Source organism: Euprymna scolopes, chromosome 31 (assembly GCF_053919585.1).
Source record: "Euprymna scolopes isolate OS-2025 chromosome 31, ASM5391958v1, whole genome shotgun sequence".
Lineage (NCBI taxonomy): Eukaryota > Metazoa > Mollusca > Cephalopoda > Sepiida > Sepiolidae > Euprymna > Euprymna scolopes.
In genome coordinates, this window is record NC_136512.1 from 14,460,765 (window position 1) to 14,532,853 (window position 72,089).

Below are 72,089 nucleotides of genomic sequence, written 5' to 3' on the forward strand. Positions count from 1 at the left end.
TGTTTGTAAACTTTCAGAGTGAATAAAAAATATATAAATCAAAGGTGTAGTATCTGTTCTGATGCTACACTTTATTTTTTTGTCTCGGTTAATGGAGGAGAAATCCTTCATGACTGATACATTTTTGTTACTAACCAGAGTGCCCCTTTTTGGGGAACTGGTTCTCACCACACACATTAAAAACCGATCTCATGTCTAACTCTGCTCTCGTGAGGAGGCAAGTAAACAAACAACACTTCCACACCAGCTGTCTTCATCCATCTGCATATTAAAAAACAAAACTTAAAAAAAACAAAAAAAAACTGTATAATGTATGTACCTTTGACAGAAAGAAAATATTGCATTCCAAAAATCATGTATATTGGTCAAGTAGTTTTGTTTTTAAATAAGGAAATCTAATTTTGTGGCTTGACAAACAAATAAAATGTAGAAAACAAAGGAAATAACTGCAAATAATTAAAACTTGTGAGATTTTAGAAAGCCTTTCAGGTAATAACTCATCATTAGTGGAGAAACAAATCATTTCTCTAGGCTGTAAATTGTAAAGTGGCTGTTTTGTTTAGATTTTAAATACAAACGCTCAAAGATTAATTAAATCAATTCCGTTACATGTTCAGGGGAAATAATTCTTTTTTTTTTTTTTTTCCACTTGTCTATATATTTTCTGATCAAGGGGACGTAATTCAAAATTCTGTTTAATATGGTTATAACTGGCCGTTGTTGTTTAAATGTTTTTGTAAAATTATGTTTTTTTGTTAGTTTGGATTTTAAATCCAAACGCTCAAAGCTTAATTAATTCAGTTATGTTCAGGGGGAAGTAATTCTATTTTTTACTTGTCTACAGGTTTTCTGATCAAAGGGAAGTTATTCATATTAAATGCTTATAACTGGTCATTGTAGTTTAAATGTTTTTGTAAGAATATAAGAATATAGATGCTCTAGAGCTTCAATAATTATGTAAATGGTTAATGGAGGTGATTTTTTTTCACTTTATCTATAGATATATGATCAGGGGGAAAGCAATTCTAAATTCTGTTTAAATATGGTTAATCAAAGGGAAAACATTATACCTATTTATTCATTCGCTAATTTGTAGTTGTTAAGGTGAGTATTTCTTTTTTTTTTTTTTTTTTTTTTTTTTTGCAGTATGAATTATGACTGAGACCGTATATGGAAAATTTCTAATTAAGACACAAACAGACTAACTGTAGAAAAGTGAACAGTTGAGGGTGAAGGAATTAATGCTTTCAGTCAATTTTTCGATATTTGTCATCCGAAGGGTCACTCTTCAAAACAATACCAATCTCGTGAAAATCCGTCACCTCTGTCAAAAGTTTTAGGCAGACACACAAACATACACACATACATTTAAACAGACAAGTAAGATTTATATAATAGATAACAGTTGACTGGCTTACTGGATGGATAAACAGAAGCGCAATTTATCATTGAGAGTAAGATGGGTGAGTTAGGGTACACTCAGCTGATTGCTGGAACTGGTTATATCTGTTTGTTCCATCTCTTCGTCATTATTCGGTTAACAACTAATTGTTATGGCATCATTCGTCTAAGGAGTTCAATGGATCCATCGATCTTTTCATTGTAATCTATTTCCTAACATTTTCAGGCAGTTTCAGGTGTAGAGTTGAAGTTGGTTGGCACCTTCGCTGAGTATTTCTGGTTGGATCTTTTTTATGGAATTTACTTTGTTTACCGTATGTTGCTTGAACACAACGAGGGTAATTCAAATATGTCCAGTAAAACATTTAAGGGAATGATTGTCATTTGATTGTCTCTTTGAAAAGTATCAGTGACAAAGTTGATTTGCATGACTTACCTCAATAGATGATTGATTGTACATTGACATTATGGATTACGTTACCAGAATGGCATATTATGTGACCTTGTGTCCATTTTTCTTTACAATTGTGGTAGTCTTTTAAAAATACAGGTTGAACGACATACTATATGACTTTTCTTTACAATTGCAGTAATCTTTTACAAATACAGGTTGTCCAGATAGAAATAGATGTGACCTTACTCCACAGGGGCAATTGAAGTGGTTTCCGTCATTCTGTTTCAATTGTAAAAATTATTTGATTATAGACGAATAGCATCCATTGACAAACATTTTCTGTTCATCAGTGCTTCAAAAGCGGACATTCCATTCAAACAATTTGGTTTTGTAGAAATATCTCGATAATCTTTCATGTAGTTCCTTCCCATTTTAATTCCAAAAGTACTCGCTTAAAGTGTCGACAAACCGTTCAGCTTGTCCATTTGATTGTGGTTGGAAGAGTGGAGATCTGAGGTGCTGAATACTATTTTGTTTACAGAAGTAAAAAAAATTCTGCTGGAGTAAATGTGGTACCATTATCAGAATCTAAGATGGTGAAAATTTTTTTGTAATTTCTTTAGTTTCATTCGGGGTAATATGGTTCATCTGAAAGACTTTTGGCCACTTTAAGCATCAACCAATATCAGGTAATGTTCTCCATTACCTGATATTCATATGCAAAATCATGTAGTTGTGATCAAGGAATTTCTAGGGTAAATCATGAATGCAATATTGTTTTCCGAGGAGACTTTGCAACCAGATAACATTTGGCACAACTTTTTCTTGTCCATGTTTGGCTAAAACATATAGCCACATGCCAAGGTTTTCATCTGATTAATCTTCTGATGTCCATAATGTTCTAGAGTTTGAAGGGGCAATAATACATTCAGCAAAAAAGGAGAATTCCATTGATCTCCGATAAAGATCTTTACTAAAAAAAATGGTTGAAATTGCTAGTCAGTGCATGTTTTTGGCCTATGAAATGAAAATGTAGAACTTTCTGTAATAATGGATCATCTCTGAACTGACACTGTGGAAACAAGTTCAGAGACAACTTCAGGCTCCACAGATATAACAGCGGGGCGGTGTCTTCCCCTGCATTTTGATGAGAAGAGACGAGTCTGGATAATGCATATGCCTGGGCAATTTTGCTGCCTGGTCAATATTTTATGGAAAAGTCATAATCTAAAAGTATAGTTGTCCATCGTTGTAAGCGATTTATTATATAGCCTGAAAGATCTTTCTTGAAGCTAAAAATACTTGTTAGAGGCTTGTGGTCTGTGATCAGAGTCAAATGATAGCCCTATAACATTTTGTGAAATTTCTTCAGAGATAATTGCCAAAGCCTCTTTCTCGATTTGGCTTTATTTTTGTTCAGAGGATTTTGATGGTAAGGTCACCAGCTTTGAATGCTAGTTTTGCTTTCGATTCAACAGCCGGTTTCCTGTATTGCTATAGCCTTCTTACATTTCTCCATATTTATTTACCAGTAATGCTTCAAGCAAACAACTTTCACTTTTTATTAAAAAAAAATAAATAAATAAAAAAAGAAATCACGAAACTTTTGTTCAGTACTTTCCAGCATTTTACCCAAACTGATGGAAAATTCTGACGATAGCAGTCCTTACTCTGCATTATTACCATTTTTCTTTTATTTAACCCTTTATGGACTAGTTTAACTAATTCATTCAGTCGTAAATAAATGAATAAAACTATATTGAATTAAATATAGCCCACATTACCAATCTTTACACCTATGTCTCCAAATTCAGAATATTTGAATAATTTTCGTATTATTCGGATTTCTCAGAATATTCTTTACATCTTGAATGTTATTTTCACGTTTCGATTGATGTAACATCCGACCTTGTTCAGGTGTATCTTGCCAAACTTGGGAATGTGCACAATATTTTAAATGGAACCCTTTATTTGATCCAAAGGGGTAGCATGTTCTCGTTCCATCAGCTATGAATGAGTAAAAGTTCTAAGTAATTTGCAATTGTATTTTGGAGTGTTTCCTGCATTGAGTACCGAACCTTCAACCTTCAGGAGAGTGCTACTTTACAACTGAGTTTTACCAAATACATTTATCCACGACGCCACGGTATTTCTAGGATTTCAGTTAGAATTGGAAACTGTCAGAAGCATAACAGAAATTGGATTGAAAAGAAAATGAGGGGAGAAAAAATAAATAAAAACTAACAAATCATTGATAACAGTTCATTTATTTATTTCAGATAATGAATGATATTGTTTTTTAATGAGGAAAAAGAAAAAGAGTAAAATCTGTGTTTAAGGGAAGTGCACGTGAATTGTTGGAATATACAACTCATACAAGGGTCAGATATCCACTACCAAGGTCAAAAAAAAAAAAAAAAAAAAAAAAAAAAAAAAAGGCAATATCCCCGTCAATCTGCATTCTAAAAATCTACAAAGTTCTCTTCCAAATAAGCAAAGTTCCAGGAAAGATCTGTAAAAAATTTCCCAAAATAACATTTACAAAACTGCTTTTGTAAAAGTGTTAAAAAAAAAAATAAAAAATGGGTTATAACCTCAGAGTTTGATATTTGAATTTGAATTGAATTTGATAGTCAAAAAGCAAGTGTAAAAAAAAAAGTAAAAAAAAAAGTGAAATGTGATGAAAGATAAAAATTCAATAAGTGTAATGTCTTCCTTTTAAAATTCATCTCTTCTATCCCGTTCTTGCTACCCCTCACCCGCCACGGTCTTCCCCAATGCAGAGTTCTTTTTATAGTTTACAACGCTATAACAAAGTACATTAAAAGTTATTGCTTCTGAAACAATGCAGCTTTCAAAGGCTTGCTCTATCTACGTAGGGAGTAGCATTTTGTAATCAACATATACCACTCACTAAATATAATGCTGTAGTATTACTATTCTTCAGGAATGCTCATGACTTGACAATTTTACTGTTTAAAATTACTACATTACTACATTAAAAAACGGTTACAAACGCTGAATTCTGTTTCAGTTAATTCCCAAAGATTTTTTTTTTCTTTTTATTAAATTTTATTTGTTTATACTAGCTTTGTGTGTGGGTGTCTTATGTAGTTCTGTTTTTTTTTTTTTAGCTGGACATATAAACAATTTTCCTTTTTATAACAATTAAACACAGGAAGAAATAAAAAAAAAATGTGAGATTAACTTCGTTATTTTTCTGAATTTTTTAGATAAGGATTAGCTATTCGTATTATTTGGATTCATCGGACTACTGTTCTCATCTTCAGTGTCATTTTCACGTTTCAGTCGATGTAACTTCCAACCTTCTTCAGGTGCATCTTGTCGAACTCGAGAATTTAGACAGAATTTCAAATGGAACCCTTTATTTCCTTCACGGGGATAGCACGCTCTCATTTCATCAGCCATGACTGGATAAAGGTCTTAATTCGCAATTGTATTTTTCGGTCACCTACACTGAGAACTGAACCTTCAAAAGACTACCACTTTTACAATTGATTTTTCCAAGTACTCTAACCATTGCGCCACTGGTCCTTGCTGACTTCTTGTCAAGCTCAGGCAGGTTTCTGTTGAACTTGCAAGGACCTGTGGCTCAGTGGTTAGAGTACTTGGAAAAAATAAATTGTGAAAGTGATATTCTCCTGAAGGTTGAAGGTTCAATTCTCAGTGTGGGCGACCAGAAAAATACAATTGCAAATTACTTAGGACCTCTATCCAGTCATGGCTGATGGAACGAGAGCATTCTACCCTCGTGAAGTAAATAAAGGGTTCTGTTTAAAATTCCGTCCAATTTCCTGATAGACCTGAAGAAGGTTGGAGATTACATCGATCGAAACGTTGTGAAAATGACACTGAAGATGAGAACAGTAGTCCGATGAATACAAATAATACGAGATTAACCTTGATGACTGCATCCGATCATCCATGTATTCAGAAATAAAAATGCTTATACCAATCAAAATCCATCGTAGCGTCATTCTGAGAACCTAGTAATGCATTTTTATCTAGTAAGTAGATCCTTCTTTTGTCAGAATGAAGCATCTCATCCAACTCGGTCTTAAGAAGTGCACCTTCCTAGTGATTACCTCCATCTCCCAGAGAAGAGAGGGGTAAGTTTATTTGCAAATCGGCTGATGCATCCTCAAACAAATAATACTGAAGGGACTATTCTCGCTTATTTTTTGCACCCGACTAAAGTGATCGCCCAGGCAACACACACTTTGCCGCAGTCGGAAGCATAAAAAAATGATATTTCAAATCTGGGAGGTCATGGTCCGGTGAGTGTGAAGACCATTCAGGAACACACCTCTTACTGATGCGACGATCGCCAGAGTACTTTTCTTCATATCACTGAATGGCGATAAAATAAAGACTGTTGTGTATTCATTACTGAAACTTGGTGGCCAAGTCAGACATGAACTGAAGTTTGTATCAAATATAGTAGGATTGTAGAAAGGATTATGAATTGATTGGATGATTCAAATTATTTGGATTATTCGGACTAGTTCTCATCTTCAGTGTTTAATGAAAATAACGTTAAATAATACGGATTATCCTATCAAAGAGTATATTTTTAAAAAAGCAAAACTTAACACTATTAAGACGAGCAAGCCAATATATTAAATGAAGGATGAGGAATAAAAGTTATATATAACTATAATATATCAGAACAATAAGAAAAAATTTAAATAAAAAACTAAAAAAAAAAAAAAAACCCAAAAAACTCTTTAGACCATGGCATTTCGAAGCTAAATACTTCTCATCAGTAGAGGAGAAGGGCCAGTTTTTTTTTGTTTTTTTTATCCGGATTCTTTAAAGTTTTTGGATCCTATTTTCTTTACTTTCAAACTGCTTTATTGATATATGTATTTCCGTATCCATTATTTACTTTTTCTATCCGCTTTCCTTCTTTCTCATCGATCTTCCCTATTTTTTTCCTTTCTTTTATTATTTGCTCCGCTTTAAAAATCTACATTATTTCATATTGACCCATATTTTCTTTTTTTACTATTACATACATATATATATATACTACCTTTCCGACTCACTCATATATTGTGCCTACTTTTAATATTTTGTACCGTATTCTTTCATTCTCATTTCATATCTAAATGTTACAAAGACAGTTTTTGTAATAGTAAAATTTTGTTTTTTTTCTCCTCTTCTGATGAGAAGCATCTAGTTTCAAAATGTTATGGCCTAAGAAGGTTTCTGTTTTTTTTTTTCTTAATTTTCCCCCTTTTAATTTTCTTTGTTCTGATGATATAATAAAGTTATAAATAAAATATGCATCAAACAGACTTTTCTTTCTCCAACTTTAAAACATGGCAAGAAAGAAGAAAAAAAAAAAAGAAAGAAAACATACTGAGGATGGAGTTTAACTCTGAAATATATGTTAGAAATTTCAAGTAAAATATTTGTTTATTTTCCTAATATTACGTTGTGATTTGGCTTTCAAGCATACTTGATGCATATTTTATTTAAATTAAATCAATGTTTCTATATGGAACACACACCCTTGAAGTTATATCTAACTTTTATTTCTCATCTTTCATTTTATATATGAATTTTATTAATAATTCCATGGTTAGATTGGGACTTATGAGAGAATCCAAAAGATTAGATTAAAATCTAGCAAGGTAAAAATGAGGAGGAGAATGAATGGAAAATGTTTAAAAAAAAAAATGTTTTTCTTTTTTTATGAAATGAGTTCATTAATGAATTTAAAAAAAGTAAAACTTATAAGAAACATCTAAAAAGGAAGAAATTAAAAAAAAAAAAAAATCATGGAGAGGAAAAAAACTACAAATAGCGACTTTCTTTAAATTCTGTATAATATAAACCCATAAATTGCTGAAGAATAATTGTACAGCAGAGAAAGAGTTGTCTGCCCCTTGTAAATGTGTAAAGCGTTCCAAAAATCACACGTACACTTGCATGTATGCACACACACACACACACATTCATACGCACACATCTCCTTAACTCATACACCTTAACTCATCCCGAAGAACTTAACCGAACGATCCATGCTGGCTGAAGCAACAAACGTTGCATTATGGCCGAAACGTACTCCTGTAGCTGCGGCTGTGTGGTCATTAAACACTGCTAAATCTTGCCACTGTTTGCACAGGTAGATCCTGTTGGAAAGGAAAAAAAAAAAAGAAAAATACATTATAAAATTTTTTTTAAATAATGCTAGAGAGAAAGAGAGACAGTATTAAAAATTTCGAATTTTGCTATTATAGTTTAGTTGCACCAAGCTTTGTATTATTATTCACAAGCATGGTTATCTGGTATTGCCCGGATACATGAACAAAATAGAAACGTTTAAAAAGTGTATGATATATTTCAACACACCTTTCTATATATCTATATACCTATCTTTATTCCCGTATCCATCCATTTTACATCTCCCTTCTCTATATTTTCTTCTATTCTCTTTAGATTAGCATGGATAGCTGGAGTTTTCTCTGAGGAGAGGGGGGGGCAGCAAAATAAAAAAAAATTAAAAGTATTCAATTAAAAGATTTTGATCAAGTCAGTATTTAATTCGAAAATTTTAGGAAAAGCAAATAATGTTATAAAATATTTTATTGAACGATTAAAATCATTTTTTTTGCCTCAGCAAGAAGAGTTTGTTTTATTTTTGCTCTCTTTTCATTTTGGTATGAACACTGACGAATCAGCCCCTTGTGGAAAGAGAAAAGTATACATCTGAGATTATTGACTGTTGTTGTAAGTTTGAAACTGATGTGTTTGTGCGGTTGGCACAAATTTTAGTTTGTTTGTTTGTTTTGGCTTAACGGCATATCAACCCTTTTCAGGTTATTCAATGCCAAACTCAGGATTAAAAAAAAAAAAATTATGTATTCAAAGAACTTTATGACGTCGAGTATCAATCAATTCTGTATAGTTCAATAGTTTTGTTTGTTTTAATATCTAACGATCTTTTTTTTTTTTTTTTTTTTTTAAGTTTTATATATCCTCATATATTCATTCATAAGGTTTAGTTGGGTTGATTCAGAGAATGATTTATATTTTTGTAAAGATCCTTGTTACTCTTAAAAAGGATAATATTTCCTCTAGACAGTTGTTTTCGAAAAGTTTCTTCATGCTGTTGTGTTTGAGGTATTGTTTTCTATCTTTATCTAGAGCTCTACATTCCACAAAAAGATGTTTAATGGTGCAAGTTTTCTGGCAGAATGGACATTGTGGTTGTTGTTCTTGTTTTAGAATGAAGGAGTGTGTGAGTTTTGTATGGCCAATATGTATTCTAGTTATAACGACTTGTTCTTTTCTGGATTTGGGGGGAGTTTGTCTCCATTTTTCCAGTATGGGTTTGATTTAGTATAATTTGTTATTTGTGTTGTTATTCCATTGTCGTTGCCATTTTGCATGAATTAATTGATTAATTTTGGGTTTGAAGTCAGTATATGGTATGTTTATTGTATCTGGTTTTAAGTTTAGAGCTGATTTGGCCGCTGTCGGCTCTTTCATTTCCTCTTATCCCAATGTGACTTGGGATCCAACATACACATATTTCTTTGTGTTCGGATAGTGAATCAATTCTATTTGTTAGTTTGATGATTAGTGGGTTTTCAAGTTTTTTGTTATTCAGAGATGTCAAAACGGAAAGTGAATCTGAAAAAATTAGGAATTTCCTATGTTCATCTTTTTCTATAATGCTGAGTGCGAGGTCGATGGCACATATTTCGGCAGTAAAAATAGAGCTTTCTGTTGGAAGAGCTTTTTTAAGAGTTTTTTCATTCGACACTGCAGCACATGCCGCTCTATTATGGTCTTTAGAGCCATCGGTGAAAATAGGTAGATGGTCTGGATATTTTAGGAGAATATCATAGGCTTTTTCGTGGTAGATATTAGGGTGGGATTTCGCTTTTGGGAGTTCATTCAAGTTTAAGATTACTTTTGGTTTTTTAAGTATCCAAGGTGGGGTTTTAGGTAGTATATGTTCTTGGATATTTTCTACAGTCATTTCTGATTCCTGCAGTATTGCTTTCATTCTAAGACTAAAGGGCTTTATGGCCTTTCTTTTTGCTTCAAATGCCTCTTTATATCTCGGATTGAATGTAGCTTCATATGCTGGATTATTTCGTTGTGCTTTTAATTTAGTGTAATATTGTGCACCCAGTTTTTGACTTCTTATATTTATAGGGATTTCGTTGGCCTCTGCATGGAGGCTTTCAACTGGGGATGTTCTAAAAGCACCGAGAGCTAACCTCAGTCCTCCATGGCAGATTGGATCTAAAATCTTTAGGTAGGACTTTCAGGCTGATTGGTATATAAAACTACCATAGTCGAGTTTTGATCTTATCAAAGTCCTATATAATTTCATTAGTGTTTCTTGATCGGCTCCCCATTCTGTATGAGCTATTACCCGTAGTAGTTGCAGTCTTTTGTTGCAACTATTTCTTAGATTCTTCAGGTGGGGGATGAATGACAGTTTTTTGTCAAATATAAGGCCCAGGAATTTGTGTTCTTCTACGGTGGGGATTATTGTTCTTCCAAGCTTCAATGTAGGATCATTATGAAGTTTTCTCATGTGGCAGAAATGAACGCATTTGGTTTTTGATTGGGAAAATTTATATCCATTTTCCATTGCCCATTTGTCTAATTTATTTAAGCAGTGTTGGAGTTTGCGTTCGATGGTGCATATATACTTTGATCTGCAGAACACCAGTAGGTCATCTACATATAAAGATCCCTCAACACCAGGGTCCAAACATTTCACTATGCTGTTCATTTTAATATTGAACAGTGTCACAGATAAAATGCTACCTTGAGGTACTCCTTCCTCTTGATTTGTGGTGTCTGAGTAAGTAGTTCCAATGCGGACTCTAAACTTTCGGTCAGATAAAAATCCTTTTATAAATTGTGGGAGTCTGCCTTTTAGTTCAAATTCGTACAAGTCTCTCATAATTCCATATTTCCACGTAGTGTCGTAGGCCTTCTCCAGATCAAAAAATACTGCTGATAGGTGCTCATTTCTAATAAAGGCTTCCCTTATGGCTGTTTCCAATCTAACCAAGTGATCTGTTGTGCTTCTCTTATTACGGAATCCACATTGTAGGTTGGAGATAAGGTTGTTGGTTTCTAGGTACCAAACCAATCTATCATTTATCATTCTCTCCATTATTTTGCACAAGCAGCTAGTCAGTGAGATTGGTCTGTAGTTTTGTGGATTCGAATGGTCTTTTCCTGGTTTTGGTATTGCTATTAATGTGGTTTGCCTCCACGAGTCAGGAAATTCACCTTCTGTCCATAATTTGTTGTAAATTTTTAGTAGCAACTTCAATGATTCCAAAGGGAGTTCTCGCAGGAATTCGTAATGGATTTCATCAGGTCCTACGGCTGTGTTGTGGGATCTTTTAATAGAATCTTCTAATTCAGTTAATGTAAGTAGTTTATTATAATCTTCTAGGTTTTTTGAGTTTAAGTTTAGTTTGTATTGTTCGATATTTTGTTTAATTGTTATAAATTTAAAGTTATGGTTTTGGTTAGATGAGTTTTGAGAAAAAGTTTCGGCTAGTAGGTCTGCTATATTCTTTTCATCGGTTACTCTGTTGTTGTTTTTAAGCAGATGTTTAATTGGTGTTGATTGATGTTTACCTGAAATTTTTCTAATCATCTCCCATACTACTCTCGGTTCTGTAGAGGAATTTAGTTTATTGACATACTTTTCCCAACTCTCTTTTTTAGCTGCTTTTATTACCCTACGAGCTTTAGCTCTATTTAATTTGTATTCTATCAAATTTGAAGTTGTGGGTTGTTTCTGAAATTTCTTCAGTGCAATTTTTCGCAATTTGATGGATTCCCGACATTTATTGTCAAACCAGGGTCTGTTGTACCGATTAGATGCTGAAGTTTTAGGGATGCATTCATTTGCAATTTCCACTAGTGTTTCTGTAAAAAATTCTACAGTGTTGTTTGTCTCTGAATCATTCAACTTATGTCGACATTTTTCTTTGTATAATTGCCAGTTGGCCTTATTTAGCTTCCATCTGGGAAGTTTTTCGCTGTTGAATTCTGGAATTTCTATCACTAATGGAAAATGGTCACTGCAGCAAGTGTCATCATATACTTTCCAGGTTAAGTCCATATATAGTGATGGATCACACAAGCTAAGGTCAATGGCTGAATGGTTTCCACCAGTTGGGTTGATGTGTGTAGGTGTTCCATCGTTGAGGAAGCATATATCGTTTTCATTGATAAATTCTTCCAACGTTTTGCCCTTTTTATTGGTGTCTTTACATCCCCATAGTATGTTATGACTATTGAAATCTCCTAATAGGGCGAAAGGTTTGGGTAATTGATCAATCAATTCTTTAATCTGGTTTTTATCTATGTCATCGTTTGGAGGTATATATAGTGAACATACTGTCATTGGTTTATGTAGTGTGGCATTAATAGCAATTGCTTGGATATTGGTTGTTATGTTTATTTTGCTATGGGGTATATCGTTTCTGATTAGAATTGTTACTCCCCCGGAGGCCCTGCCCCCAAAGTTATGAGTGAAATTAAAAATTTCATATTGCTTAATATTAATTTTGTCTCCTGGTTTCAGAAAAGTTTCTTGAAGACACACCACTGCAGGGCGCTCCTGCGCTAGTAGCAGAAGCAGTTCATTCATGTTTGTTTTTAAACCACGACAGTTCCACTGGATTATTTTTTGTTTTTTGTTAGTCATTGGTATCAGATCTTCGGTCTTCTATGTCCATTTCTTCAAATCTGTTTTGTGTAGGGATTCTTGGTCTGGAACTTGAGCGTGATCTGTCTAGTTTTGTTTTAGTTTCTTTTTTGAGTGGAGGTTTATTTTTTTTCTCTTCATGGGCATATTTTGGTGTCTGTTTTTTCCCCTCTGTAAGTGGAGATGTTTCTATGGGTGTTGTATTTTGGGGCTTTATGGGTTTATTTGATTTAGTTTTAGCTTGAGAGGAACTTTTTTTTCATTGTTGAATTGTTTTATAATTTTTTTCATTGTTGAATTGTTTTATAATTTTTTTCATTGTTGAATTGTTTTATAATTTTTTTAAATTCTTCCATAAGTTCCTTCATTTCATTAAGTAGTTTAATAATGTCCTTGGATTTGATGTTGAGTGAATTTATTTTTGTTTGTTTATTTGGTTCGGTAGTTTGCTGTATGTTTTTTTTTGTTATTTCAGAATATTTTGCATTTTCTGATAGTTTGCGAGCTTCTTGGAAGGTAATATTTTTTGTATATTTTATTTTGTTGATTTCTTTTTCACTCTTCCATTTGTCGCATTCTTTTGAATTGGCGCTATGGCCTTTTTGACAATTGATGCATTTTGGCTCTTTTTTACAATCTGTATGAGGTTCATTATCTCCGCACCTTACACATATTGGAGGGCGGGTACACCGGTCTCGATGGTGTCCGTATCTCTGGCAATTGTAACACCTGAGTGGGTTTGGTATGTAGTGTTCAACGTTTACCATTTCATACCCTATTTTAATTTTGTTTGGGATTTGGTGAGTATTGAATGTTAAAATGTAAGTATTTGTTTTTATTATTTCGCCAAGTTTATTAATTTGGACTCTTTTAACGTCAGTGACGTTTTGTTTTTGTAGGTTAGTCTGAATTTCTTCCAAGGGGCACAGTGATAATTCAGTACTCCTGATTACGCCTTTGCTAATGTTCAGAGATTTGTGAGGGTAAATTTTAACATTTTGATTGTTAAAACGTTTCCATTTGGAAATTTCAATAGCATATTTTTGGTTTTCTACTTCGAGAAGTAATGTACCATTATTTTGTTTTTTAACCATTTTAGGTTTGATGCTAGATAGAATCTTTTCAATTTTGAATGGTGATATTTTGGTTATTGGTTCCCCTTCAGTTGCTTCTATAACTATGAAGCGGGGAACATTCTGGTTTTTTTGATGAAGCTCTGTTAGAGTGTCAGAACTACTGGCATCAGATACTTCGGTGTGGTTTCTTTTTTGTTTTGAGGCTTTCTGGATTCCATTAACATGTTTAGTTTGTTTCATTTTCCATGCTCCCCACCCACCTCGGAGTCCTATATGGGAAGTGTTGGGGGGATACCCATTCGCCCCAACCCAACAGGAATACAGGAAAAGTATACTCTTCTTGCTGGTGGATTCAAGCACCTGTGGTTCTTCAATTTCTTTCTGAAGGCCTCGTTTTCAGTAAGAATTTCAGTTTTTCAGTCGTGTTTAGTCCATTATTCAGCAAGTTGATTGGCCCTCCAGCCACCGCTTACTAAATCAGTTTATTGTATAGTGTGGGAAGTGCAAGCATATTTTCTTGTTATGTCTGTCTGATTTAGGGCTAGGCGTGACCAACCGATTGATTGGATCGGGCCTATCCAACCGCCCGTCTTAGCTTAAGTAAGGGCCAAAGAGGTGTGTTGCATCTCATGTCCTTAAAATATCCTGGACATGATCTACTCAACCACCAGGATTCCGTTCGTAAGCCTTACGGGATGCCACCCATAGTCAACAGGTGGCCCCATTGAGGGACTTATACCCTCTGCAGGGGGGCAGTCGGCATATTCTAATGCCCCACCGACAGAGTCAACCGGGAAGTAGGGAAGGAAAAAGAAAGGAGGGGAGGAGGGAAGGAGGGTTGTTGTTTTTGCTTTTGTTTTTCGTAGAACATAATAAGGTTTTACAAAAGAGAATAGAAAACAAAAACAAATCTATGTAGGTGCATTTCGTCTCAGGAAGCCATTAGACAGCCTGATCTGGTAGCACCAGGCACAAATTTTAAATAGAACGAACTTTGTCACATCTTTGAAAATATCATTTCATGGAGGTTAATATAAAAATTATAGAAAACAAAATAATGAAAGAAATGAATAAAATTCTTTTTTTTCTTTTTTTTTTTATTTTTGTGACAACACGTGGCCTTCCCTTCGACAAGCCGCCGACCCCATAGTTGTGTGCCGTGATTTACTACCTCCATCTCTTCATCATTCTCGTTGGCCATGTCACACTAGCGGCTGCCGACAGAACGCACGTGCTTCACAAGAATAAATATTAAAACAAACATGAAAAACACAAGTGCCAATGTTTCACATATTTTTGTCAGTTGGATGTTACGTTTGTCTGTCAGTCGCAATTCATCTATCTGTTTCGCAGTCAGCTCTAAAAACTGTCCATACGTGTCACTATCAGCTCCCATCCGTTGCAACCAGCAGCTCAATGTCAACTCTTCTTCTCTGTGTCGGTATCTGAAGTCGCCCCCACTCCTGGCCACCCGGAAGCTGCCCTTCTCTTGTAGTCTGTAGGCTTCTATTGTCATTGTCAAATCTGTAGGTTTCTATTGTCATTGTCAAATCTGTAGGCTTCTATTGTCATTGTCAAATCTGTAGGCTTCTATTGTCATTGTCAAATCTGTAGGCTTCTATTGTCATTGTCAAATCTGTAGGCTTCTATTGTCATTGTCAAATCTGTAGGCTTCTATTGTCATTGTCAAATCTGTAGGCTTCTATTATTGTCAAATCTGTAGGTTTCTATTGTCATTGTCAAATCTGTAGGTTTCTATTGTCATTGTCAAATCTAAAAATACCTACAGATTCATTGTTTGCTACTTCCTATTTCATTGTACACTTGTATAACACTTCTTATCTATTGTTCCCCCCTCAGAACTTAGTGACTCATATGTCACCTTCATAGTATCACACTTTGTTGATTTCAAATTAACTTTATGAAATAATTAAAGTTAAAATTTATGCCATTGTTTATTGCTCGCTAGGTAGGCTTGTCGTGATTACATCCTTAGCGAGTACACAATTCCAGGTTTGTATTACTATGCACATAGATTCGAAAAAGTTGTCAAAAAACAAATATATAACAAATAAATGTTATCAAAGGCAAGAGAAGTTACTTTTCTACCAAACTGGATAATTTTTATATATTATTATATATACCGATGATCACATCCCTTGTTTGAGATGAAGTAGGTTCATTCCACTGTCGGATGTCGCCATGGTTCGCTCAATTTGTTTTAGTTAATAGACTTTCTTGTGTGGTGTGTTTGCTCAATTGGCAGAGTATTCATCTCACATGCAAGAGGCTCGGGTTTCGAATCCCGAGTTCGGATATGTCTAACTGATGAGCCCAAATGAGGGTGAAACTCGAGTCTTGGACTTCCGGTTTGTTGGCTATCATGGTTGTGGATATATATATATATATATATATATATATACACACACACACACACACACACACACACACAAGCAAACAGTTAATAAAACATGTTAAAAAACACTTTGAAATGAGTTAAATGCGGGATCGAATTTGCTAATTCCTACCCTCTGATGAGAAGGAAAGTATTTCTTCGAAACTCCGTGGATTAAGGACTATCCACTTATCTAGTGTTTCCTTTTCAGATTAAATATGTTTTTAACTCATTTCAAAGTGTTTTTTAACATGTTTTATTAACCGTTTGCTCGTATTATAAGCTCTATCTCCTATTTGGTTTTATCGAGCTTTTACATCTGGCTGAGATAACTTTATAAATATTAATTCTGTAATATTTATAATATACTTTAATTTTACCATCTTGGATCATTTTGGTAAATTTAATTGTAATTTTTATTTTATATATATATATATATATATATATATATATATATATATATATACATATATATATATATATATATATATACACACACATACACACGCACATTCATTAGATATCATATTCCAAAAATCACATAAATTGATCAAGTAGTTTTATTTTTATTAAAAAAAAATAATTTTTAAGTAATTAATGGGAATTTGTAGGCATTGCAACATAAATCTTGCAAGTTTGAATTATTGAGTTATCTCCATTTGAATTTTAAAATTGTTTTCAAAATGGCAGACAAGACAGCCTCTCTCCTGATACTCATAAAATTTGATTTTCTTATTTAAAAATAAAACTACTTCATCAATTTACACGATTTTTGGAACATGATATTTTCATTTCGTCATGTACATACATCATACAGATTTGCCTTCATTTGTTTTTTTTTTAATATAGAGGGAATAGACAAGAGCCTTTTTCTTCTTGTTTCAGCTTTCAAATCATAAACTGCTTCGGCCATTTCTGGAACTAACACAGAGATTTGTTATCAAAGTACCAAAATCCGTTTGATAGCTATTCATCATTACAGGTACCAAAACCCCGAAAATGTCAAGGTAGCATATAGCGTGTCACCAAGGTCAATGTAATCCCGCGTTACTCACCTGACGTCTGTGCCAGCCACCGCGAGATAGGTACCGCTCTGATCGAAACAAAGGCTGCGTACTTCGTATTTGTCATCGAGTTGAATAGTCTTGAAATTTTTCAATTTACGCAAATCCCACAATTTCACAACGGCATCTTCGGCAGCAGTAGCTAAATAGTAACCTGAAGAAGAAAAAAAATATTATTATTATTGGTGAATTGTCATCGAAGTAGGAGAGATATAAGGTGCTTGTTATGACAAATCTTATATCAGTGCTTGTTAAGAGAGTCAACAGGTCGATTTTTTAAATATGTTGTTTCGAGCATTGTCATGTCGGAAATATTAATATATCCAAAAATTATGAAAATCCATAGATTAGAAAAACTGCTTATGTGTTTTTTAATTAAAAAAAAAAAAAAAAAGAAAAAAGTCTATTACTATAAGCTACAAACTGTTGAAAGCCATTAAAATGGTGAAAATGGGTGATAAGTATGTCTCCTGTATTCGCAATCTTCAAGGTGTTCACATATAGGGAAAATGCAATTTCCTTCAATTTTCTGTAAAAATTACTTTTAACTATAAATAATTTTCTACTTGATGAGTTTTCGTAATTTTTCACTATTTTCGACATAACAAGTAAGTACTGTTTTTGCTTAAAATAACATTAAAAAAATCAAAATAAAAATCGATTTGTTGACTTTATCTTAACAAGTACTGATATAAGATTTATTTTAATTTCATATAGTTAACCTTTTAAAATGAATTGCAAGAAATATGTGATAAAATTATGTGTGCTTTCCTGTTCAACAACAAACGCTGATTCCAGTGCGTTTTTTTCATGGCCGTCTTCTCTTCTGGCCATGCTGCCGTCTCTCACATTCGCGTTTTGTTGGGAGGGGTGCACACTGGTTCTCAAAGTATATAAAAAATATAAAACAAGCATAGTAAATAAATTTTAAATTCTGTCCAAATTCCCCGCGTTCAACAGAAACATTCCTGAATTCAACAAGGTACACCGAAGAAGGTCAGAGGTAACATCGACTGAAACGTTGTGAAAATGACACTCAAGTAGTCTGATTAATCCAAATATTATGAATAACCAATCCTCATCTAAAAAATTCAGAAATGTAGAGCACAAAAAACGCAAACTCCGACACAGTCTACAAATATCAGTTGCATTCTGCATGTGTGTGTGTGTGTGTGTGAGAGAGACACTATCACACACTAAGGTTTACATCTACGTTCAGTCGAGACTGTATTCGGCAGTTGATGTCAGTTCATCTCGATCTCCTAAAGCTCTCTCGATCTAGTTCAAACCACAACCTGCCTTCAACTGTGTTTAACTCAAAACAATCCTCAACTAAAATCTGTTGTTAACTGTTGCAAACCCAAGACTGCCATCAACTGCCACAATATTCACCGCTACATGCAAAATTGCCAGTAAACTAAATATATTGACCTCCATTGTTCACTCCTTTGTTCCTGTTTACTATCACACCTTGATTAACAATCCTATTTTAGCTCCATTTGTGTGCCTTGGTGAACAACCTCCTACATCTTTGTTCTGCCGATAAACTTTTTTTTTTTTTTTCTTAACATTTTTTTGGGGAGGGGGGATGTCAATAGTATCACAACAAAATACCTAGTCTTTCCTTTTGAAATGCTTCTTTTTCAGAATAATTTCAATTTTAATAAATCATGTTTAACCAAAATACTTTTTTAGTCTTTACTTTGAAATGTTTTTTTTTTTCAAAATGGTCTTATATAAATATATTTTAAAAGTTAAAACCAATTAAACTCGCATAAAAAAGAATTCTGAATCGTGATTTAAACTAATTCTAAAATATATTTAATCAATCCCTTGTTCCCATTACCGCCATGCCTTGATTAATAATCCTATTTTAGCTTTCTTTCATGCACCTTGGTGGACAACTTCTTATAACTTTGTTCTACTGATAAACCTAATTCTCTCTTGCAGCCATTACTCTCTACTGAATATTTGTAATATATAATATACATTGAAAATATTTCACATCTAAAATATTTTATTAGAGCAAAAAAAAAAAAAAATCCGAAGAAAATAATCAATTAACAGTAAATTTTCATTTTAAGGAAATCAGAAATCATTATGTAAACATTAATCGGAAGGTATTTTTTCTTCATATGCTTTCTGCTAAACAGAAAGTGGCAGTCAAAGTGACATACAAGTTTTTTTTTTTTTTTTTTTTAAATTTAAACTGATTGCATGTTTATTGGTGCACTTGCTGCAGATGAGAGACAGAAAAGAAATTGAAAATATCTCTGATTGTAAGTTTAACCACCCAGAACTGTTTTTTGTTTGAAGTAGAATAAGTGCATCTTTAAACAGATGTTCATGCTGAGAGCAATCTACTTGATGAAGTAATGTTCATACGAGATGCCTTCAGTAAGTTTCCAAATTTCCTTCATATCGGCACTTTTATTGATAGTACACACATAAAACTCTAGTCCTATTCGAAGTAATGTCCTTCATCTACAATACACTGGTTATACTACAATACACTAGTTATACTACAATACACTAGTTATACCGTTCCAATAATTTCTGGAGGGCCTCATGGAAGTCGTCTTATGCGAGCGTGTCAATGACCCTCGTCATAGCCTCGTTCATCTTCTCAATTGTCTCAAAGCAACACCCTCTAAGGTTTTCCTTGAGCTTAGAGAATAACCAAAAGTCACAGCGAGCAAGGTCTGGACTATAGAGAGGGTGAGGAACTGTCAATGTTCATCTGGGTCAAATACTCTGTGACAAGGATGGAGCATTCTTGGGACAAATTTTGTGCAAATCTTCCACATCTTCAGTTCCTTGTGAAAAATTGTGTGTACAGTTCCCACAAACTGTGCACTTATTTTCTTTATAGACACGACGGTTCTTATCCATGAAATTCTTTATTTGGCCAATCAACTCTGGTGTTGAGATTTCCTTACTCCTCCTACACCTCTCCTCATCCCTCACAGACTGGAGACATATAGCCTTTTACATTCCCTGACACACACCTATATTTGACCAACCAAGCGTTATTAAATATTGCTGTTTTCTCCATTGTGGATTGCTCTACAGCGTGTTTATTTTACTTTTGAACTTTGAAGTATACGGATAACATCAGCTAGTTTTGAGATAAAGGGGTATCAACACTAGAAATACTAATATTATGTGATTTCAGAAAGTATTTATCTTGATTTTTAATATTTAAAAATATTTTAAGAGTAATTTACTTAATATTAAAAAATAATATTTTAAAAGTATTTATTTCGATCTTAAATACAATCATATCCGGTACAAATAACCATACATGAATTGTCCACCAAGTTTCATTGATGAAGAACCAACAGTCTTTGTTTTATCATCGTTCAGTGATATGCGGGGGACACTTTGCTGATTGTTACATCAGTAGGTGTGATTTTGAATGGTCTTTATACTCCTCAGATTGTAACTTCATGGAATTTTATTATTCTGTCTACTGAAACAATCCTCAAACTATTCCGTAGGTGAAGAGGGCCATCACAATCCAAATGAAAGAAATACCAAGTGAGGATGCATCAGAGCGATCAATAATTATGCATGTCATATCATCGTATGCTCAAACAAAGACTGTTCGAGATTCATGACTGGAACATTGGTGGACAAGTCAGCCATAGACTGCCATAAAGACAGCAATGAATGCATGAATAAATAAAATGGGATTTCTGAAAAAAAAACCCAAAAAAATTCACAAAGATTACCATTTTCAGAGAAAGCGATGCTGGTTATTGGTCCCATATGTCCAGGAAAGTTGGCAACGTTTATTTGTTCTTTCAAATCCCAAATTTTGATCATGCAATCCTCAGTACCCGTGCCAAAGATGAGACCGTCAGGATGAAACTGAGCGCAAGTAAGGGCTGCAAGGACAAAAAAAAAAAAAAAAAAAAAAAAAAAATTATTTTTTGTTTTACATGCAATAAACAGATATAATTGTAAATATAAATATATATATATATAAATATATAAATAAATAGGATGTTCCAATAACTTGGACAGACGTTAGCAGTGAATAAAAATGGTGAGATTAGTGAAAATTTATTGGTTACTTTATTTCATAGTAGCATATGATTCATGACAATTGTTTTAAAAATAATATCGTCCAAATGTCCGCCAAGGGTTCGTTAGTACACCTCCCTTCAATTGTGCAAAATTTTAGATGACATCTCTACATAGTTGGTTACCGATCTCACCAATATTCCCGTTATTTCATCCTTCAGCTCTTGAATTGTTGTTGGTTTGTTGGCATAGACTTTACTCTTCAGATAACCTGAAAGAAAATAATCTAAAGGCATTAAGTCACACGATTGTGGTGGCCAATTGACTTTGCTGTTTGAAGAGATGATGCAACCTGAGAACTTTACATTCAGTAAAACCATTGTCATGTTGGCTGTGTAGCATGTGGCGGCGTCTTGTTGGAACCATAAATCTTCGACATCCATAGCATTCAGTTTAGCTGTAAAAAGTTGACTATCATGGCACAGTATCGCTCGCCTGTCACGGTAACAGGATTAACAGCATCATTTTTTAAGAAATACGGCCCAATGATTCTGTTAGCAAAAAAAAATGCACACCAAACGTGGATGCATTGGATTTTCAACAATTGCCCTTGAATTTTCAGCAGCCCAAATACGACATTTCTGCTTGTTAACAAATCCGCAATATAAAAATGGGCTTCGTCACTAAAGATGATTTTTTGCGAAAAATCATCATCGCCTTGTCTTTGCTCTTGCCACCAATTAACAAATGTACAGCATTATGCTTTAGCTCTTGTGTCACTCGAATTTTGTAACTGTGTACAGACAGATCTTTTGTTAAAATTCGATGTAACGTTATTATGGAGAGGTTCAATTCCTGCACACAATGATGGATGGAGGTGTCTGGATTCTTGACCACACTTTCGTGTACTGCAGAATTGTTTTTGTTTGAACGACCGATGCGAACATGCAGTGTTGTTCTCACATCTGCCACTGACCCAGTTTGTTGAAATTTACAAATAATTTTCGCAACTGAACTTTCGGTTGGTCGATTATGTTGACCAAAATAATCGTGTAGTGCACGAAATGCATCCTTGTTTAATTGCCCATTTTTGTAATAAGCGTCAACAACTTCAACATGCTTTATATTTAATATCTACGGTATTTCTGTTTATAATAAACTAGCAGTGGTATCCGGCGTTGCCCGGGTCTTTGTAGGTATAAAAGAAAAGAAAAAGTGTTAGTAGGGAGGGAGGCTCAAACCTGTAACGAACCTGAAGGCGGAAAAGAAAGTGAAAGAAACGTGAACTTTTACCGCTATGATACGAGACCATAGAAAGTGAAAAGCGTTCAAATTTAGCGATGTCAATCAAGAAGTTGACTTGCTAAGTGAATGCAGAAACGAATGTTGGCTGAAGGCCAGTTAAGTTTTCCGCTGTTTCATTTATTTGTTTCTCCAGGATGTTGGGGAAAACCAGCTCTCCACAAAAACGGAGTGTCCAAATGAATAGCAATTGTCTGATATGAGGGTTTTTCCCCACATTGATCAAAGCTAATTGCTTTCTGGCACAAAAGGCCGGGAAGCTGCCTTCGCTTTCGATTAGTTTTGCTTTTATACGAAAAACATGGACAAACATGCGAGAGGAAGGAATATAGTGTGAATTTTATAAAAGTTGATCAAAATAAATGTAGATACAACGTCCCTTCGCAAATCGTAGATATTATAATCCAGGGACTATATAAAAAGTTCTAAAACATAGTACCCCCCCCCCCGAGAACCCCGACCAAAAGAGCTTTTACTGGACATACAAAAACGCGCAGGGCCGTTTTGCAATTTATATATATAGAAAAGAATTCTGCATTAATTAAAACTTAATATTTATATTTATTTTAGTACAGGGCAAGACTGGGCAGCCTGCTAGTAAATAGAATAAAAAAAAAAAAAAAAAAAAAAAAAAAAGAATCATTTTTCTTTTTAATACAAAGTTTGAATGTTGATCTGTTGTTATTTAATGCCGAATCCATTATTTTGGAAATAATATTCATGTCCATCCAGTTATTTTGTAGAAGCTTTTTATTCTTCAAGCTCTTTGTATCTTCAATCGCTAGTTTGTAGTGTTTAGTTTGGTTGTTTTATAGTGGATTTTATTGTTTTTGTTCCCTTCCCTGCAGAACATGAATGAATTTTGCAATGGGAAAGGGAAAAGGATCACACTATTAATGTTGGGAACATTTTAAGTTAGGAAACTAGTTAGGAAGTGAGGGGGGTAGAAAGAAAAAGGGGGGGGGTTGTTTTTGTTTTTGTAGAACATAATTTTTTCAAAAAGAAGTAAAAAAACAAAAAGCATCAATGTTAGGTGCATTTTGTCTCAGCAAGCCAATATCTTCAGACAGCCTGATCTGGTAGCACCAGTTGAATTTTAGACGAGAACCAATTAATGTTAAGCGAAAAACATATACAAAGACACATTTTGTTTGATAGGTTTATTAATACAAGGGACGTTCCAAAAGCAATATATTTTATTTTTTTTTTATTCTGTCTAAAAGGACTGGAAGGGGGTTGCATAAGATGACTGAACTTATGCATTCATGACCTGAAAATTTAACCTCTTTGTTGCAAATATTGACGGTGTAAGACTTTTAAGAAAGCAACCTTGTGTTATGGACGTGCATCAGAAGCAGAGATGAGTCATTGAATTCCTGGCAAAAGTGCACTGAGAATGATAATAACTATGCAGAAAAAAGAAAAATTCTGGAGAACAAAAGATCAATCATTTAATTTTTACCATTCCAGTCTGCATAGCTCTTCAATTTAAGAAACTTTACTTTTGGAACGACTCCCGGACAAAGATTTAAATTTAGCAACAATTATCTCCAATTTATATACACAACATAACTAAGGAACAAAATGATATCAAATCTAATTGAAGTCATTTTTGCTGATCTATTAAATCTGGTTCCTACCAGATTACCCCAATATATCTGATTTGGAGTGAATAAAATAATTAAAAAATTGATTAAATAAATAAAATAAATACAAAAAGATATTTACCGTGAGGAGCAGAAGTATCTGTGACTTTAGTAAGGACTTTGCCAGAGCGAATATCAGAAAATGCCCAGTGCTACAAACAAGATAAAATATATGAAAGCAATAAAATTAAAATCCGAGATCACACACACACACAGACATGACAGAAAAGAATAGACACCCATAGAAACAGTTTATTTCAATATAAACAAAATCAAAAATAAAATGAGCACAAATTTAATACTTGATTGACGTTCTCTTTGCTGTTTTTAATGCTAGCACCCTTTTAGACATAGCATTGATCAGTTTACAAATATCATATTGAAGAATTTCTTGCCATTACTCCCAATTGTACCCCGTACCATAACTGAGAAATCCCTGTTGGCTGCAATCTTGTTAAGTCAAACTCTTGCTGAGAGAGTCTCCATATTCATACCTTTCCACTGTTGGGAAATCATGCAAATCGTGACTCAAAGAAAATGACATTAGTCCAAAATATCATAGGTTTCTCCATCTCACGAGCCCAATCTTTTTTGCGCTTGATATTGGCAGGATGAAGTATGTATGAAAACCAAAGAGGGGAGCTATAACATGAGATATTTTGCACATTAACGGGATCATCCATCATCCATAGCCTATTTTTGGTACTTTTTTTACAGCCAGAAAATGTTTTAATCATATTCATTTTTTTTCCCATATTTTGCACATGAATTACAAAATATCTGATATTCCCCCAAACCTCTGGCCTTGATGGAGGGGAGACTAAAACTTGCTGCTATGGTTTCAAATGATCTGAAATAACAGCAAACGGAGACTTGATTTCAAATATTTCTCATATGTTATATCTCCCTGCTTTGATTTTTATATATAAAGTAAATTTCACAGTGTATAAGGATTATTTAATGCTGGAGATATTCATAAATGTACATTATTTCCAAAAGAGAGAAGATATAACACACGAGAAATATTTGAAAATCAAGTCTCACCTTGATGTTATTTCAGATCATTTGAAAGCATAGTAACAAGTTTTAGTTTCTCTATCAAGGCCAGAGGTTTTGGGGATAAAAAGTCGGTCAATTTAGCTCTTATGCACAGATCATCATATAATGATTAGATCACTCTGACAGCCGTTAAAAAATATTTAAAGAATAAATGTTTAAATTTCAACAATATTTCTTGCAGTTAATGGTAGCCGAATGGATTAGGTCCTTACTAATGAAGCCAAAGATGGCTTCTGTTTCCGGGTTTGAGTCTATCGACTGGTGTTAATCGTGACACCCTGCACTGATGATTCTCGAAAGGATAAAACACTAGTGTCTGTAGGTATTAAATAATTATAGTATATATATATATATATATATATATATATATGTATGTGGGTGTGTGTATGTGGATATATTTATACTTGTAGACAAATTGAATATTGAAATGCACATATCTTTGGTTCTATGGGACAAAACTACATGAAAATTTGCAGGTTTTTTGAAGATTATAATACTATTCTATGGTTAAAATTTGCCAAGAGTCCCATCCGCAGAAGGAAAGTTTTTTTTCTATTTTTTTTTTTTTTTTTTTTTTAGAAGAAGAGGGTGTCATTTTCATTTATGGTGACCGCTACTACACCCCTCCCCCCAATTAAATTATAAATGAAAGCAAAAATAGACCTAGTATAGAATTTAGCATGTAATACATTAATTTTATTTCATGAAAATATTAGAAAAATATGCGAATGTGAGACTAAGGTCAGGAGAACATCAGAAAGTTGTAATAAGAAAGTGAAAAGTCAGAGATAGCCGACCACATATGGAGGGAAAAGGAAAAACCTTATGGGATGAAGTAAATATTACAAAGAGAAAAAAGTGGGGAGGAAGAGATTTCAGTAAACGTTGAATGACAATCGCTTCCTAATTAGTAGTAGTACAAAATTAAATAACGGAACCAATAATAACAAGCAGACATTACAATATTAGTAACAGTTATATATATATATAAGTAGAAAATGTCAAGATATTGTAGAATTGAATTTTCAAAACAAGAAATACAAAATAAAGATAAAAGGTTTCTTATTCCATGGAATTTCAAAGATACACTATTCTCAGAGGGGGAAAAAAATATTATCAATAGATAAGTATAGATAAATATCTATTTTTGCTGGCGAGCTCAATTTTTGAAAACAGTCGAGAGAAAAAAGTTTTTTGAAAGAAAATTTCAGTAAAATATCCTTTATGATCTTTTTAAAAAAATATCCGGGGTTGGAGAAGTGATGAACAGCTCATGTAGACAAATCTTGTATTGAAGAGCGGGAGTAAAATCCAATCTATGGAATTAAATGTTCTTGCGTAGAGAGGCATATGAGGTTTTATTTTTATAATGTAGAGTTCAAATGGAAAAGAGATAAAAAATAAATGACTAGATATGAAGTAGGACAATATTGGCATTATTATACATATATATATATATATATATATATAGAGAGAGAGAGAGAAAGAGAGAGAAACTCCTTGCAACATGCGTGTGGTCAGGCATTGTACACATTTTGAGGTTCATGTATTATATAAGTTTTAATATTGCTACATTAATAAACTGGACAAATTGGAAAGCGACATACCGTGTCTGTGGAACTGCTGAGGAGGTAATCACCCGTGGCGTGGAGACTGAGACCAGTGACTGGAGCCTCATGAGCACGGATCACTTGAGTACATTGAGCCGTCTGAATACCCCAGACACGGATGCTACTGTCAGGAGAAGCAGTGAACACAAGTTCCTAACACAAACAAATAAAAGTGATATAAAATTTAGCAAATAATAATCTGAAACAAAAAGATATAAAATTTAGCAAAAAATTAAGCAAATAAACATCTTTAAAATATGGAAAACAAAAATAAAGGGTACAAAATTTAGCAAATAATAATTAAAAAAAAATAAGATAAAATTTATCAAAAAAAAAAAAAAGATCAAGCAAATAAATTTTTTTAAACAAGAATAAAGGATATAAAATGTATTAAAAAAATGATACAAAAGTATTTTCAAAATTTAAGAAAAGTAAAACGTGTACAAAGAGAGAAAATTTTTTTTTAAATGACATAATTTTTATTTTAAAATTTCAAAGTAAGAACAATTTTTATTTTATATCAGCTGCAGATCTTGCTATTATCTATATATATTAAAATCTAATTCTATTTCTTCAAACTGTTTATATATACCCTAGATAATAATATCTAGGATTTGTGAACGCGCGTCACGTCTAGATGATTTATTTATGTCAACTTTTACAAAATTCTTCCTATTTCGGTCCCTCTCGTGTTGGTTCGGCTTTTTCGTATAAATAAAGTGAAACTAAATTGAAATGGGAGCGGTTCCCGTTCTCGTCCTGGGAACATCCAGAAAGCAATCAGCTTCTGATCAATGTGGGGGAAACCCCTTATATCAGACAATTGCTATTTAATTGGACACTCCCTTTTAAATGGGGAGCTGCCCCCCCCCCAACATCTTGGGGAAACAAAACCAGAAAAACTACCTCGCAGCCAAAGTTGGGCAAACAAACTTCAAAAAAACTGCCGTGCAGTAAAAATTAAGTGCGGAATTTCATTCAGTCTATGGCGTGATATTTGACCTCATTAAATCCACACACCTTGCAATTGTTTTTAATCCTTAAATTGAAACACTTTTCAGTTATTCTCTTTTGCTGGCCTAGCGCGTAACGTGTCAGGTTTTTTTTCGCACTTTTTTTTTTCACCTTCATCTCAAGGCTTCAAGTTTGATCCTACCTACCTACCAAAACTTTTTTTCTTTTTTTAAAGAAGTTAAACATCATTTTTATTTTTGTTTTATTTTATCATATTTGAACAGGATTATTACTTTGCCCATTTTGTTTTGAACTAACCCCCCCACACACACACACAAACCTCCAAACACCCGGGCAACGCTGGGTACCCCCGCTAGTTACAGAATAATAATACAGATATATTTTGTTTATGAATAATTATAAATAATAACATGGAAAGAAATTGATAATATCTGAAACATTAAAATTTTAATGAGGTAACAGTGTGGAGACACATAGAAATAAGCGGCCACGGTTGGCATGTGCTCACTGTAGGGAAGCAGTGACGCTTAAAACTGGAACCCTTCAGATACAAGAATAATACAGTTATGCAAATTTAGGTGCTGTTGGGGATAATTTTTTTTCATCGACCTTTGGCCTGAAACTTAAACTAAAATAGAATTTTTTTAAATGTTACAATGGAGCTTGGATTGATTTTTGGCATCCTCATAACTTCTGCTTCTTGACAAAGGGGGAAAAATTGATGTTTTCCAAGTCAGAATATAATCATTTAACACTTATTTTTGATCAGTTTTTGACTATGAAGTCGTATTTTTCTTTTTTCCCCTAAGCTCTTTACATCAAGTGGCTTCATGCCTTGTTTGGAGCAATTAAAAAAAACAAACTTTTAAACTCCTCTATTTTGTTATTCAAACACTGGATAATGCCAACTAACCATACTATTCTGTTACAAAGAGAAAACATAATGGCCACCAGGAGGATAAGCCCCAAGAAAACGCAACTAAAAAATTTAATATATTCACCTCTTCTGGATGGTAGATGACACTGGTAACCTTCTTGGTGTGCCCCTTGAGAATGGCCATTACTTGTTCAGTGTCTTTGTTAAAGACCACAGCATTTTTATCGTTACCACCTGGAAATTAAGAAACGAAAAACAAGTGAATATTAGGCTTGGTTAATCTATTTTATGGGCAACCGTAAACCACTTTTGCAGAGAAAGTTAGTTTAATGCTGTAATACAATACGGTCATGCCAGAAAGTAAAAAAAAAAAAAAAAAAAAAAAAAAAAAAAATCTGTATATAACTCTCTATGTTTGTGTGTCTGTCTGTCTCCGTTTTTGTTCAAAGTGCATCGCATCAGAGATGCAAGGTTGCAGAGCAGTGCGAGGTGGGTCAGATAATTGCATTTTTTTGTAAATCGTTTTCATATATATGTAAAAGCCGGTAAAAAGAGCTGCTAAAGGGTCAAAATTTTAACATATTAGTTGACTTAATGTGCTCTTGTATGCATGTGCAAATATACATTCATATGTTAAAGTCTGTTTAATATTAATAATTTCTTAACCATCTGATGATAGCTCTAATGGTAACAAATAAAACTGGAGCGATAAGTGTTTTGGTTTTGATTCTAGTTGAAGGCACCCAAATCATTTTTTTTTACTTTTGAAATCATTACTATATATTGAGTAAAACATAATAATCAACAGAGAATCGACTCTATAAATAATAAATATGAGATCTACATAAATTAAAATATCATATTTAAGCATATTTTACAACCGAGCAACGCTGGGCAGCCTGCTAGTAAACATATAAAAATGAATAACTTGCATCCATGATCAAAGTAAAAGGTTACATAAAAGGTTATTGTAGTTTGCTTGAAGCATTATTTATTTTGTATAAACTGATAGACACAAACAGAAGCAAATTAAAATATGATGGAATAAGATATGGGTGCATATATATATATATATATATATATATATATATATATATATTTATTGTGTTCTTACTTGCATAAACATGATAGGAGGATCTGTATTGAAATATTGTAATATTTCGAGGAAATCTCCCTTTGTCAGACATGTGTTTGACTTTCAAACGTATGTATTATATTCTGCCTATACTACTATTGTCATTACTGATTCTTAGTAGACTATGTAAGATGGAAACCAATTATAGCTGATTAGATCTACCTATAACTGTAAAAGTCTTGATTGTCATAAATCTATGCTGGGAAATCTTCAACATATATATAGCGAATGTGATATTTAGAATCGGCAAGCTCCTACTGATATTTAGACTGGCTTTAAATTATAAAGTTGTTTTCTATCAAAACTTAACAAAAAAAACTTTAGAATGGAAATGATCAATCTAACTAAAGAGGGGAAGACAAACTTAGCGCCAGCTAAAATTCTAAACAATCTCCATGAGTTCTCTGTCCTCATTTTAAAAAATTTTTTATTTTAGACCCGTTTATGGATGTCTGTCGGTGCGTCAGTCATTTAAATCTATATTTATTAAGACATTAATGTAGTTTGCTTGAAGCATTGTTTAGTGTGTATACAAAGAAAATCTAAATTTATAGAAGACAATAAAATGCAGAAGTGTAACAGACACAATCTGAAGAAAATTCAAATATGATGGAATAAGCTATGCAGACACACCTTTACTAATACAAAATATGTGTGTGATCCAATTTTGGTAAAAAAAAAAAAAAAAAATTACTATTAGTCGTGAAAATAAATCTATTGTTTCGGTCTAAAAAGACTTGATCAGGTGACTAAAACAGCCTCTGGTCTTAGTCAAGGCATGATTTTCCTACTGTAAATTTATTGTCATGACTAATAGTAATTTTAGTTACCTAAATTGAATAAAATAATATCTTGCTCTTTTTATTGAGCACTATTAGCAACCTTGTTTAATTCAATGGTTTTTACTTTTGGATATTTTTAACCTTTTACAATACATATAAAATACCATTATGTTATCAAAGAGAAAATCTTTAACAAAACTTATCAAGATAAGAAAGGCTCAACACTATTAAGAGGAGCAAAAAATATTAAAAGAAAGATGAGAAATAAAAGTGATATATAAACTTTATTATATCGTCAAAATAATGAGGAAAAATTCAGGGGGAAATTAATAAAAAACCTCTTTAGGCCATGGCATTTCAAAGCTGCTTTTATTCATCATCTTTCATTCAATAATATATGTGTGTGTATGTGTGTGTATTGTGTTCTTACTTGTGTGGAGGATCCGTATTGTAATATTTCGGAAAATCATGCCATCGACATATGTGCTTGGCTTTCAAACAATTGAGCAATTACACAGAAATTAGAAATTATTTGTTTGTTACATGTCCAAGTTCCCATGTGTTTATCTGGCAATTCATAATCTCCATTTCGTTAATGATTGTTAACATACATTTTTGTTCTCGTAATTTTAATCTGTTTTATTTTGGTTAATCATGCTGTTCGTTAGACGTTTGAATTAGACAAACTTCCTGTACGAGAATTAGAGGGTGGAAAGATAAAATTGCCACCCTAGAAAAGACAACATGATTCCATTTCTGTTTGATGAAAATCGTTTTTCTTTTTTGTTCGCAGACCATCTACTAGTTGGCCAGTTGTGTACAAATCCCAAGAGCGATAGGAGCCTTCTCTCATGTGTGAAAGTTACACAATGTTCAACGAGCAAGATTGGAGATGCGTCGCTGTACAACTCATGCTCTCTATCGATCTAAGTTATGAAAACAGGACCATTGCCAGCACCCTCAAAATACATCGCTGGATAGACACGAATAACAGGGACATGCCCAGGGTGACAAAAATAAAATTTCGAGCCACAGTTATGATCTTTGGTGTGGTTTCATTTGAGAGCCACATCATGTCACCTCACATTTTCGAAGTCGGCTTGAAAGTCAACACCAAAGTGTAGCTAGATGTGCTGAAGAAGGTGATGATCCCCTGGTGCAATCACGTGACCACTGGCAGGTCCTGAGTGTGGCAGCAGGACTCGGTGCCAACCTCAAATCCAAAGAGACCCAGGCTTAGCTTCAGAAGGAGTGTTACGACTTTGGATCCTTTTCTCACTGCCGCCGCTCTCATTCCCCGACTGGAACCCGGTGGACTACTTCACTTGGTCATATGTTGAGAACATCACCAACATGACCTCCCACAACACCAAAGCCCGTCTGATTGCCGAGCTCCCGCCGGTACTTGTAGAAAAGGCATGCTCCTAGTTCCAGACCTGTATCAAGGTGGTGATTGAGGCTAAAGGCAGCTACGTTGAATAAATGTCAGCTCTACTACATAATTAAGTTACCTGAATTGATCTTTTTCAATAAAAGTTTTAAAATAAAACTGTAATGTTATTTTCTTTAGGGTGACAAATTTATCGTTCCACTCTGTAAAATGTTTATTTATGTTTTCCGAGCATCACCACAGAAAACGCATCATCACCAACAAGATAGTTGTGCATGCGATGGAGAAAATTATCATGACAATGACTTACCTGTTACAATCTTAGAGGTGTCTCGTAGACAAATATCAAGCGACAAAATACCAGGGACACTGGCACTGTGAAGACCCTGTAAAAAAAGAAAAAGATAATATTTTACTGTCTTCATTTTGACTTAGTTAAATGATCTTTTAATTTAAGAAACTAGTTAACAGATAATATACACACGCACACACACACATATATATATATATATATATATATATACTTATATACATGCATATACTCAATCATGCCATAGTTAGCCACACTAATTAGCCATAGTGACAGTGAAACATGTCTGGATAACTATTTCACCTATAAAATATATATAATTACATATATTTATGCATACATGCAATTTTCACAGCTACGTACCTAGAACATGGAGCTATTAAACCTGATAGTGATATAGAATAAGGAGAAAGAAGCAACCTTAGTAGAAGTTAGTGTCCCCAATGATGCGGGATTAAACAGAGCTGAGGGAAAAGATAACAAAATACCAAGGTCTTATGTACAACACGAAAAGAAACTGGAATCTTGGGAAGATTTCTAGCATTCTAGTAATTACAAGAGCAAGTGGACCCATGAAAATTTTTTTTCAATATCTACCTGGCCAATATATCTGATGAACCAAGTGCAAGAGAGATACAAACAATTGCACTGAAAGGGACAATTAGAATTTTAAAAAGATCTCTCAGTTTGATTGTATGAGATAGTGAGGTGAATGTTTGGCATCCAGTAGGATGCCCCATCCCCAACTAGAAGAAAATAAAAAAAAAAATTGAATAATCTACATCTCACATCGGATAAAATTAATCCTGAAACAAAATAATTTTGTACCATTTTTATGTCACCTTACAAAGATTAAAATCAAGAGATAATGCTACTAAACCTTTTTCTATCTTCATACTAATTTTTAGTAATTATACTGAACTTTGTGTCTAGAATCCTTATTCTAATTTTGATCTAAATCCATTAGATGATTTTGATTCTAAAAAGAATGACTAAATTTGAAAGCTTTACTCAAGAAATTGGTGTATAAGACATCTTGATTAATTGGTGACCTAAGCAAATCTGAAATATGCCTCCCCCTCCCCTGAAAATTAAAAAAAAAATACCCAAAAGAAAAATCGGAAATTTGGGAAATATGAGGAGTGTTCTATTTTTTATTTTCTGCTTCAATGAATCAAAATGGATTGCAAATTGCATTGTTGTGATGACTGAACTTATGCATTCATTAGCTGAAAGTTTCATCTCTCTATTGCAGATATTGACAATGTGAGACTCTAAAAAACAAAAACAAAAAAAAAAAAAAACAATCCCTGTCATGGATGTGCCAGAAGCAGACAGACATAGTGAGTTTTATAAATGAGATTATACTCTACCTCATGCAAACAATACTACGGACGTTCCTATCTTTTTTTTTTTACTCTACTGAAATAGATCAAAGGGGATTGCAAATTGCATTGTTCCGTTCATCACCTGAAAGTTTCATTTCTCTGTTGCAGATATTGATGGTGTGAGACTCAAAGAAAGCAATCTCTGCTATGGAAGTGTATCAAAAACTTTCCGGTCATGATTGCATAAGTTCAATCATTATAACAATGCAATTTAAAATCATCTATGATCAGTTCAGCCAGAATAAAAAGTAATATTCATTGCTTTTGGAATGTTTCTCATACGTATGGCTTCTGACAGCATTATTGGTAAATTTTTATATATAAATAAAAAAACAAAAAAACATTTAAATCATATGTATGGATTCTGACAGCATTATTGGTAAATTTTTAAATATAAATAAAAAAAAACAAAACATTTAAATCAAATTTTGAAAATGAAAACATTCATTAAAAAAAAAATTTTTTTTTAAATTAAATGCAATTCATTGGTAACAACAGCTCAATGTCCAGATATGTGGAGCAAAGATAAGAAGACGGCAGTGTTGATGGAGTTGACCGTAAGTCTGTAAGTTGGGAAGACAACGTCAAGGCTGCTGAGGAAAGAAAAGACAAACGGTACGAAAATCTAATTGAAAGATGCAGAGATGTGAAGTTGTACCATATTGGAGTGGAAGCTCGAGGTTTCATTGAGAAGGGTTTCTTTTATCTACTGAGATGTCGATTCGGGTTCATGTAGTGTAAAACAAACAAACTGGTAACAGAAATCCGAACAGCCGAGAAAATTTAGATGTGGTTATAGCTTAAGGCAAAATAGGAGAACTGGACAGAGCGTCTGACATCAAAATTAAACATCAATGCCATCTGACGTCAGAGCAATGAAAACATTGCAACTCCCGTAATAATCAGTTATAGAAAGCAGGAGCCATCACTAGACCAAGAACGATATCTCTGAAAGGAGGGGCACCACTGTGCCAGTACAGTCATCCTGATGATGTCATTATTCTTGTTGATCTCCCCTTAAAACAGAAATTGCATAAAACGTTATTAAATACAAATCAGTTTGTGTGAAATACTTCATCCCATGGTTCCCAATAAGGTTCTTTTGATCACCCTCTCCCACACTTTTTGATTGAATAAATTCAGAAATAGTGGTTAAAAAAAATTAAGACTCCATTTTTGTTAACTATTGGATATTGAGAAGACAGAAAAAAAAAAAAAAAAAAAAGGCAGATTTGCCAAAACAAATAAATACAATGAATCAGTTTCATGTAAGCTTACCGTGTGTGAAGCAAGTTGTCGGTAAACACGAATATCATCAGAACTAGCAAGGCCTTCAGGTACTGTTTTGCCTCTCTGGAAATAAAAAAAAAAATGAAACAATAAAGAAAACGATAAATATTAAATATATAAAAAAATAAATCTTTAAAAACAAAAATGAGATATAAATAGATTTGTACAACATTAATATTTACATAGGGTTAAGCCTCTCCGCCTAACTCCCACAAATTAAAAGATGATCCAACAAAATAGTTAATCAGGCAAGGTGATGGATCCAAGGATGTTGGCAAATCAGTGTTGCACTATGTGGTATGATATTGCTACTGTCAGCCTTATTTGAAATGACTTAAAAAAGTCAATCAGTGCCTTTAGTCAAAAGTTCAAATCTGCATTGGATAAGATGATGTGTCATAGAGCTGGCTTGCGACAGCTGCCAGATTTTATTATGAACTAGCGGGAGTGCCTGGTATTGCCCGGGTGTTTGTAGGTGTAAAAGAAAAAAAAAAGTTTTGGTAGGGAGGTAAGCTCGAACCTGAAGCCTTGAGGCTTAGGTGGAAAAAAAGTGTGACATGTTACCGCGACGCTAAGCGGACAGAGAAGTGAGAATGGGTGAAATTAAACGTTTAAAAAAGCAGGTGGTTAAACGAACGTCAACGTGTGGTTTTCTAGGTCAAACATCACGCCATGGAGAAATGAAATCACATTTTGCAAATTTCCTAACATAAAAGTCACTAAAAAAAAAAAAAAAAAAAAATGCACACACACACACACACTTTCGCTTTTATATAAGAGAAAACTTTCAAAGGTTAAACTCACTCTCAACTGCCAGACAGATCATAACACATTTGTGCTTCCAAAACAATCAAGACTGTAACATTCTTGAAATACTTCATACTTGTCGCCTAATGTGGTTTACTTCAGCTACTTGTATGCAAGTAAACCTAAATTGTAGATCCCACGAACAAAGCTTCTTTTTTAGAACTGCACACCTGTGGAACTCTCTTCTGTTTGCTTGCTTTCCAGCTGACTACAATCTGATTGTCTTCAAGTCCAATGTAAACAAGTTCTGAATGAACCGTCCCTACTAAGTAATCCAATTTACAAAATTTCCCCTACTTATGTTTGCTATGCTATAATCACATTGACTAATGTATACCCATTAACCCTTATCCTCGAGTGGCCTCCGGGCCTTGATAAGTGGGGATTCCTTTGCAAAAAAAGAAAAAAAAAGTGGGTTAGGGGCATTACTTATTGAACGTCCCTTGGTAAATAAATGCTGACTTACCTTCTTTCTCTCGGCTGTCAACAATGTTGCCTTGTCTTGGAGCTAAAAACAAAAAATAAACAAATATAAATGGGCGAAAACAAACAAAATGACGCTGTTTCTATTGAATCTGAATTTTCATGGTATTAATTTCCTTAGTAGAGAGGATAATGATCTTTCCTTTAAATGCATTTTCATAAATTTCTCTCATGTCTTCCTTAGCCTTCCCCCTGTGAACTGAATCTACTACCTTAACTGTACGACATCTACTAACCCAAGATCTCTCATCCACTCTTTCAATGTGACCAAACCAACAAAGTCACCTGTTTTGCACTCATCTCCTTATACTGTCCAGATTTAACCTTTTTCGTACAGTGTTCTTCAAATAGAACATAATTTTTTAAATAGTGTAGAAATTTGATTTTTATCATATTTGCACTAAGCTAACTCGATTTCAATAGTTCATGTATATTGCTTCCACGTAAACTGCAAAAATTATTTATGTAGTCTACAAGCTATGATAAATTTAGATTAAAAAAAAGAAATTTAAATTTAAAACTAAATTCTATGGTCGACAGAATAAAGGTTAATTGCTGTATAATGACAATAGGGTCAAATGCAAATCTGAAATATTCACACTTGCAAATGGGAGAGTTGTGCCCATCCCCCCCCCCCCACCAACTTCTTTACAATAATCCAAAGACATAAACTGAGACATGTGCATGCCAGTATTATGTTTTTTCTAAACAACTCCCCCCTCCAAAATAAACAAAAAATATTGAGCTGAGATTTAAACCAAAACCTAAAAACAGTTGGTCAAATATGATAACCATTAGACCAGCTTAACACGACCGTTACAAAATGGTTTCGAACCTACTATTTCTTAACATAAACGCAAAACAGTTAACAAACAGATAAAAGTTCGATGACTCAAGTAACAATTTTTAAATTTTGCACATATCTGAATATCCTAGATACCAAATTTCAAGTCTGTGGATCAAAAATTTGTCGAGTATATATATATATATATATATATATATATATATATATATACATACATACTCGACAAATTTTTGATTCACAGACTTGAAATTTGGTACTCGACAAATTTTTGATCCACAGACTTGAAATTTGGTATCCCGGGGTTCTACTGTATATATATATATATATATATATATACACACAGTAGAACCCCGGGATACAATGGCCCTAGGATATGGTTTTATCAGGTTGCAATGTGGAATACAATGTCTTTCCGACCCCTAGTTACGGTATTTGCCCTGCTTTACGGTGTTATTTATAATGTTATTTGATATTATATATATATATATATATGTGTGTGTGTATTATATACTGTACTGTATTTTGTTCTTAATTTTTAATATATACTATATAAAATTTTGTTTAGGCCCAGTCATACGGTGATTTCACCTTATGATCCCAACATCAGAACATATTAATGCTGTATTCCAGGGTTCTACTATATATATATATATATATATATATATATAATAATATCAGGGGCTTGTACATCTATGTTACCATACAGAAGTAAAAACATTTCGAAGGCCATTATTACCATTCTGGGAGAGAAGGGGTGTTTTGTAACTATTCTGTACTTTCACCTAACAATTTAAAAAAAAAAGTATTGTAAAAATTTAACTTGAAAATACTATTAAAACAACCGCATGGTAACATAGATGCACAAGCGCCTAATATGGAATTTTTTCTGTGGGGGCGAGGGATTAACACTGGTTTGCAAATTCAGATTTCAGATATGCTGATAATGAGCAAGTGGATATTTTCTATTTTACCAATAATCTTTAGTAAGATTTAAAGAATAAATAAATTGCATATAAATTCTTTGAAACAACAGAAATTCTTACCTTCTGCAATACTTCTTCACTCATTCCTGCCTCTTCCATCGGCTGTTGAGCAGCCTCTGGTCCAGCTTCGGCAGCGTAAGCCTAAAGGAAAAAAAGTAAAAAGATAAAATAAATAAATAAAATTCTTATTCATATATTTCAATAAATGTTTAGAGCAGTGCTTTTCAACTGTGGTTCTGTCAGTACAGCCCAGGGTTCCACAATTTCTAAATCAGAACAAGAAACAAATAAACAGAATGTTAAATTCAATTTTGAAAAGCCATTTTATTATTATATGCATATTTTAAACAATTTACATAATTAAACTCGTTACATTTGAAAAATTAATTTCTCTTGCCAATATTAGGTTGGCTTTTATATATTCTTATTATACAGCCAACAAAAAAATCACGCTAAAAATTTTAAGAGTATTTTCATTTAAATGCCGTTTTCTCATAAAACAACTAAATTATTGCATAGGAGTGGAATTCCATGGGGTTCCGTTCCAGCAAGATGGCTGAAAAGCACTGGTTTAGAGAAACGTTTAAAAACATAAAAATATTTGTTTTTAATATTTATTTTCCAAGAAAATTTTCATGGACATTCATTTGAGAAGAACACATCCAAAAATCAATAATAAATCTGAACAGGAAAGGTATAAGTTATCATTTTCTATGGGTATGAAACCTGGTCCCTGCAAATAGCTGACATTCAAAGGCTGGAAGTCTTTGGTGCATTCTTGGGATTCGTATCTCCAACGATATCCTGAACGCCACAATTCACACACGATGTATATAAAGATATTCCAGGTTAATATTTTTCAGAGGTAAAAAAAAAAAACAATGTATTTTAACTAGGTTTGTGCAAGAGTGCTCAATACCAAAGTAAGATAAAATATACTTATTATTTGTTTTACATAAGCATTTATATGTCACTACACATTCATGAGCATGTTTCAATCAGCAAGCTACAAGTAATTAGAGACCTCTTAAGGTGATGCTGCTTATACAAAAGTAGATTCCGTAACTGACTTAGGATTCATAACTCCGACGATATCCCGAACGCCACAACTCACATACGATGTCAGCTTTCTAGATTTGAGGAAGTGCTTCTTATCAGAAAGCTCTGATGGTTTGAACACACTCTTCGTAGTCCACCAACTGACCTGATTCACAAGGCAATAGTACTGCCAGGGTGGTGCAGTAAGAGTGGCGGTCAACTGAGGATATAGCTTATAGCGGTCAAGGCTGACTTGGAAGCTATAACCAGTTCTTGCGTCTTCAGTGTGTGACGATGGAATTGTAAATGGCTGAAGTATGCTGAGATTGACCGCCTTGACTCATGATGCATCGCATTCACTTGGAGTCAGTTCAATTTACCCTGAGTGAATGCCATCACAAAGCAATCAGCATAAGAGACTCAAATTGCTACATGAACCTATGTCAGTCACACACTTCTTACAGGCAAACTAAATCTAGACATGAACACTTGGCTACAGGCATTTTGGCAAACAACACAAGACACTGTCATGAACAACTAAACATAGCAACAGCTTATACACGCAGATTCACAAACTTACTCATAGTCCACACGCATGCAGACAAAACAATACTTTCTTTTGTTCAGACACTTTGAATTCTTAGTAACTTTTTAATTAGGATTATTCTAACAAGTGGCAAATAAAATCAATACAATTATGTATGGATATATTTTGTCATTCTTGATGTAGCCTTTTTTTAAGTTGCAGAGATTTTGGAATGTTTTTAATAAAGGGTTATGCTTTGTTTGTGACTTCGGTTTGCTTGAACCCTCTTGACTGCTTGTGCTGGTATTTAGCATCAATAGGTGCTTAAATTTTCATTAATTTTCGGAGGTAACGTCTTAACAAATGGAGTCCAAGTTTACTTTGTAACTGGATTTGAATTTCCAGATCAGTAGGAATTGTTACTTCCTGCGTTAATGTTTGTGCAAACATGAAACACTATATAAATTAAATTGAGACATAAAATTATATCAGTTCCAAGAATTCAAACAACAAATAATTGGCCTACAATCGTTTCTAAGATAATTTAGAATATTTTATTTTATATTATACTTTAGATAATTCCAAAACATCTATTTCTGATTATATATATTTCTCCAAAACCTCTAGCCTTGATGGAGAAGAGACTAAAACTTGCTGATATGGTTTCAAATGATCTGAAATAACAGCAAAGGGAGAGACTTAATTTCAAATATTTTTCATGTGTTACATATCTCCTTTTTTTTGGAAATAAGGTACGATCATGAATATCTCCAGCATCAAATAATCCTTATGCATTGTGAAAATTACTTTTTGTATGAATTCAAAGAGAGGAGATGTAACATATGAGAAATATTTGGAATCAAGTCTGCTCTTGCTATTATTTCAGATCATTTGAAACCATAGCAGCAAGTTTTAGTCTTTTCTCAATCAAGGCCACAGGTTTTGGAGAAATATCAGATATTTTGTAATTCATATGCAAAACTAGGAAAACAAATGACTATGATTGAAACATTTTATGGCTGTAAAAAAGTGCCAAAAAATAGGCTTTGAATGATGGATGATCCCCTTAATGTGCAACCTTAAGGATAAATAGCTCACAACACAATTCAGCTCATTGCCTTTCCAACGAGCCTTCATTTGCTAAATTCTGATCAATAGTTGCTGAGATTTGGAACTCATAAAACTGCCAAAAAAAAAAAAAAAAAAAAAAAAAAAGGTGGTATATCTATGTATGGATATATCTATACTGGTAGCCATATTGAATATTGAAATTCTCATATCTTGTTCTATGGGACGAAACTACATGAACATTTGCAGGCTTTTTGAAGATCATAATACTATTCTATGGTTAAAATTGGTAAAAAGAATCTATATTTTCAAACCAATAAAATATGTCCAAATTTGCCTACATTTGTATATATATATTTCTGGCAATCAGCTTCAGTTTTGCTGCTTTTAGATGAATTTTTCTTAAATATATATATATATATATATATATATATATATATATATATATATATATATCCACAGGCTTCACATTTCATACACATATACCTGATAGACCCTTACCTTGGTCACAAGTGGTAATATACTACATATCAAAAATTTCCAAACATAAAAACAATGACTCCCGCCCCACCTCTTCCCTACAAAAAAAATGTAAGAGGGATTACTTACAGGTTGAGGTGTCGGAGCTGCATAAGCGGCTGGAACAGCAGTAATACCCGCTTGGGGTTTAAGAGTAGCCAAAGCTAAAAAGAAAAAAAAAAAAAAAATGAAATTAACAAACAATGAAGGCAATCATGGCAAATCACATTTCTTCTTTTGCTTCTAATATATAAAATTATGTTGACCAAAATTTAAAAGTTAGTCTTAAATAGCATTTAAGATGACAAATCAAGCATTGCTCCTGACAAACCAATTTTCATTTGTTATTATTTGCACCATGTTATTTGTAATAAACAGATTAATTAGGTTTCAAGGAACCCAGAAGTAAGGCAATATAAAAGTGGCAAATTCAAGTCTACACCGGTTTCTTCCAGTTGGCCTACGCACACTGTAAAAAAAAACGGACATTTAACTAATGCAACGGATAAAAATGCACCCAAGTTATACATTTAGAAAGCTTATTTTCTTGTTTTTTCAAACCATATAAATATTTTTTTTAAATTTGACTAGAAATATGCAAGAAATTGCAAGTTGGACAAAGTTAATTATGCCGGACTGGTTGGGATTGCTTTAATAATTATGTATTCAGAAAACCGAATAGGTCTAATTAAACTAACTAAACATGTAAGAACATATTTTATATTCATATTTTCAATTATTTGAAAAAAATCGTTCTGGGATAAAAATCAACAACAAAAGAAAAAAAAAACATCTGTTATTTACAGCCGTGCTATTGCTGCTGCTGCTACTAACACTACAAAACAGTTTTGCATCGAAAGTCAATAAAAACGATTTTTTCCTCCAAAAATAACCTTACCGAAAATGCTGTTTTATGATGTTCATATTTTTATCACTTTATTTGCTTAAAACTTTTAAAATATATAATGTATGTTATTATTTACTAATTCATTTGAAGGTATATTCATTTCCGAACAAAACAGTGGTATTTTGAGGACTTAAATATTTACAAAAAGCTGAACAATGGATCTTGGCCGATGTGTGTTTTACCACAACTAATAATATATCTATTTATTACACTAGAATCTTTGGTTGTTGTTGGTGGAGGATGATGATGATGTTGATGGGGGGAAGAGGGTAGACACAGAAATATTTACAAAAAAGTTGAATAATAGATCCCGGGCAATGTGTATTTACCACGACTAATAATATATCTATTTATTAAAATTTGAAAAAAATTTCTTTTGAAAGTATGATTAAAAAAAAAAAAAAAAAAACGGTAACATGTCTTTCAAATATTTTTTTTTAATAAAAAAAAAAAATTGTTCAAATTTGATAATTTTTTTTATTTGAAATAATTTTTTTTTAAATCTTGACTTTTATCTTATATATGGTTGAGTTGTTTTGTTTTACGATATATAAAATTTTTCGGGTTATTTCATGCTGCATCCAGTAATTTATGAAAAAAAAAAAAAAAAAAAAAAAAGATTTTATGCTTCCAGTTCTTTATATCTTCAAATATTCAATAATTTATTTGGCCTGCAAGGATACAACTTATTAATTTCTACATTGTTTAAATAACATTGGACAGACACCTTGATAAACACCAGGTTTAGCCAGGAACAAAGTGTAGTATCTGTTCTGATGCTAGATTTCACCTTTTCTGTCAGTGGAGGTGAAATCCTTCATAACTGAGGCAATTTGTATTTTTGTTCCTAACCAGAGTGCGCCATTTTAGGGAACTGGGTTTTCCCCGCACTAAAAACAGACCTTGTGCCTAACTCTGCCCTTGTGGGGATGAAAGTAAATAGGAACACCAGGAGGAAAGGACCCACACTAATTATTAAAAATAAATAAACAAAAAAATAAAAATAAATAAAGGTAATCTCCCCAATCCTGTTGTGAAACTGTCGCTCTCTGAAGATGGACATGTCATCATTAGAAATTAATTTAAAAAAATGTGCATCTTATACATGGTTTCCAAATGCTTTTTGCTTGTTGGGTTGTATGTTTATATATATATATATATATACTTTAGAAATTAATTTTTTTTTAGTAGAACCGATTCCAGTTTTTCATAATAATGGAACAAAGTGACAAATTCAAGTCTACACCGGTTTCTTCCAATTGGCCTACGCACACTGTAAACAAACGGACATTTAACTAATGCAAAGGATAAAAATGCACCCAAGTTATACATTTAGAAAACTTATTTTTTTGTTTTTTCAAACCATATAAATATTTTTTAAAAATTTGACAGGAGGAAAGGACCCACACTAATTATTAAAAATAATAAAAATAAAAATAAATAAAAGTAATCTCCCCAATCCTGTTGTGAAACTGTTGCTCTCTGAAGATGTCATCATTAGAAATTAATTAAAAAATGTGCATCTTATACATGGTTTCCAAATGCTTTTTGCTTGTTGGGTTGTATGTTTATATATATATATATATATATATATATATACTTTAGAAATCAATTTTTTTTGAGTAAAACCGATTCCAGTTTTTCATAATAATGGAACAAAGTCTCTTAATGGTTCCAATGATATTATTTTCTCCTCATGACGTTTTCTAATCATTGGAGTATAAAACAAAGCTGCAGCAGATACGCATCGACCAAAATTAAATGACTTACCTTCACGAGCAGCAGTTACTTCCTTTGTGAGACGGGCAATTACACGACAAGCAGCGTCATGTTGATAGAGAGCATGCGACAATTCTGCAGAAAACGAGAAAAAAATATATATGTAAATCAGTGTTTTATTTTAGGTCCAAGACTACCTGATGACCACTGTTATGCGGTTGAAGTTAAATGAGAACAACTGGGAGATTAATTTAAATATAATCTTAATACACGATAAACATTTAACATAAAAAAAAAATATTTGATTGGAATAATAAAATCGAAACATTGAATTTCAACTAAAAGCAATGTTATCTACTCAATTGTCATGTAAAATTAGTAACAAATTTAAAAGTATAAAAAAAAAAAAACTAACATACACATACACTAATAGCTAACATACTTCCTAACTTCTGGCGGAGCGCTATCAGAAGTGATGACAAGGCAAACCAATTTGTTCACTTTTTTTCTCTCCCACTTAGAAATTATTTGATATTTTGATTTCAATAATTTAATTTTATTAATTTTAGATTTTTATACTTTCATAAACATTTATTATTATTATATAAATTCAAATAAAAAATTTTCATTAAAAACTTATTTTATAACTAGAAGAGGATGCCTGACATTGCTTGGTTGTAAAAAAAAAGACTAAGGTACTATCAGCGAGAAGTGAAACCGAAAATAAAATTATGAGTGCCAGGCAAACTTAAGTTTGTAAGCGAACGTGTTATCGATGGGCCCACGTGGACACAGATGTTATAATGTCGCAAATTTAGCTATTTAAAATGAAAGAATGTAACAAAGGTTCGCGCATGCATGTTTTACAAGCACGTCAAAAGTAAGGTTTTTATCTGACGTCTCCTTCAAACAAAATGATATTTCTACATGAAATAATTGATTATTTTTTCCAATTTTCCGCTATTATATGTCAAAGAGATTGCTCTTTCTAACGATGTTGCGTTTGTGCCTATATGATGTGGATGACTAAAGTTTTTAGCGGGCATACAAACATGCACACACAGACGACTTTGTTTTATATAATAGACCAGCGGGGGTACTCGGTGTTGCTCTGGTGTGGAGAGGTTTTATGGGAAGTGTATTGATCAATGGCGCTTAAAAAAAATTTTTTTTTAAATAGTTCAAAACCTCCTAAAAAAAATGAAAATAGCAGCAAGTATCTGTGCGAGCGAAAAAAAAAAAAAAAAAAAAAAAAGAAGCAGGCAAGCAGGCTTGAACTTATAACGCTAAGAGGAAAAGGGGGTGAAAAAAGGGGGGGGCAGATTTCAACCTAAAAGCAAAAAATTTACACTGATGGGAAGCTCTAGTGATTTTCTGGATTAAGAAAAATAAATAAATAAATAAATAAAAATGAAGTGAAATTCTGCTAAAAGCTTTAACAAGTTTTCAGAGAAAACTTTTATAAGATAGAAAAGGAAAGAAATACAGGATGGAAGAAGAGAGAAAAAGCAAATGAAAGAAAAATAAAATCTAACTAAATAGTCATGAAAAAAATATGCAGGTAAAGCTGTAGCAATTTGGCAGAAATCAGTTTTTTTTCTTAAAAAAAAAAAAAAAAAAAAACGTGCGGAGGGGGAGAGAGGGAGTGAATTTCAACCTAAAAGTAGTATCTGTTCTGCAGATGCTGCACTTAAGGTAATTTGTCCCGGTCAATGAAGGGGAAACCCTCTATACTGGGACAATTATTATTTTTGGTCACAACCAGAGTTCCCCCTTTTAGGGGAACTGGTTTTTCCCCCAACATTAAAAACGACCTTGTGTCACATTTGCTTTCGTGGGGAAGCAAATAAATACCGAAAAGTGAAAAAATTACATTTATTGGAAGATCTAGTAATTTTATGGATTAAGAAAAAAATAAAAATAAAAAAATAAAATAAATAAATAAATAAAAATAAACCAGTTTTTGTTTTTCTTTAAAAAAAAATGTGCGAGGGGAGAGGAAGGGGGGGGGGTGAATTTCAACCTAAAAGTCCAAAAATTACATTTATTGGAAGATCTAGTAATTTTATGGATTAAGATAAAAAAAAATAAAAATAAAAAAAATAAAATAAATAAATAAATAAAAATAAACCAGTTTTTGTTTTTCTTTAAAAAAAAATGTGCGAGGGGAGAGGAAGGGGGGGGGGTGAATTTCAACTTAAAAGTCCAAAAATTACATTTATTGGAAGATCTAGTAATTTTATGGATTAAGAAAAAAAATAATAAACAAATAAATAAAAATAAAGTGGAATTTTGTTAAAAAGTAGAGAACCAGCAACAAAAGCTTTACATGCAAAAATAACCACAAACCTTGTCTGGCTGTTTGCAGTTGTTGTCTTAACGTGAAACTGTGTAGCATCACGGCATCCTACGAAAGAAAAAGAAGAAAAAAAAAAAGATTTTAAAATTCACAGAAAAATATAATCAGAACAATTTTAAAATACACACACATGCAAATTAGGAATACTTCAAATAAATACTCGTTTAGTAATCTAACTAGAAATGATATGTCAAATCATAGTGTGTGTGTGTGTGTGTATATATATATATATATATATATATATATATATATATATATATATATATATATATATATATATATATATGTGCAAGAGACGCCAAGCCTGGCCAGTACTAAAATGGGTGACCATTTGGTAAGACTGGTACGGCACAGTCACGTTGACACACCGGTTCTCGCCAGATCACCGAAGTAACATTGAGCCTGGCCAGTACCAGATGGGTGACCATTTGGGAAGGTCAGGGCTGTATGTACCTTCTGGGAAGGTTGGGCATGGGACCAGCACCCTCACCCTGTAAAAAGAACTCCTCGCTACGTAACATCTACAAAAAGTTGTAGATGGTTGATGCCCCAGGGCTATGGATGGGATTTAGTAAGACCAGGTGCTGTATGTGTTCTAAAGACGAGTGGACACGACAAGATTGTTCTATTCTTGCCCAAGACATGCTGCATGAAATAATACAGTGCCCACATGACCTCGAGGGATTAAAAGACTCTTGAGAAATAGGTACTCTATTCGGTAAATTCATCACACAAACTATCAAGCTGGTTCCACTGAGGGGTAGGAAGCAGTAGGGTGATAACTGACTCAAAATGTTGCTCATGTTGTGAAGGAGGATGCAGAACTCAGAATAAGTACAGTTTTTATTGGTTGAATCAAGACAAGCCATTGCCCATCTCAATATTTGCAATGTATTGCCAGGCTTGGTTTGTCTTCGTTCAAGATGCGATAAACACATTGGAAAGAGCCAGCTAAACTGACCTAAGGTGGATGGCATTCAAAGTTCAAATAAATATATAAAGGAAATTAAAAGTTTTAGAAGTCAATACAATGCAGAGGTGTAAGGGATAGACACAAACTGAAGAAAATTAAGATATATAACAGTGGAATAAGCAATGCTGATTCACCTTTATTAATACTAGCAGCCTGCCCGGCGTTGCCCGATTGTAGAATATACATAAATATTATACAGGAGGAGTCACAGGAAATGGATGTTTTTAAGCAAAACAAAACTCTGCGAATAATTATCTTAAGTAGGTTTAAAGACTACCTTTCTCATTCCATATCCCTTACTCAAGGAGAGCAAGGAGCATTCTAAAAACATCCGTTTCCCATGACTCACCCCGTATTTTCATTAACGCTTGCTGATTTCTTATCTTCTATATATATATATATATAAAAGCGAAAATGTGTGTGTGTGTGTGTGTGTGTGTGTATATATGTTTGCTTTCTGTGTATGTCTGCTTAAGGTTTTTTTCCGAGAAGCAATCAGTCGGCTCACTTCTTGAAACTTTTTATATCACGTCTAAATGATAATATCTAAGAGTTACGAACAGGGGTCACATGTGTATTTAATTTGCCCGATTTTTACAAGCTCGCAGCTTCGAAAAGCGAATGATCTGGCTTGCAGCGCAAAACCAGGTCAGACACCCCGCCACTTCCTCGCACCTGTTTATTTCGCTCAATAAACATTCACTTAACGCCCTTATCAGTTCCTTTCCTTCGTGGCCGCGATGGTTAGGTGTCCGGCTTTTTTCCCCTTTCGTTTCCACCTTCGTGTCAAGGCTTGGGGGTTCAATCCTACCTTCCTACTAAAACTTTTATTTTCTTTTACACCTCCAAACACCTGGGCAATGCCGGGTACCCCCTGCTAGTCTATAATATAAATCTCACCTATCTGTTTAAACGTATGTATGTATGTTTGTATGTCTATCTAAAACTTTCCACAGAGGCGACGGATTTTCACGAGATCGGTATTGTTTTGAAGCTCACCCTTTCAGATAACAAATATCGAAAAATTGGCTAAAAACATTAACTCCTTCATCCTAAACTGACCACTTTGAGACTAGCAACATCACATCTGTGAAAGAGAAGTTGTAGTGGAAAAGAAAGGATGTAGCCAATCAAATTACAGATATTTTTCTGCAATTCATCAAGAACCTTCAAATGGGACACAGATTCAACAGCTCAAAGATGACAACAGTACTTGGTCTGATAGTAGATTTGTAGAGATAGAGAATAGCCTTAGGGGTGAGGAAGTGTCTAGAGCGAAAGAGAAGGCAGAAATAGCAGTGGATTTAATATATGGACTTCAAGAAAGATTTGATGAGAAAGAAAGACCAAGAAGTTTTAGAGTTGATTTCTCATCAAGAGCAAAGCCATCCATAATAATCTCAGGAAGAAAAGAGACACGCTTACAATTGAAAGACAATAGCCGAGTCTTAATAGGATTAAACGAAACAAGCCATTTCTTACTCCAATCCATAACTGAAACCAAATCAACTTCTAGATCAACTGCATATTTCAACTGATCCGAGAAAGGTGGGGTAGAAACCATACCAGAATAGAGGGTGATGTCATCAGCATAAATGTTATAATACTGCCCCCTTATGACACTTTCTAAGATCTCCATTACTAGCGATTACTACAATATTATCCCATTGATTACTGTACACACAATAACCCTTATTCCCGAGTGGCTTCCAGGCCTTGATAAGTGGTGAGTTTCTTGTAAAAAAAGACATATACACATTGCTATTTATTATAGAGTGAAGGATAATATTCATTAGATATATATTAAATATTAAATTGAATAATGGAAAGTAAATACCCATTCATCTTGCAGTGATTTTAGGATGGCTGGAATACTTGTGGCCGACGGCGGACGAGGTTTGATCAAAGGTGAGGCTACAAAAACAAACAAAAAATATTTTTTTTAACTTATTGAAATTTAAAGACAAAAAAACATTAAAATTGAATTTACTTGGATTATTCAGTTCTCATCTTGATCCATGGTGTAACGGATCAAGTACTAGGTAAAAATTCACTTAGAAGTGACATTTTCTGGAGGTCGAAGGTTCAATCCTCAGTTCAGGTGATACTAAAAATACAAGATTTTTAGAATAAGGTTCCAGACTTTTTTGTATAAACATTTAAAATTGTCGTAAATTTTGGAAAATTCAATATGAGATTACTGACCAATTTTTATGATTTCAAGTTCAAATGAACAGCTACAGCAGGAATTGGAATACATCCTACTAAAGCCTGATTGTCACAACTAGTACATTTTGAAAATTCAATCTGGACATGAGGACATTTCAGAAGAATGATATACAATAAAATTATGTTTAAAACTTTGAAAAAATTCCACAGAAATGTATGGAATGCTTCAGGACCATCTTGCATGAATCAAGCATCAGTTTTTTTGAGTAGCATAAGAGATTCAAGGAAGGTAGGGATAATGAGAGGTGTGAGAGAAGGAAGGAAGTCAGAACACAAGAGTTGATTGGCCAAATAAAGAATTTCATGGATAAGAAGCATTGTGTGTCTATGCAGACAATAAGTGCACAGTTTGGTATCTGTGTAGGAACTGAACATACAATTATTTGTGAGGAACTGAAGATGTAGAAGATTTGCGCAAAGTTTGTCCCAAGAGTGCTTCATCTTTGTCACAGACTATTTGACCAAGATGGGCATCAAGACAGTTCTTCACCCTCTCTATAGTCCAAACCTTACTCCCTGTGACTTTTGGTCATTCTCTCAGCTCAAGGAAAACCTTAGAGGCTGCCATTATGAGACAATTGAAGGGATGAAAGTGGCTGTGGCAAGAGTCATTGACACACTCACACAAGAAGACTTCCATGGAGCCTTCCAGAAGTTGTTGGTTTGGTTGTTTTTGTTTTACGGCATATCAACCCTTTTCAGGTTATTTAATGCCGAATCTAAAGATTTTGAAGAAAAATTTTTTAATAGAATATATTTGTTCTTTTCAAGTCGGTTTCTATTTAACCCATAGTTGGGACCCTAACAGGTACTACCACTCCGGGTCAGAGTGGACCTGGAAGCAATGGCAATTAAAGGGTGGCTCCACACTCCCCAAAGCCCGCAAGCTGGGGCCTCACCACTGGATATAGTTTAAGGTCATATCCAGGACCAAGAAGTTGTTGGAACGGTACAACAAGTGCATTGCAATAGGAAGAGATTACTTCAAAGGGGGACTGGATTTTCATGTGTGTACTATCAATAAAAATGCCCATTGTTAGATAATGTTGTTACAAATTAAATTAGTTATTACCTATCTGTCTATCTATCTATTTATCTATCAATCCAGTGATATTGTTAAAATAGTTTATATTGGGAGTTATTTACTGTTTATATAATAAAGTGTAGCAATAGGTTTTAGCCGAGGGTGTTTACATAAATTAGCAAGGTTAAATAAACAAAATGACTGAGCAGGTGGACGTGGAAAGGTCGCACGTCGAGAGACATATGCTTTTAATGATGTTGTAACGGAACTGAGGTCAGGAGGTCAGAAAAGTTAGAGAAAGGAGTTAAGTTTGAGTTTGATCACGAAAGTGAACGGACGTGCTTCAAAAAGCCAGGAAGCGGGCTGTAAAAAACAAGCATGTAAACACGTAATGCAGAAGATGTGAAGACCATTGAGACAGCTGAAATAAATTTATATTTTAAAAATATAAAGTGTTGTTTTGTGGTTTCACAAAAGATGGAAGAACAGAGATGTCAACTGGTTATGGCGTTGGTTATTTCATGTTTCATCATGGAGCTCAGCAGTGAAGATAGAAGAACTCTTGAAGAAAGAAAGGTATGAAGCATATATTATTCTTCTTATAAAAAATGATACGATATATGAACTGTAAGATATATCCGTGTGATAACTCACTGATACAACATGACTCAGTTTATAGTTCGACATCGTATCCTCTGGCTAAACAACAATACATACAATTTATATGTTTATCTGGTGCCGGTGGAAAGCAATATATATCATCCTCCTATCCTTGCTATGTAACACCAATACGAAAAAAGTCTGGAAACTTATTTAAGGCACTCAAATACAATTGTGAATTATAAAACTTCTACTCAATCATGGCTGATGAAATGAGAGCATCGATTAAATAAAGGATTCTGTTTTAAATTCCGTAAAGAGTCACTGAATTTGACAGAAAGATATAAGAGTTCAACAACAATACACCTGAATAAAGTTGGAGGTTACATCAGCTGAGAAGAGAACAGTAGTCTGAAAAAAAAAAAAAAAAAAAAAAATCGAAATTATCGATTCTCATCAAAAAAATTCAGAAACAAAATTTTCATTTCTTAAATAAAAAAAAAAATAAAAAAATTATCACCGTATTGAAGATAACGGAGATTTCAGAGTCTTGATGATAAATTGCAGACTTTGCCGAGATATGAAGATGGAAAATTGTGCAGACAAATATTCATAAAACACGTCTGTTTTATCAATTTACTTTTGCAGATATTAGATTTGTATCAATTTTTGGATAAAAAAACCCCAACAAACATCACCCTTTTTTCTTTTTGTACATATTTTCACCTCAAACAAGGCATCACACCACTTGGAATGTAAGGGGCTACTATTTGGGATCGTGTCAATAGGGGACTGTGAGGAGTTGAGAAGCGAGATGCCTGTCTGCATTACATTTCAACTTCTGTAATTCAGTACAATTAAGGAAGTAAGAAACGGAGGGAATTCCAAAGTCTAGCAGCCTAACGGAAGAAAGTATTAGAGTAGAAGTCTTTCTAGCTTCTAAGAACCTCAACAGTAAAGGGGTGTGATTTTGCTGCTTGTCAGGTTAGTTGAGAGTATGTATGTCAAGGGGGAACAAGTGATATGAGTTTATCAGAGCAAATTCCATTTAAGTACTTGTAAAACAGACACAGGGATGCAACACTGCAGCGATGGGACAGAGGTTGGAGCTTGGCCAATAGTGTGGGGCCTATTAAATTTGATACTTGTTTTTGGGCCTTGTGCTGATATTGAGACATGGGCAGACACTTTTTTGTTTTCAAGTTTATGGAGACCTAAAATTCTATTTCCACAACATTAAATAACTTGCAAAAAAAAAAAAAAAAAAAAAATCAGTTGATTCTTATTTCCATACATAATCAGGTACATATATACGACAGTAAATATTTAATTCAGTGCTTTTCAATAGTGTATTTGACTATGGTTATTTTCTGCTAGTTCCTTTGTTGTGCAATGTGAATTATTCTAAGTGGTTGTCTTGATTGAAACATCGCACATAGAAGTTTGTGCACCAGAAAGTCCTTCGTAATTAGGATTTAAAAATTTAGCACTAAAATTACTGAATTACTTCCCTTTACTTGCTGCATCTTAGGCGTACAATGCACACATGGAGAGGTCTAAAAACTTTGATGTCAAAAGATATCAGCATTTTTCCATGTGATGGCTGAAACTTCAGTATAAATTTTACTATATCTGTAAATAAATTGCGATATTTTAATGTGTTAAGAAATAACTTACTAAAAGTTGCCACGGATTTTCCAGACAGCCTCATTTAACAAGGTCGGTTCAAACTGTTCTAAAAGGACCACTTACACCATAATTCTTATTTCCATACACAACTGTATATCTGTATTTACCTAGGAAGGAATTATTTTTCGTTTGAACACGTGCAAACACAGCAGACTCATAAAGATGGCTTCATATGTTACATTACAGGATGATTGAACAACCAGGAGATTGAACGCTTAGGTAATTAAAAAATTTTTAAATGGCGGAACTTTAAGAATTATGTTTTTCGAACGTAAATAAACACATTATAAATTTTAAGAGAATTTCTCATAACATTTCAAAATTTCTAAACAGGTTTTTAGCACTGAAATGTATGTTTACACTTTTGTTTTCAAAATTAAAACAAATAATTAGTGATCTCGTTTGAATGATTTTCAATTGCATAAGAAATATTTTTGAAACTCCATATTATATTTTTTGGCTAACGCATTAATTGCATTCACTGAATTTAAGTTTTTTTTTTTTTTTTTTTTTTGCGATATTATATATTTTTGCAAACACATTAATTGAATTTGTTGAATTTTAAATTTTTTTAAAATATTTTTTTGTCTAACAATAAATGGTCAACAAATGTGAGGCATTTCTCGAATGTCATACATATTATACGTACAGAAAAAAAAAAAAAAAAATGAGTGGTCTCAGCAATGACAACAAGTGCAGGTTCTGTCACACAGAAGTAGAGAGTGCGAGTCACCTGACATCCAACTGTAAGGTTCTACGGGGGGGGGGGGGGACAACTACTATATGATCTGATACAATAGTGTGTAAATATCTCAACTGTAAACAGTTGAATATTGATTGCAACAGCAAGTCCCGGAAACATTCACCAGAAAAAACAGTCAGAAATAAGTTGTACACCATCCACTATGACTATACAAATTCTACAGCTACATACCTAGAAAACGGGGCTATTAAGTCGGACAAGATGATATGGGAAAGAAGGAGAAAGAAGCAACCTTAGTAGAAGTTAGTGTCCTCCCAATGATGCTGGAGCTGAAAGGGAAAAGATTACGAAATACTAAGGTCTTATGTATGGCATGAAAAGAAACTGGAATCTAAGGAAGATCTCTATCATTCCAGTTTTTATAGAAGCAACCGGACTCTTGAAAAAGAATTTCAAAAACTATCTGGCAAATATACCCGGTGAACCAAGTGCAAGAGAGATCCAAACAACTGCCCTTAAAGGGGCAGGCACAATCTTAAAAAGATCTCTCGATTGGAATATCTGAGATAGCAGATGATTCTTTGGCATCCAATAGGATGCTCCATCACCAGCTTGAACAAACTGATAAAAAAAAATTTATATATATATATATATATATATATATATATATATATATATATATATATATATATATATATATATAATTATTTATATAAACATGTACAAATTTCACTCCACTGGCATGACAAATATTTCAATCTGTAGTATTTAATAACTAAAATCTCCTGTCTTTTCTTTAGAAACACCTTCAAAAAAACATTGTCATGCCAATGTAGCAAAGCTTGTATATGTTTGTATAAATAAATATTAAATAGCCCTATTCATTGTTATATGAACCCAGTGGATATTCTTTGGATTTTATCCTACATATACATTCTTAACCTGGATTACGAATACATAACAACTTTCTTGAATTATGTCGTCAACCATGAACAAGAAGCTTTATTCTTTTTTATTTTAAACTAGCATGTCAACCGGCGTTGCCCAGTCATAAAATACGCATAAATATTATATTCTAATTAATACAGAAATCGAGACATGTGCATGCGAGTATTATGTTTTTTTTCTAAACAGTTCACTTCTTGCAAGTAAAAAAATAAATAAATAAAAAATACTTAAGCTGAGATTGAAACCAAAATCTAAAGACACTGAGCCAAGTACGATAACCATTACGCCAGCTTGACACTATCGTTAAAAAGTGTTTGGAAGCATACTTAAGAAAGAATCTGTCAGTGAACGATTCATTCATGCGCACTCGTGAAATAGTTAACAGATAAAAATCCGATGACCCCCCCCCCACATACAATTTTTCAATTTTGACACCTTAGCAGCATTTTTTTCCAGATGAAAACCGATCAAAAAGTTTTCCACATGTCTGAATACCCTATATACCAAACACATTCTGACTTTTATAGATATACTAGATTTTAAACATGTTTTTACCTTTCACATCGACAAGGGCATCAACTGTTAACTTCTCCCCATTCATTGGATCCGTGCCATTTTCTTGAATGTATTTTTCCAACAGTCTTCGTTCAAAGATGTGTCCAGAGACTGGGGAAATGCAGGGATGCTCAGGAGTTTCATTACTAACTAAAAGAAAGATTAAAACAAACAAATAAAATAAATTAAAAATACAATCACAAGTTATAAAAATTGGTTGAAACTTTCCTATTTCAATATATCATTGAGTGACATTTTAATTTTAATGCATAGTTTTTATTTTTATTTTTATTTTTTAAAATAGGTGTCACCGCTTATCAAGACCTGGAGGCAACTCGAAGATAAAGGTTAAAATAAGTGTACGGTAGTCAATGGGAAAATATCGTAGTAATTGTTAGTAGTGGAAATTTGGTAAATTTGATTACTTAAAAGGGAACGGCTCATCAAAAACTTGTTTACGTTGGACTTGAGACGACCATATTGTAGTCAGTTGGAAAGCAGGCAAACAGAAGAGAATTCCACAGGTGTGCAGTTCTATGGAATAAGCTTTGTTTATGGAATCTATGTTTAATTTTAGGCACAGATAGAGTGGGGAAAATTATTGATAGTGCTTTCAGCTAGATGAGCGTTTCCCGTGAATGTTTGGCGAGGGGGGATCATAGATTGGAGCTCAGACCACCAGCATGAAAATAATGATAGAGCAGAGACAGGCTAGCAACATCTCTTCTGTGGAAAAAAATGATACAAGGAAGAGGCTACAAAGTCTTTTTTGAACTCTGTCAAGGCAGGATAGGGTGCTTCAAGCAGCTCCTGCCCAGATGTGACAGCAGTATTCAATCTTAGGACGTACTTGGGTCTTATACAGATAGAGAATTATATAAGCAGTAAGATATCCGATGGAGCGGTAGAATGATCCAACTAATTTTATATACAGATCATTTTACATAATAAAAGTAAGATAAAAAAAAAATTAAAGATAACAAGCAGCGTGTACATGATCCCCCTCTGGTGCTGCATAGGAGATGGCACCACAACAAATAGTGAAGAAATGTTGAATGAGAGAAGTGTGAAGGGCCAACATTGCTTTCACATTTTTGCCAAGTTTCAGAAAAATCTAATGGATGGGGCAAAAAGTGTAATTTTTTGCAATTTGGGGGTATTTGTGACCCTTTTTGAGCTCATGGGAACACCGAATCCCAGTGAAAATTGATAAACAGTGCAGTTTCATGCGTTAAGACATGTATATTTGAATTCAGTACCATGGAAAACCACTATATAGATTTATTGAGTAATATGAAAAAAGAGTTCCAAAAAGGCATGATTTTTAGCCCTAAAATTCCCAGAGGGATGCAAACCAGAATTTGCCAGGGTCACCCATACTGCATTCATATTAAGAACAATGGCCTCCACATTTTGGCCAAGTTTCAGGATGGATCAAACGCTATGGGGCAAAAAGTGTCATTTTTGGCTATTTTGGGGCATTTTTGGCCATTTTAGCCTCTTGGGCCCCTGGGGATGCCGAATACCAGTGTAAATGGATAATAGTACAGTTTCAAACCTTAACACATGTATATTTGAGTTGACCAGTATGAAAAATCACTATATAGTCAGAGATATCAAGTTTTTGTTGAGAAATATGAAAACAATAGCCACAAAAAGGAACATTTTTAGCACTAAAAGTCAGGGACGCAAACCAGAATTTTGCCAGGGTCACCCAAATCACCCATACTGGATTTATATTAAGAACAATGGGCTCTGCATTTTGGCCAAGTTTAAGGAAAAACTAATGGATGGATGAAAAAATTATGGGGCAAAACATGTCATTTTTTATCTCTTGAGCCGCTGAGGACGCAACGGGAATTTTCGCAAAAAATTTTTTTGATTTACTGTGCACATCTATTTAATGAAATGCAATTTGTGGCAAAATTTCAGGAAAAACTAATGGACCGTTATCTGGTAATCGTCCGGACTAACATAAATTTTGTGGGTTTGTTTTACAATCCACAGAGGTACGAAAAAGTTGTCAAAACGCAAATATAGAACAAATATGTTATCAAAGGCAAGATAAGTTACTTTTCTACCTAACTGGATATATTTTTTGTGTTTTTATTCAGTGTAACATGTTTATTCAGCTCGAAAAACATGCAGTATTGCAGTGTTTACCGATGTATTGGAAATTTCAAAATGGCGGCCGACTCTCTCTCGGAGAGGGTAAGTTCGAGAAAAGGTATTATAAATAATAAACTAAACAAAATACTGTTAGAAATTCGCTCAATATATGTTACCGTGACATAAGTTGACATATATTCGGTTGTTTTTTAATAGTATTTTGTATAGTTTATTATTTATAATATCTTTTCCCAAACTTACCGTGTTAAAGAGAGAGTCTGGCGCCATTTTGAAATTTCCAATACATCGATAAACACTGCATGTTTTTCGAGCTGAATAAACATGTTACATTGAATAAAAACACGAAAAATATATCCAGTTAGGTAGAAAAGTAACTTATCTTGCCTTTGATAACATTTATTTGTTATATATTTGTTTTTTGACAACTTTTTCGAATCTATGTGTACTGTAATACAAACCCATGTTACTTTTCTACTTAAATAAGTTTAGTGTTTTTATATAATGTAAAATATATATTCGGTTTGAAAAACAAGTAGCATTGAACGCTAGATAATTTTTTTTAACTAATAAAATCGAATTTTATGACGAAACGAGACGTTACGTTTTGATCCGCCATGCTTTATAAATAAGGAAGAGACAACTCAATTCGAACTATTTAAGTGAATTTCACTCGCATTAAAAATCGACAGCGTGTCTCTCGTCTCTGTCCTCGTAAATAGGGATTACAACATTTACCTGTAAAATAAAATGTTCTTGTTTTTCTTTTTTTTTTAAAGCTGAAGTTGGTTGATATTTAACCAGATTTAAATTAAATAATTGTGATATTTTAATGCTAATAAACGTTATAACACCTAGAATTATGATGAAAAAATATTGAAACGAGTTAGGATAAAAAGAATTAGAACCCTCGTTTTTATGTCCATTTCGCATGTTTGGGGGAAAAGAAACACGTTATTTTTCTTTTAGAAATTTTAAAATTCGTACTTGGTTGTTCAATAAATGGTACTTATGCACTTATTGTACTATGCTGAAATAATAACGTTATTATTTAGAAAGCCATTCTTAACATGGGGAAGGGACAGTGTTTTGTAACTGGTCTGCATTTTCAGCTAACAATTTAACAAAAAAGAAAAAAGATATCGTAAAACTTGAATTTAACTTGAAAATGCGATTAAAGAAAAGCGCAGTAAATAATTACAAAAATTTAAGGAAATTATGATTGTTCCAATGTGGAAAGAAAATTTTAAAAAAAGAAAATATTATTTTAAATTTTATATACGTTGAAAAGAAGAAGGAAAAAAAAAAAGTTGCGGTCGTAGAAAAACACATGGAGATTTTCAGACACCGGTAACTTCCTGTTTTTGTATTATTCAAATATGAACGATTGTTAACTACAACAGCAATGCATATTAAAATAATGAAAAAAAAAAGAGGAACACGATAAAAGACAACTAAATTATATTACAATAAAACAGAGGTGAAAATCAGGTTAAATTACAATTAAAAATTAGTCGATAAAAAGGCACTTACTTGCACAGCAAAGCGACATATTTGCGAGGGTAGATATCACGTGGTCAGACGGACTTTCATAAAAACCAATCTTGTAATCCCCGAAAAACGGAAAACGAAATGAAGCGTTTTTGTTTATTTTTGTTTTGTTTAAAATTTTTTTTTTTACCAGTGTTTATATTAAAAATATAACTAGACTAATGTGACCCTTTGAGTCAATATTTGTTACACACACACACACACACACACACACACACACACACACACACACACACACAATTGCTTAACTTTTAATTAACATTGGTAGTTAATAATGTTCTTACAAAAATTATAACGTCAAAGGATTTCACAGTCAGAATACATTGTGATATCATAATGCAGCTTCTCTATTTTATTTATTTATTTTTTTTTTTACATTATTCCATTACAAAGTCAAAGGATTTCACAAAGTCAATTTACATTGTGATGTCATTGTAAGATGTGCGATCGGGAGGGAGGGGTGTTGTATTTATTTGCTTCTCCACTGAGCAAATTAGGCACAAGGCCGTTTTTTTAATGTGGAGAGAGAGAGAGAGAGAGGGAGAAGGGAAAAGGGGACCAGCTCCCGAGAGGTGGGAGATGGGAGCTGGATAGTGATTTACACACTGGTATGTAGGGTTGCCCCTACATGAACCAGAAAATTGACGCAAGGGCAATGGTCCTTGTTTGCAGCATCTGCCGGAACAGACACTACACCCCGATCTTGGCCTGAAGGCCACAAAGGTCCCCCTCAAGGAGGGGGTGTAGCGACACGCCAGAGACTGGACACGGACAGTGGCTGGACAAGGAACGTTCCAGTTGCTCGTACATCTGTGATCTATACTCATGGAAATTCTGTGGGCATAAAAACTAAAACTTGGTAATTGTCGCGGACGTATTCCAGAGCAGCACCATGTGACAGGGTGTCTACTTTTCATCCAATCGGCATTCAAAGAGAGCGAATTTCTAAAATATTTTTCTGACAGCTTTCGCTGGATCCGGTTTGAACCTATAAAAAAGGCACTGCGTGCGAAACCCAAGCAGTCAAAGCTAGCCAGCATGCTGTAAACAACAACATAGACTCCGTCGAGGTTCGACGTTAAACCACCGACATAACTTTGCACACATCACACATCTAAACATGTGTAGCAGCCGAAACTTGCTACAATTGCAGTCAGGAGCTAATTCTCGCGGCTTGAGATTGGAAGTCCATTTTCTCCCTGGCTTGTACAATCACAAGCCAGCTCTCAATCACGTGACTGAGTACATAAAAGGTGAAATCTGAAACTCTTACTTTTCTTTCTCCTTGCTCTGCCCAGCAGCACACATCGCCGAGGACTTTGGCCCCCAGCCAAAGTGAGTATAACAAGTCAACATGGCTCTCTTCTAACTCTCACTTATTTCCACGTGTGGTACCCATACAAACTTTCTTTATCATGCTGCAGAATTGCTCTCATCGATACACCGACACACACACACACACCCACTACAACACGGAAATACACTGAAGACTTTGCTCTTTCTTTCTCCTTAACTCGGCCTCCTTCGTCCCGATGACTGCTGGCTGCAGAAATGTGTGGACTGAGCAGTTCTCTCCTCAACAAGCCGGTAATATATTAATTCTATCTTTACACAAGAACACTTCCACCTACTAACCCGTTTCTCTCTTGTACATGCTACTAACAAAGATAACAAATAAAGTTTGTTTATGAAAATGTTAAAATGAGACTTTGTAGCAGTTAACAAACTATTTACTGTAAGCGGATCAATGCCCGGTGCCAAAGTGATTTGGCTGCACTGACCAATCGGTTGGCAGGGCGCATTGATTTGAGCTGCCCCCTTAAGAACTATTTTTAGCCCTTTGGGATCTCAGCTGCTATCGCCAGAGGGACGCCAGCAAGTGAACTATACAGACCTCTCTCACTCACTCCTCCCACTGCTACTTGTTGACGACAGCAGTCTGATGGCAGACGACACCTTAAAACAGACATTTATACTTTCTTTCTTTCTCTCCAGTCTGAGATACAATCTCGTCTTTTCTAAATAAACTCTTTGTTGTTGTTTTGTTAAAAGAAATGTCGTTTGGCCTTGTGTTTATTTAAGCAATTATTTTCCTATAACTTCTTTGCGTTGTCTTCATATTTAACTAAACATGTTTTAATTCAAATCCTATCAGACTATTTTAAAAATATATATAAAGTCCTAGCGACTATACATCAAGTTACAAACATAGAATTTATTTCCAAAACACTCTTTACGAGAACATTCCACGTGCTTCTCAACAATGGACCATTTAATATTTCTCCCACATGTTAAATCGGCACACACATATAAAAATACAACAACACAAAAATTATTTATTTTTCTTTCTCTTGTTAAATAAAAATCATATTATGATCGCTTAAATTCGTCTTCGGCTTGATACTGTTTCTGACACCATTTATTTTTATATTTTTTCTTAGGGGTTCAGAAACATTTACTTATATGGCTGAGATAGCAGGCATCGGTGAATGTCGACCAAATCCCCTACAGGGGTAACCAATCCATAATCGGGATTTATCAATTTATAGGACCGAGGTTGCGTGTTGCTATTTTTTATTCAAGTCATGAATCATCAATTGTGGGAGTGTATTCACAGGACCATTAAAGGTAAATTTTACAAGATCCCGATTAATAGAAAAGGATTCACCAATCCACATGCTTACATAAAAAATAAAAATGAAATCCAGAAAATAACGGCACTTAACAAAGAACACAAAATCGTTGAATTAACATGAAATAAACACCATTTATTTACGTGTTAGGAATATTAATTTAAATTGTTCCAACATAAGTGTTTTCTTGTGTTGAAGGTTCATAATTACGGTTTAGCATCTGCTATATACGGCTGGAACAAATCTTTGGCAGAGACATTTCATAGCAATCACCATTTTCAACATGCACGCGTTTGAAGGACATGTAAAGACACGTTATAATTTGCCCATTTGCACACATGTGATAAACGAACTATGTTACGCTTCGCACAGTAATACAACAAATAGTCAGGAATGTTTAAGAACTCGCCTATATAAGCTTTTGTGTGCATAAATCAAATCAGTCTAGGATGTAGTTTTTGTAATAAACTCACAAGATGAAAGGTAGATTTAAACTCGTTTTATTAGTCGTTGTTTACACGATGATACTACTGTAATGGCGTTTGCACATGCGTAGTGAAACCCGGATGTTAGTTGGTTTCTTAGTTCACGGGACACTACTCTGTCTGCACATGTTACATACATTACAGTTTTACAAATAACAACATCGCTGCTTGACTCCGTCTTGTGGGACGTAAAATCACCAACATGACTTCGCGCATGTCATACACCTTAAATTCTCATCATGAAAAGTACTATATCAAATGAGAATTAATTCTTTACGACAAATTATTTTACACTGCTGGTTGCATACGTACTGACCACTTGCACACACCCATGTCACTTAAGCAATTAATGATTTTCTTTTCCCTCCAGAAACTAACCACATGTGTATCCTTTCGACATGAAACTCTCTACGAAGACACTCATTAACAAAGGCTGTCTAAATGAAGACTTGTTGCAAAACTCTTAACGTTAAAATAATTTGAATTACTGTTTCGTAAGCATGTTAATAAGTGTTGTTAATTTATTCCAGTACAGCGATCTCGAGTTCTTTATCAAATAGTAATTGTCTGTATTTTTGAGATGAGGTGTTTTCATTGATTGAGATTGTCGGACTGACTTCCTCATCTTGGTTGTTATTGTCACAACGTTTCGGCTGTTTTGCCCTCCAAACTGGGGAACCGTTTGTTAGGAGTCTCGAACCCAACCCTTTATTATTATTACGGGGGTACCGTGTTCGGACTCCAGCTAGGCTTTGGGACATAGTTGCTGATTCTCTGCTTTCAATGTTACTTTTTCACTGCCTTCGTTCAGGATTGAACTCAGCACCTTTGGGTAAATGTAAAATTAAAGAGAAAAACTCTGACTGTTCTGTAGCATGCTTGGTGATGCTATTTTGCGTCTAAATAGACAGAGTCCGGCATATGTGATAACCATGTGCAGTTGTGATAGTGCTTGTGGAACTACATTCATGACTGTTTAAATTTTGACTGTTTAATCTTTATATACAGGCTTTCTCGAATGTTCTAGCTTGTTTACTGTATTCATACGTGGAGGAGCGTAACATAGTTCCTTTTCTTTTATGTGTGTGGTGGTCGCATCACACTGTCATGTTCCTATGCGTTTTTTATGCATGTGGGCATTTCAAAGCAGATCGCTGTGAAATGTTCCTGCCGGGCATTTGTTTCGACCAGGCATAGCAGTTGCTACATCATAATAGACATTCTGCCACTCTTGGTGCTACCAAGCAGTTTTCATCACCAGGCAAGGTGTAGGGGAATTTAGGCAAAGAACACTGGTTTATATAGAAACTGGGGAGTGACTTCCCTTGACACGTGAACACGAGGAGAACGAGTTTGATCATCGAGAAGGGAAGCCGCGTTAACACCCAATGGGCATAGCGCCCACGGGAGAGACACAGAGATGTTCCAGCCTTAAGGTTTTACCCGGGTGAGAACATTGTCCCACTATGAAATAAAGTAGGAGTTTAACCACTTCTAAGTGAGTACCAAATTGTTGTTGTTCTGTACTGTAATGTTACATGACTTTCACGCATGTCAATTTGTAATAAAAATGTGTATTTATGTACTTGCGAACTATCTGCGTTTGTTAAGTATTCATGTTTGTAAGCATTTCTAGTCTCAGTGATTAAACTGACAATGAAACCCCTAACATTTACAACAAAGATATTAAAAAAACATAGATCAATAAGGAGAAATTATAACGTCGGTTCACAGTGAAGTCTTTTCCGCTTGATGCATATTGAGATGCGTTCTTAAGATGATCAGATTGCAGCCTGTGATTCCTAATTTTGAAACAAATGAAATTACTGAGTGTACTCGAAATCCACGACAACCAACCTCAATAGGAATCACATGGCATCTCGAACCTCTTTCTACGCAGTTGGCACGCAGTGTCTCATATCAGTTTTCTTTCTGTTTGTGTGTCTTCTGATTTTCCGCCCATGGGGTGGTCAGTTCTATGAGAAGGACATTCTTCTTTGAATTAAACCATGCTACAATGTCAGGCTGGTTTTGTTTGGATTATGTGAACTAGAAATTGTAGCGATGTCTTGAGATCCACAGAAATTTTCCAGTAATGAGCACAATTTTATATATATATATATATATATATATATATATATATATAGATGTAGTATTGGGAATCCCAGCTTAATTGCTATATAGGTAGTTTTAGAAATAGAAAGTTATGTAAGTATATTTTTCATTTCCCATCAGCGTGTTGGCAGGGTCACAAAAAGGTTAGGTTTGACAGGTATCAAATTAGGGGTGACATGCACTGGAAATTAGGGGTGACATGGGAATTGCGGCCGTAGGTTTCCGGTTGATGACCACATGGGCTGAGAGTAGTTTAGGCACCAAAGGAATGCAGATTGGAGATCTGGCTCTTTGACAACCAGGGTTCGAGATGATAGGCTTGCCTTGAAATAAAAGATTGAAGCTTCAAATCCATCTTGTTGTTTATCGATGCATCTGTCTGCAGTGACCACTCCCCATGAGATGGAGACTAGCATCCAAGAAGATACCATCCGCTGGCCAAGGCAACCAGGTATGTACGCATTATACATGGCACATAAACGTCTCGAGACCTTTCAAGGCAAGAAATGGTGTAAGGATAAGAACACACACACACACACACACACACACACACACACACACACACACACACACACACAACAATGAACAGCACGTAACATATGTAAGAGCATACACACTCACGCCCATATATGTAAGAATGGTGATAAACACACAGACACTTAAAACTACCCTTAGTAGTAAAAGTAACGAGAAAAAAGTAAAAAGAAAACAAAGTAGAAGTAAACAAAATAGTAAAGTGAACAAATAAATAAATAGAAGGACACAAAAAGACTTCATTTAACATATATATATATATATATATATATATATATATATATATATATGCACTAGAAGATGTACCTGACATTGCCCGGTATTAAACGTAACATTAAATTCCTTTTACAAAAATGCAGTAAAAAAAAAAAAAAAGAAAAAAAAAAGGAAAATGTTATATTACAAAACTGAGCGTATGGAAGCAAGAAAAGCGACAAACGAAAAGGTTGAGTTTAAACTTTTATTTAAAGTTAAAACGATCATAAAATGAACTGCTGAATGTGTCAGGATATGTCAGTGGCGGCGGTGGTGGGGCATCAGTAGGAATGCTGGTCAGGTGTTGATATGAACTCGGCAGACGAGTGGTAGGAGTGGCGGCGACAAGAACGTGGCTTTGGTGTTCTGGTGTATGGAATACGGGTGCGGTGACAACGGCTGTGGCAACAGCGAAGGAGGAGTAATCTTGATAGATGCTATCGCTGATGAAAGTTTGGTGACTGTGGCTGCTGCTGCTGTTGCTTGCGATGACAGAACGGAGTTCACTGCTGGAGCGCTGGGCTGGATCTCAGCTTAAGCTGCTGGTGTCAAGTAGATCATTTCCAGCTGACTGCTGTGCCACTGGTAACAAGTGGGTTGTTTTTGGATTGTTGTTGCTGCTGCTGGCGGGACGAACCTCGCTGCTTGACGAGCTGTGGTGATCTGCTTGCTTGTCGAAAAAGCAGTCGTATTTATACTCGTGTTGTGGACGTAGTTATAGACAAAGGTGGCTTTCAGCACTGGTCGTCGTCTTCATTTTTTATTTGAGGTTTGTATTCATGTGTCATATCAATTTAAAGCTAAGATAGTTGTGAATGTGTTCTAGTAGGCATTGTATTGTTGCAGTATTTTATGGGATAATTATTTGTGTTTATATGCTGCCAGAATTGCGTCTGCTGTGATGTTTGTGCTTTGGATTTTGATTTTTCATTTGATGGACGGCTTCCTCTGGCGGTTTTCTTTGTTGAGGTGAGTTGCGAGTTATTCTGTTGGTGTGGGTATATAAAGAAATGGGCTTTGATGTTGTTGTGTGCGTTTAGTGTGATCATTTATGTTATATTGACGAACGGGGTTTAGCCATTAGCATCGCCATTATTGTCACTGTCACTGGTTTCTGGTTTATTCATGTAAATATGGAGGAATATCCGATATAATAATGCTCCCCCCCTCGATCTCGATCATATTTACATGATAAAGTCTCTGGAGCACATTGGGAATTCGTTCTGGAGTGTCGTTCTTGCTGGGATTTTTTATAGAAAGGTGAAGTGAGCATGAAGCTATACATCAAATACGGTGTGTCTAGGTTGTGATGCTTGTTGCTGCAGATGTAGAGTCCACCAAATTTCCTATCAAGATCAACCTTTTAAAGTGACGATGGGAACGATAAAAGGTAATTTTCACATTTCAATTAAGTAAAAAAGCTCATCTTTCGGTATTTAAAAATCAGTTTTTTGTATTACATTTTCATAATTAATTGGATGTTTTTGTGATTTTCAGATTTGAATTTAATAGCCACAAGAAAAAAAAACCCATTCATGGCCCATGTGGAGTACTTAATCTAGCATCCCCATGTATGCAAGATGGCGATTGCTTTACAAAATATCCAAAGCCTTTTTTGTCAGAAACACAGTCTAACTACAATGGATATCTATCATAGGCGAACAGCAGAACATGGAGGCCACTCAACAACATTATGTTAGAGAACAATTAATAACTGTGGACATAACACAATATATATCAGCCAGGGTAATGATATGGCTACTTTTGGAATTGGTGATGAACCTAAAAGAGAACCATTGTTGTGGTGACTTTGGTATGATGGTGGCTGTGTGTATCGAACCTCCTTCAGCAGGTGTTGGTATCTGCATCCGTATTTGAAGCATGGAAGGTCTCTGTGGTATCTCTAGCATACGAGCTGATATATATATATATATATTTAAAATATTAAATACAAAAAAATAACATTGTTTTCATGCTTCAAAAAACCTTCATAACCTTGAAATCACTATTCTAGAAGGATGCGTAGACTTTTAACATATATATAAGATGTGAGGTAGTACGTTTTATAGAAACATCATTCGCGTTGGCTCCAAGAATTTAACATAAACAATTAATCTGTGTACGATCGTTTCTGAGACAATACAAATGTTTATTAAAATAAAGTCTCTTCATTAGCACAGAGATTAGACACAAAGTGGAAAATATAAACATCTGATCAAGTCTAATATTCAACATTTATTTGAATTTGTAAAAAATAAGAAAAAAGAAGAAAAAAGAAAAATAAGAAAAAATAAGGGAAAATATTTTATATAACACTAGCAGGACCCGTGGAAATTCCACAGCAGCATCTTTTATAGGTAATACATTGTTGCTGGGCATTCTGTGGACGTTCAGCATGAATGGAAACCCTGCGATATTATTGTAACCCTTTTGCTAAAACTGTAAATATTTAGATATATTCTAACACTACATTAAAAAGATTATTTAATCTTTTTAATGTAGTGTCAGAATATATCTGGTTATTACGGTTTATTTCCGATATTCTTATACAAGTCTGTGACATATTTCCATTGTATGGCTGCCCCACGCAAACAGAAACCCCACAGTATCATTATACCATATTTAGACAGAACAGGTACTACTCTTGGATCCTAGCCAGATAAACTAAAATATACCTTCTAGGTTAACATACAACCCAAAAGCGACATCATTTTTTTTTACATTGCGACTTTGGTGATCGGGAGATCCTATTTATTAAAAAAGAGGACAGAAGGTGATAACATACTACAAACATTACATTAATTTTGTGTTTGCAGTATGTTATCACTTCATCTTTCTTTTTAATAAGTAAGGTCTCCCAATCGAATAATTTATAATTTGGAAATCTGACACACGTATGTACGTACGTTATTGGTACTACGGTATAATATATAGATGATTAGTAGATGTATCCAGCGTTGCCCGGTATTAAATGTAATGTTAAATTCCTTAAAAATAAATAAAGTAAAAAAAAAAAACGAAAAGAAACTAAGACATGTGCATACAAGTGTTATGCTTTTTTAAACAGTTCACTCCTAGTAAGTAAAAAAAAAAAAAAAAAATACTCGAGCTGAGATCAAAACCAAAACTTAAAGACAAATACGATAATCATTAGGCCAGCTTGACATGATCTTTAAAAAGTGTTTTGAAATCAACTTATACTTAATATAAAGAAAACTGTCATGTTTCATGACCGCGCATACGCAGTCATGAAACAGTTAAAAACAGATACAAATCCGACGCCTCCCACATACCAAATTTTCAATTTTGATCCCTTAGCAGCCTTTTTTTTTCTGGATGAAGACGGATTAAGAAGTCTTCCATGTGTCTGAATACTCTATATCCCAAATTTTACATCTGTAGATCAAAAATTCGTTGAGTATATAGGTTGAGAATTGTCTTCACGTACACATTCTCACCTTTGGAGATGTATAGATTATAAAATGGCAAACATAATAACATTTTGCCGACTACAAATTATTTTGGCAAGTATTAATTTAATAGACACTTGAGGAGAAATATTTACGGGCACTGATTCGTAGTCCGATGGTTAGAGCTGCCGACTGTCAACACGACAATTGTAAGTTCGATCCACGACTGGAAAAAGGTGTATGTCTAGTCGCACTGATGTGTTGTGATACAACAAAACAGTATTGTATGGGGATGACTATGTCTTTATATATATATATATACAGTGATGATCATATTTATTGGCACGGTAAAATAAAAGTTAAATTTTGTCTAATAAATTCTAAAAAAGGGATTAAATTAAAGAAAATAACAAAGTATATTATGTATTTTTAACTGGCCTTTCCGATGCAGCAATCGGATTTTAGAAAAAATAAATAACAAAGGAACAACAAACATAATTGCAAAAAACCCTTGTTCAAAATTATTGGCACGATTTATTTAATAATCAATTGTATAGCCTTTGGCCTTGATTACCTTCCTCAGTCGCTTTTCATAGTTTACAACCAAGTTGTTGCACTCTTCAGTAGTAATTTTAGCTCACTCTTCCTGACAATAATCCTCCAATTGAATAAGATTCTTAGGCTTCCTTTGCATTACCCTCAATTTTAATGTTCTCCATAAATTTTCAATTGGATTAAGGTCTGGGCTTTGTGATGGCCACTCCAAAACATTAATATGATTGTCCTCAAGCCATTTCTTAGTCAGTTTAGCCGAATGCTTTGGGTCATTATCTTGCATGAACCACCAACGACGACCAAGTGAGAGCTCTTTAGCAGAGTCATTCAGGTTTTCATCCAATATTTTAACATAATCTTCCTTTTTTATGCTACCTGTGACCTTAACAAGTCGCCCTGGCCCAGAGGCAGCAAAGGATCCCCAAAACATCAAACTGCCTCCACCGTGCTTCACTGTGGGTATGGTGTTCTTAGGCAGGAAAGCTTCGCCAGATTTTCTGTAAATATAAGACACTTTATTATGGCCAAATAACTCTATTTTCGTTTCGTCAGTCCATAGAACACGTTTCCAGAATGCAACATCCTTATCAATATGACGTTTTGCAAAGGCTAGCCTTGCTTTCAGGTGCATAGGCTTCAATAAGGGAGTCTTTCTCGGACGACATGCTTTTAAACCAGCTCTCTTCAAAACTCTACCAACTGTATGTCGAGATACATTCACTCCAGAGGTGCTCTGTTCATCAACAATCTCCCCAACAGAGATCCTTGGGTTTTGTTTTACTTGTCGAACAATTTTCCGTTCATCTCTTGGGGAAAGAATCCTTTTTCTCCCTCTACCCTCTAAACTCATAACGTGGCCTTGCGATTTGAACTTGTTTATTATGGCTCTAACAGTGGATTTGGGAAGGTTTAGCTTCTTCGAAATCTTATCATAGCCCTCCCCATTGGTATGGCATGCTACAACAAGCTTCCTGACGTCTTCGCTGTGTTCCTTAGTTTTAACCATGGCGATTGAAAATTATAATTTAGTCACTTATAATAGTTTAAATAAATCGCTATCTAAAAATTATCTGAAAAAAATTATTCACTGAATTAGCGTTAAACAAGCATAATATGGCTATAAAAAAGTTCAGAAAGCACGTAAACCGGAAATTGATTGATATTATACTGATACTAAAAGAAAAACAAAGCCGTGCCAATAATTTTGAACAAGGGTTTTTTGCAATTATGTTTGTTGTTCCTTTGTTATTTATTTTTTCTAAAATCCGATTGCTGCATCGGAAAGGCCAGTTAAAAATACATAATATACTTTGTTATTTTCTTTAATTTAATCCCTTTTTTAGAATTTATTAGACAAAATTTAACTTTTATTTTACCGTGCCAATAAATATGATCATCACTGTATATATATATATATATATATATATATATATATATATATATATATATATGAACAAATGATTAATAAAACATGTTAAAAGACATCTTGAAAAAGAGTTAAAAACATATTTAATTTTAAAAAAGGAAACACAAGATAAGTGGATAGTCCTTAATCCGCGGAGTTTCGAAGAAATACTCTCCTTCTCATCAGAGGGCAGGAATTAGCAAAATGCAGGATCGGATTTTGCATATAAAAGTATTTAATGAAACTACAAGTAAGTCACAGATCTTACTTGGTTAAAAAAAAGGGTGAGGTAAGGGGAATAGGAGGTAAAAGAAAAATGATAAAAAGATTTCACATGAATGGATAGTCCGGTGAAGGGTAAAAAATGCAAGAATGGTAAAATCCAAAACGGTCGAATTTAAAATTTCCAATCCAATGGGTAAATTCCAAATGGTCCAAAATGATCCAAAAGGCAGAGTTCCTTGGAAAAAAGCGCAAATGGAATGAATTCCAAATCATTAAAAGAAAAAGCACTGGAGAGAATATTTAAAACACGTCTTTCAAGGCTGGAGGAGAGAGAGAGAGAGAGAGAGAGAGAGAGAGAGAGAGAGAGAGAGGAGTTAATAAAGAAAATGGAGGTATAAAAAACTATATAGTTTATATATATATATATTTATTCATTTATTTAATAAGGGTATACATTAATTGGGAGTGTTGGGTAAGTGGGAACTCTTTATACCATGGTATTTCAAAGCCTAATGCTTCTTATCAGAAAAGTGGAGAAGATGCTAGGTAACATAATAGGGATGCGATGTCTAGCAATAGTTTCATTAGGAGCGGAATAAATTATTGAGGCTGTTTGTAGGAACTATATTGATCTCTGTGATAGAGGAGGAGTGTAGTTATGTAGGTAGGTATATTGCATATCTGTCATTGTTGGCTTAATGTATGTGGACAGTATGTGTGTTTAAACTCTCAGAGAGAATATAGGGTAAGTTACTTGAAAGAAAAAATACCGACATAGCATAAACCCTCTATCTCATGTAAACCCCCTCCATAGCTGCAACACATCTACACACATGATTAAATAAGAAACTTCTTGTAAGTAACTTACCCTATATTCTCCTTGGGAGTTTGGTCGATTTTCATGAAATTTCACACAAATGTATTTTATGTATCTGGCAGTGTTCTTAGATAGGTTTTGTATTGGAATGTCTTTGATGATTATCGATAATCGAGAAAATCTCATGAAAGAAGAAACAGACGATTTTGACCAAAGTTAACACCTTACACAGCCTAACATCACAAGTGCATTTGAGAACGTTTATTACCACATAAGCAGAAAGGTCCTACATATAAAATCAATAGTAGGTTCCTTGATATGACAGAGGTGCATTCAAAATGAATGCTTCTGTTTAAAGCACAATTGAACCATGATACTTGACTTTTTCATTTTAAACTTAAGTTCAAGCCATTATCACCACACAAGCAGAAAGGCCACACATATAAAATCAATTATAGGTTCTTTGATATGACAGAGGCACGTTTGAAATGAATGTTTCTGTTTAGAGCATAATCGAAATATGATATTTGATTTTTACATTTTAAACTTAAATTCAAGCCATTATATATAAAAATAATTATATAAAATCAACAGCAGGTTCTCTACAGTGTAATGTAGACTACAATGTATTGTAGACTAAGTCATTGAGTAGAGGTGTGTGAAGCTTCCTTCCGGTGCACCATCCAGAGCAGGCAGTCAATTGATTTGATTGAAAAATGAGCGATTTCACTGATTTCGACAACGACAATAAAAATATAGGATTGTGAAATATTCGTTGATCATCCTTCAATCCCAGGCAACGTCGAGTCTCTCTGCTAGTGTGTATATATATACATATGTATATATTATATATCTACAAAAATTTTATGTACCTATTTTCAGTATTTACTTCAACAGTGCTCGATATGCAAGTAGAGCTAGGTAGTAAATTTAAAAAATATAAATGGCAGTTAAACTACACAGAAATCTCAGCATTTGATCCCAGTAGGATTCTTCCGTTCCAGTGTGTTTTTATATATTGCTGTGGTACCCGGTTTGCTAGTCAGCCAATCAGAGTCTTTGTTATTCACACATCCATTGCTAGTAGGCACACATTTATCAGGCAAAGGTCCACATAACCTCTAATTCACCTATTTCTTTGTTCTTTTTGGCAGGGATGGATTTCCCTTTTCTTTGTGTTGGGAAGTGAC

General features: G+C 33.9%; 2 protein-coding genes across 2 annotated transcripts in view; both read right to left on the reverse strand.

Moving 5' to 3' along the window:
• Positions 1 to 4,050: 4,050 nt before the first annotated feature.
• LOC145255638 (pre-mRNA-processing factor 19-like) lies at positions 4,051 to 58,566 on the reverse strand. The gene is made up of 16 exons (XM_080114169.1): positions 58,448 to 58,566; positions 54,788 to 54,937; positions 48,877 to 48,953; positions 46,057 to 46,114; positions 43,759 to 43,842; positions 41,172 to 41,245; positions 37,991 to 38,071; positions 36,126 to 36,167; positions 34,841 to 34,915; positions 32,175 to 32,250; positions 28,682 to 28,791; positions 26,703 to 26,858; positions 24,119 to 24,188; positions 20,794 to 20,949; positions 17,051 to 17,213; positions 4,051 to 7,956 (listed from the first exon to the last, which is right to left on the reverse strand). Exons 1-16 carry the CDS (start codon positions 58,464 to 58,466, stop codon positions 7,812 to 7,814), a joined length of 1,536 nt encoding a protein of 511 aa, XP_079970295.1. The 5' UTR covers positions 58,467 to 58,566; the 3' UTR covers positions 4,051 to 7,811.
• Positions 58,567 to 70,489: 11,923 nt separating this feature from the next.
• The window catches only part of LOC145255639 (trans-L-3-hydroxyproline dehydratase-like), a 31,449-nt gene continuing 29,849 nt past the window's right edge, over positions 70,490 to 72,089 (reverse strand). Inside the window, exon 5 of the mRNA XM_080114170.1 lies at positions 70,490 to 72,089. This exon is cut by the window's right edge and continues 1,244 nt beyond it. The gene's annotated coding sequence lies outside the window, so the exon portion shown is untranslated.

Excerpts from the sequence above, each read along its gene's own strand:
- LOC145255638 (XM_080114169.1), bottom strand. Across the intron at positions 32,251-34,840 it reads GACAACTTGCTTCACACACG|GGTCTTCACAGTGCCAGTGT; the intron begins GTAAGCTTACAT and ends CTTTTTTTACAG. Across the intron at positions 26,859-28,681 it reads TCATCTACCATCCAGAAGAG|GAACTTGTGTTCACTGCTTC; the intron begins GTGAATATATTA and ends TGTTTGTGTTAG.